The sequence below is a fragment of the Protopterus annectens genome, chromosome 2.part0 (assembly GCF_019279795.1).
Source record: "Protopterus annectens isolate FY-2018-M chromosome 2.part0, PAN1.0, whole genome shotgun sequence".
Taxonomy (NCBI): Eukaryota; Metazoa; Chordata; order Ceratodontiformes; family Protopteridae; genus Protopterus; species Protopterus annectens.
This window is the reverse complement of record NC_056728.1, coordinates 1,555,728,558-1,555,800,646: the sequence shown is the minus strand read 5'-3', so window position 1 is coordinate 1,555,800,646 and position 72,089 is coordinate 1,555,728,558.

The window sequence follows — 72,089 nt, the reverse complement described above, 5'->3', positions numbered from 1 at the left end:
ACCTTTCTACCCATATAATCTACTTCCATCACCTTCTTTTCTTACCCTCAACTGTTATTTCCTTGAGCCTTCATACTCAGGGAAATTGTCCATCTCCACCTATGGGAATTTCCTTCTGGCTATCTTTCAAATCTTACTTAACTTCAGCTGAGCTTTCTGCAGTAGTACCACATCATCCCTACTCTAGTCACCTCCACTGTCTCCCTCTCCTCTTGAGTGGATGTAAGCATCTTCGAAATTGAGCTTAGTTTTGAGTTTCCTATTTCCAGCTGTATGTATAATGCACTTCTCCCAGTTTTTAAAAGACAAAAGGCAGCCTAGTCAAAAATGGGCTTGGTTTAACATTGCATGAAACTTTTTTATAGAATCACACAATCACAGAATATACAGGGCAACTAGGACATATGGCCAATTACACCTTGCCAGTACTCATTCCATTTGGGAGGAACATTAAACAAGTCAAACCAAGTTCAAATGTATGAATACACATCCAATTTCCTCACTTTTTGTTAAATGGAAATAGTGTGTCACATTGTTTGGTCTGGACAGAATAAGATTTTTCCAGGAAGGGCTAGTCATTGTGTGACAAATCTGTCTGTCTACAGCGATTTGTTTATTTGCTGAAGCAGATTCAAGTCTCTGATCCTAGTGTTCAATAGATTATAGGTAAGGCAAGGCACATATCACCCCTAACAGTCTATAGGAAAATGAATGAAGGGAGAAGGCCTCCAGCATCTCTTAATAGCTCAGGTCTTTTAAGCCCATGCTCTCTCTTTTTTTTTTTTTTTGTCAGGAACCTTTGGAGTCTGTCTAACTGCTTGATATCTTTAGTAAGATGCGTCCATCCCAAAGGGGGGCAATGTATTTGATGATGGGCTGAGCACTGATGAATATAGATGGGTAAGGACTTCTTTGGATCCAAACACCCTTTTCAGTCAACTGTGAAAGTTAAAATGATTTCTGTAAAGCAGTTACTGCATGATGGCAAATGAGATGGAGTTATTGACCCATGTTTTAAGAGCTCACAAACATCTTCATTTTAAAGTATTTTCCCCCATATATGAGTGGAGTGCTTTTATCAAATACAACAATACTCTATTTTTATCATATAGTTTTACCTCATGTTCAGAGCACCAACTACTTACATGTATAACTTCACTTTGTTGCTTCTACTTACCAGAAAGTAATTTGAGTACATCAAGTTTACAACCATCTGCAAACTTGGTTAGACCAGAATTCCCCATTTTTGATTTGGAGGGAAGTATATGCAAGTAGCAGAGATCCTAACACAGATCCCTGTGGTACCCCACTGGTAACCCTCATGCTGTCTGAAGATACAGCTGTCACCTTCGCAGTACAGGCTTTGTCCCCCAGCCAGTTAGCTATCCATCTAACTGCAAAAGAAGGTCTTTTAGCTTGACATGCTGGTATAGTATCAGATGCCTTGGCTAGGTCATAAGTGTGCTGTATGGACAGTGTAACTGCTGTCCACACCTGTGTTAACCTCTCAAATAATTCACCAGATTCATTAGACAGGATCTACACTTAAGAAAGTCAAATTGCTATGTGCAAGTCTTGTAAGAATTTTTTATACATCATAGTTTATCTGGTCTTTTATGAGCTGTTCCATGGCCTTGTAGATGAGGCTTATCATGCTAATGGGTCTGTAATTCCTGGGGTCCGTGGTAGGCAACACTTATGAAGTGGCATCACAGCTGCAGTATTCCAAACCTCCGGGACAAAGCTGGTGGATAACTTCAAGCTGAATAATTTTAGGAGTGGATCCAGCAGTGCATGTTCAGTGCAGTTCAGCAGGCAGCCTCATATGTTATTAGGTCACATAGATTATGTCATTTTTGCTTTGGAGAGTACTTTTAAGGTGTTTTTTTGTGATTATAGGGGTGCTTGAGATCCTTGTGTATTGTATAGATGCATCTGGAGTGAAATTTGCACTGAATTTGTTTGCTAATCTATTTGTAACATTCATTAGATTTGAGTAAGTAGTGCCAGAATGAAAAAGTTCCAAGTAATGCTGGATTTCATTTTATCATTTCCTCCTATATAAGTAACTTCCAATGTCAGCCTAAGTTAATGGGAACCCTTTGCTTCCCTGATGCTGTTTTAAAGTACCCTGGATAAACGTTTGATGTTAACTTTGACTGGTGTGCCTTTAATTTTGCTATACATTCTGATGAGCTTTTGCTTTTTACTGAAGTTTACCATCATTTGCTTTTGTTTAGTTTGGTAGGGAATAATACTTTTATATAGTTTTCTAGGTAAGTGTGGTAGCCATGCCAACATTTGAGGGCTTAAAGTTATACTTGAACTGTGAGACTTCGTAATAGAATATTAGAAAGTTTGTATGCTTGAAGTCTTGGAATCCTGTGATATGTAAACCTGCTTGTTAAAGATTTTGAAAGAGAAGGTTAGCAATTTGTGCTCAGACTTGACTGGGGAAGGATATACCAGCGTGATATGCAGATAGATGCTATAGTTGAAAAGACCAGGTCGATAACATCTTGTCCTCTAGTGAGTGTTTTTGACTGCTTGTTCCAAGGATTTTTTTTTTTTATGAAGTCTAGGAAATTTTGGTGTAACCTTCATTTGAGGTATAGTTCTCCCAGTTTACTGAGGGGTATATAAAGTCTCCCAGGATAATGGAGTTTTCGTGTATTTGAAATTCATCTAATGCAATTAAGAAATGGACATCTTTTTCAGTGATCATTGAGCAGATCCTGTAACTTGCTGCAAACATAGTTGGTTATATTTAGAGTGAGTTGAATCTTTCACTTTGTGGGTCGGTGGGAATCTTCCTTAAGGTAATGTGGTTTTAACAAATGCGGGTATTCCACTGCAGTCCTCACTGGGTTTAAAGACGTGGTAGGTGCAAAACTGTTGCATAGATGGGGTGCTTTCTGTACATTTAAGGTAGGTTTCGGTGGTAATACACACATGCTTTGAGGTCAGGAAATTTCATATTTAGACCCCACATTGATATTGTCAGGTGCTGTATTTATGTTTTTAGGATGGAAGCTGTGTTAGCTAGACTATGACAAAAAAAGATACTATAGGGGTAGCAAAAACTTTACCCAGTTTGTTGAAGCCCTGGAATGAGAGGTGCAAACCATCCTTGGCTTTACACTCTCCCCATGGTTACCTCACCTCAACTGAGCATGTATATGAGTTCAAGCTTGAGTGCAAGTGGCTGGTTGTCTGCATTACAAGAGATATAAGAGATTATAAGAGATCTAAGCCCCTGGCTGAAAGATGGTATAATAAAAGGTCTGGGACTCATATGCTTGTAGAAGACCTATACATATATTTCAATCTATAGATACATGTGTATATAAATAAATAAATAAAAAAACTGTTTGATGGTTTTTTAATAAAAGAACTTTGCTGCAGTGATTCGTGGTTCCTGTTTTGACTGAGCCGTGCTGTGCTCACTATTCGTGGTTCATTTGGTGGATTTCAGGAGCCTTTGGAGTGTGATTAGTATAACTCAAAGAACTCTGACCCAAAAGAAACCACCGACTGTGGTGAACAAAAAGTCAAACAGCTATGCAAGATTTCTGTTTTGATTTCTAGCGCGTTGGTGTTTCCACCTTCAAAGAATAACAAACACTCAAAACAATACACACATTTATATATCCTACATAATTAATTACATTCATTTAATAATTAAACAATAAATTACCCCCTTAAAGTAAACACTTCCAATTCAACTCATTATTTAAGCCCTTAGACACCAATGTTTTGTATTTTAAAACATAAATACTTTCCTTAAACAATAACTTATGTTTCAATACATCTTCATCATTATGTAAACATTCCACTCTTTCTAAAATTGTACCATGTAATAAAGTGACATCACTATTATGTAACATTTTAAAATGTAAAGCAATAATTTTGTCTTCCCTTATATTCTTAATATCCCTTAAATGCTCCATGAATCTGATACGAAATTCACGTTTAGTCTCCCCTATATAATATAACTGACATGGGCACCTAATGGCATATATAACTCCTTTACTTCTACATGAATAGGTGCCTCTAGGTTGAAACTTAACTCCATTCGTATTATTGAACACATTCACAATATGTGTACATATGCAGCACTTATTACAACATAATGTTCCTCTAACTGATGGTGTGTCTGGTATATCCACCGCTGCCATACAAAATTTGCCATGTACTATCATATCTCTCAAATTTTTTCTCCTCTTATAGGAGAAAAAAGGTTTCCTATGCAAAATATCTGCCAAAAACCTGTCCTCCATCAAGTATTTCCAGTAGTACTCTATTAATGTCCTCACCTCCTCACTTTTAATATTATAAATAGACACATAATAAATTGGATTTACTACATTCTTATGATTTATTTTATTTTCATACATACTATAGGTGTCATTGTACTTATACTTGTTAATACTACCTCTCGTGTTCTTACCTATACTTGTTTCTTCCCACACTCTGGTCTGGGCTTCTTGCATAATAACTGGATCGTAACTCCTTGTCAAAAACATATCTCTAGTCTGTCCAATGTCATTTAACAATAAATTCTTATCACTACATAATCTTGAGATACGTAATATTTCCCCAAAAGGTAAAGCCTTCATAACATGGGGTGGATGACAGCTAGTAGCGTGCAAATATTGATTACCATCAACACATTTTCTATGTATATTTGATGAAATATCTCCACTTTCTTTTCCCTCCAAAACAAGGTCCAAATATATCACTTTATTCCCTTTCTAAAGCCCATCAAATGACAGGCTGAAAGGATTTTTATGCATTTCCAACATAAACTCATCACCTTCATGCTTACCACCCTCACAAACAAATATCAAATCATCAATAAAACGAAAATAAGAAATAACATATTTTTTCATAAAATTCAAATTAAATAAAAACTTAATCTCAAAAAAAGACATAAAAAGATTGGCATACATGGGGGCAAAAGCTGCCCCCATTGCAGTGCCTTGCTTCTGTCTATACAGTACATCATCAAAATAAAAATAGTTATTCTTAAGACAAAAATTTACCAAATTGACTACAAAATTAGAGAAGGGACTATCTCCCAAAAAAATATGCAATAGCCTCCAAACCATCTCTATGTTTAATAATGGTATACAAACTTTTAACATCAACTACCAGCCAATATTTATCCTTATTCCAAGTTAAACAGGAAACTTTCCTTAAAAATCAAAACTGTCTTGTATATATGCCAGAGATCTCTACACATATGGTAGCAATATGTTATGTAATACCAAACCAACATTATGTAAAAAATATTTGCAAGCTGAGATAATATGTCTACCAGGTGGATTTTCCATACTTTTGTGTACCTTGGGCAAACAAAAGAAAACAGCTATCGCACTGTTTCAGTTAAACAACCTGTCCCTGACATTATTCTCAGTGAAGTAGCCTAACCTAACACTTATCTAACATTTTCTCATATTCAATTACTGCTTGCTCATATTTAATCCTATCACATTTCTTATACACATCAACATTCTCCAAGTGCTCCATACACATTCTATAATATTGTAACGTGTTCCTAATCACTATTTTATTTCCTTTATCCGAAGGTTTTATTATTATATCCTTCCTACTTCTCAGCACTTTCAAAGCTCGCCACTCTTTTAAAGTTAAATTATAAGATATCTCATGTTTATTTAACAAAACACTATCACAAATATTTTCACCTCCAAATCCTATCATGGAGCCAAACTGTGACATACGTGTATTTTCAAAGGGTGGCATGAATTTGTTAAACACTGGTATAGTTGATACATCAATTCTACAATATGCATTGGGAGACATAGTCTCATCATTGCTACCATCAGACATTTCCCCAGCTTCTTCATAACAGGAAAAAAAAACTATCATCAAATTCACAAAGCAAAGAATTATTACTTACATTATTATTTTTTAGATGCATGGCAAAATGGTATTTCAAATACACTTTCCTTATAAATCTAAACATCTCTTGCTTAACTATGTGACCTCTAGGTAACACAGTAGGCACAAACTCAAGCCCCAAATTCAATATTGGCACTTGTTCCTGTGTTAAATTACATCATGATAAATTCAACAACAAACTTGGTTCAGTACATACCTCAACATCTGAACCCTTTTGTTGTGGTAATGTTCATTACTATGTCCCTGCTTAAAGTCTGTTTTGTAACCTCCTTCTGGGTTACTGCAATTAACCCCGTAATTCCTGTTCCATTTCTGCCCCTGCCGATACTGCTGCTGATACTGTTGCTGGTCTCCCTGGTTCCGAAATGTATGCCGATGTTCTTCTGGTCGTTGCAGCTGGGGTAACTCAGGAAATTCTTCACTTGCATCTATCTCTTAATGGCTCTCCCCTTCTGAAGAAGCAAACGAAGTAGAGGCAGCGTTTTTGAACCTAACGTGCTGACGTTGCCGATTTCCTGCTTTCCGACTGGAAGAAAATGAAAAAGCATGCCCTGCTTCATATTCATTGATGTCTCTTGTTAATTTAGATTTCTTCTTTTCAACAAGCTCAGCTTCTAAAGAGAGCAACTTTTTGTTAGTTCTCCCCAGAAAAGCATTAATGTTCTGTATGTTCATAGAACTGCTAATGGTTTGCAAGAGAACTGCCAGTTCCTGCCTCAATTTTTTGTGTTTTACTTGATCTCTCTCCAACAAAATATGCACCCATTCAATTACACATTTATGTGAAGCCTTCAACCAGCGCTCTTTGAAATGTTTATCTACAGGGCAGTACAAGTCAAAAGGGGTACTAGGATTTTTAACAAACTGGAGACCTTTAGGTGTAATATCAAGGTCAATGTAGTGTTGCAGTCCCAAAATATTAAAATAAGTTTCTTTTTCCAAAGGCTTCTCATATTTATCACACAATTCCCTCTTAGAAGGTATTACATTCAGCATCTGCCCCACTGAATTAAAAGGGTCAGGTACTCTTTTCGCTCTTTCCGTAATAAATGTCTCAAACAAGGGACCAGTACCTGTACTGACTTGCCAGTTCTCCATAGTTGGTCCCAATACTTGCACCGAACCATTTAGGTAATGTTCCATAGTCCTCTGGGAGCCCACCTGGGATCCCAAACCTCCAGCCGCTCCCAGCGAAGACACAGATTCTTCTCGAAATACACGAGGGACATCCACATTCGGGTCAGAAGCCATACCCCAAAATGGAAATACAAAAACAAAATACAAAAACACTCTCCTTCCTCCTTCCAATATAACACAAACAACTCTGACCCAAAAGAAACCACCGACTGTGGTGAACAAAAAGTCAAACAGCTATGCAAGATTTCTGTTTTGATTTCTAGCACTTCGGTGTCTCCACCTTCAAGGAATAACAAACACTCAAAAAAATACACACATTTTTATATCCCACATAAGTAATTACATTCAATTAATAATTAAACAATAAATTACCCCCTTAAATTAAACACTTATAATTCAACTCATTATTTAAGCCCTTAGACACCAATGTTTTGTATTTTAAAATATAAATACTTTCCTTATACAATAACTTATGTTTCAGCACATCATCATTATGTAAACATTCCACTCTTTCTAAAATTGTACCCTAGAGCCCTTGGAAACCTATCCATATTTATCTCAAATTGCCCCAATTGTCAGTGGTTAGGTGAGTGGTAGTTAATACCAACTTCCTCTATCCATGAGGTACATGGACACCAGCCCAGGAGTGAAATTGTGGTCACCCATCCATTGATGTAGGCTGTGGTAGGCTGTGTTTGAAGAGGCTCAGGAAGGGGCCCTGTTTCATGGGAACTGGAAGCTTGTTCTAGAGAAGTGGAAGTATCTAGGAGATGAATCTATTTCTTCAGCATGACCTTTCATGTCGCAAGCTAGGTTAATGTCCCTGGAGTGAGTGACCCTCATGCCATGTGATTTAAAGCAGCATGATGCACTAGAGTTTCTTTATGTCCAAATAACCATCAGAAAGGTCCTAACTATAGAATTCCCTGTTTGACACAGGAAAGCCACAATGCATGTCTACAGGAACTAGAATCACTCAGTATTAAATCCAATACCATTTCCCTAGGTGATCTAAACTATCCAGCTATAGACTGGGTAACCTACACCACAACTAGGGCACAACTGCAGAGATTTCTAGACTTTGTCAATACAAATGCCCTGGAATAATTAGTCAGAGTACCCACTAGGGGGAATAACATCTTGGATCTTGTCCTTACTAATATGGGGTCATCTTGAACCATTCCAAGTGTATCTTCATCACTTGTTGGGTCTGATCATAAAGCAGTCTTCTTTGAAATAAAATTGAAACCAGAGATCCCCTTCCACTTCAGGTACCTTTAGAAATGTATTTAAGACAAACTATCTGCTCCTAAGTAATACATTGGCAGGCTTTAAATCCCCACCAAGCCCAATTAGTAGTACTGGATATGAATAAACATACTACAGTATACCAACATGTAAGCAGCTGCATAGATGCAGCTGTATCACACAGGCAGAAGTGCAGTTCAAACCCAGAAACAAACCCACACAGTGGCAACATAATATCAAAAAGCTTTACAATAAAAGGAAAAGAATTTAGACCAAAACTAAGAAGAGCAATTACCAGAATGTTAGAGCTCTTGTCAGTTATTCTCAACTGTACAGTTTTTTGCATAATATCCAGATTTCTGCCTCATATTTTTGGTATGTTTCTCATAAAACTTTGTTTTTTTTGGCACATCAGTCACAAATCATTGAAGACTGGATTTAAAAAATAATGACAGATGTTCGAGATTCAGACTTCATACCCTTCAGAAAATCCATGCTAGTGCAAAACCTGTTATTCTATCAACTTTTTAAGTTTTTAAGAGCAGCATTTAAAAATTGTCCCTATTTTTGGGCCTTTGTCCCCCCATTACTTATGGCTTTTTCCAGTTACTTGTTCTAAGAGGTTGAGAATTAGGCTTGTCACAAATAAACAAACAATTCATGAGCTTAATAAACTCCACCAAAGCCAGGTTTGAGGCTAAAATAGATACCCAAACCAAAGACAGTCACAATACATTTTTAGTTATGTTTATTATCTCAAAAGTACAAAGCAGCAATGCACTGAGTTGACTGTGAACACTGTTACCTACACTGAAGCTGAAGAAATACCAAAATTACTGGCTAATAAATTTAGCCCTGACTTTACCTGTTTTTCATCTTACATCTGTCCGTCAAGATATACTGGAAACTGTCTCGCCTCCAGCTATCACACAAGGCTATGTCCTGAAAGTGCTATCAAAAGCTAAAAATACTGCATCGATGGATTCTGACAATATCCCTGATGCATCTTAAATAACACAAAGCATGATTTAGCCACACTCCTAACAAGACTCTTCAGTCTCAGCTTCCACATAGTTTTGTACCAAGCAAATGGAGAACAGCTACAGTCATCCCCCTGTATAAGGAAGAACCTTCCACAGACCCAGGCAATTACAGACCGTACATCTGATCAGCCTTATATTGCAAAGCCATGGAAAGACTTATCATGGAACTTATCAATCAGGACATAGGGAATCACCAAACACTGGACCTTTCTCAGCTTTGTCAAGGGTATGACATGCTTAGTCATCCTGGTGGATTTTTTGAAAATGTCACCAAAGCAATAGATGAAGGCAAAATAGTACACACCACATTCCTCAACCTGGCCAATTATTTGACACCCCCCCCCCCCTCAGGCATAGCAGAAAAGTTAAATAAACTGGGAAATATGTTATTGACTGGATTTCCAACTGGCTCACAGGTAGGACACAGGAAATCAAAATAGACGAGTTACCTCCACAAGAAATCAATCAAAATTAGAGTCCCTCAGGGTTCTGTGCTGGGAGCTCTCCTGTTTGGCATCTACTTTTCTGAAGTAAAAGCCAATACCAAAGGGCTCTGGCTGGCTAAGTTTGCATATGACTGCAAGCTAGGAGCAGTCATTGAATCCCAGTGATCTAGCCATCCTGCAGGAAGGTTTGTCCCAAATACATAACTGGTATCAAAGTCATAGACTGAAACTAAATAGTAAAAAAAATATTATTGTATCCCCAAGAAACTACCATATTGACAATATGCCCCTCAGAGATGACCTAGTTGTTCATGATTTGGGAACTTATGCAGACAGTAACTTAACTTTTGACCAACATGTGTCCAGTGTTGTAAGAAAGTCTTTCTGTATTTCACAGTTTATAAGAAAAAAGATTGTGTCTAACTGTAGGAAAGTCATTACCTCCCTTTACTCAGCCATTATAGGACAGTCATTAAATATAATGCCCACTTTGCCATGTATATGTCCAGACACATGCAACAACTGGATCACCCACAGAGTACCTTATTAAAAAGATACAAGGCCTAAACAACATGTACTACATGGACTGACTCAAAGTCCTGTCTCTACACTCAGTATCCTACAGACAGCTAAGACGTGACTAGTGTCTGGCACAAAATACATCTTCCAACTCAATACTGTTGGATTTACTGCACATCAACAAGTCAAATGTCATCAGAAATACTCAATCTAGGGATCTAAACCTCTTCTCCAACATCAACAGAATGGTTTGGAGAGACAGGTATATCTCACAAGAATGCCATACTCTGGAACAGACATCCCATCCACATAAATTAATGTTCATACCTGTCCATATTCAAGTCCAACTTAGATCTATGGATGGAAAACAGAAAATTTTATTTATTTATTTATTTATTTATTTATTTATTTAACATTTGTTGACCGGGAATGTCCGACTAGGTTCCACAGAGCCTGTTTTCAGCGGAGGCCCGGGGAGAAATGCTCCAGATGCATGTCTTTGGAATGTGGGAGGAAACCGAACCCACGCGAACACAGGGAGAACATGCAAACTCCACACAGAAGACACCCCAGCCGAGAATCGAACCGGAGAACCTCTTGCTGTGAGGTGACAATGTTAACCACTGCACCACTGTGCCGCCCAAAATTTACCCCAGGACTGCCCCCTTTACCACTAATGGACAGACGCAACTCCTAAATACTTTATCTCATGCATGGATCCCCTCAAATTACCTATGGTATGATTCCAGTTATTCTCATTAGGTTAAATATATAATTATCGACCATGGGATGGGTAGATGGGTAGGTCCAAACCCTGACCAAATAGGATAGGTTCATTTGAACACAAAAAGGAAAACTGGCTAGACTTAAAATGGCCCACAAGGGCAGCTAACCTAGTACTTTCTTATGAACCTAGAAATAATTCTGACAGTTTGAATTAAATCCTTAAATGTATGATGTGCAAGGCTAAACATGAAGGGAACAATTATTGTACTGTGTTTAAATCATAGAAGATGAGAGCTGGGATTGCAACAGGATCCATTTATTTTTCATAAGGTATTATTTGTTTCTGTCAGTATCAGGATAATTTCACAAAAGGATAATTTCAGCAGAAAGCATTAGCATTCTGTAGCCTACCATTGCCAGCTTGTATCCTGCAGTATATATACACCGTCATATCTATGTACTTGCTCTTTTTGAAACCGTCTTTTTTAAATAATGAGGTTGCAGGAAAAGAGCAGGATAGAAGGGCATCATTTAGTAACAGGTGTAGGGAAGGAAACTGTTGTTCATCATTGAGTTGTAGCCTAGCTATCCAGCTGCACTGAATGAACACAAAGAAGCACATTCAGTGACTGCACAATCGTGAGAGTCAAATTAAAGGAAATGCAACTTATAAAAAATGTATACCATGGCACCTTCTAAACTTCACTTTTGGAACAGTTGTATAATTACTGATTTTGAAAACACTAAATAAAAGCTACTTATAGGTTAACCAAAGAAACCTACTCTGCATGTCTTTCAAAATGTGGCTTTTATTTAGTGTTTTTGAAACCAGAAATTATGCTCTGAAATTGACATGTAGAAAGCTATTTAAATATATATTTACACTGATGTTTGCAAATTGTACAGCTCTGCTAGAGACCACATTCCTGTTCATTCATGAGCCAAATTGCCATTCTTGAAGCATTTGCACCACAGATTTGTGTGTTTGGTTTCAATGCTCCAGGAGTCTGAAGTTATTTCATGTGCAATTAGCAGTGTGTATTTAAAAAAAATAGGAAAACTCTTTAACAGAAATGTCTTTACATAAAACCTCATATTAGGCTGAGGAAACTGCTTACTGATCTTTCAAGCCACTCTTAATATTTTATCATACAGTATATTTTTGAGGGCTTTTATATCTCCTTAGTGGTCATCCTGGATCTCTGGAAAAACCTCTAAGCACTGAAGTTCTTCAGCTGGTGAGACTTCCAAGAAGACTTTGCTGTTTTTCATTACATTGTGCTGAGAGCGCCACCTGTGGTAAAATCTGTATGTTGCAATATATGTGCAGCTAGAACAAAAATAAAGTCAGATTACAATTATGATTGTCTTAATTGCATGATTAGTCAAACACATATTGCTCAGCTTCATTAAACATACCTATGGTTTGTAGAAGAGGATTGGGGGTGCAAATAGCAAGCAGTTTTCAAGGAAAGGCAAGTGAAAGTCGCAGTTATGGCTTCCAGTAAAGAAGTGAAGAGGCTGCTAGCTTGAATAAGAAGGAAATGTTAATCCTACCTTGAATGCAAACAGATTTACTTTTATTTACTTTACCTGTAGATACAGTTTGCAATTTACTTGTAACCACCCAGATAGTAGGCATTGCACAGGGCCCTTATCTGCCTATGAAATGTATCAGTAAACTATAAAATATGACAGATTAGAGTCTGCCTCTCATGTGACCCTGATTGTCATGAATTTGGCTGAATTTACTGATAAATTTTGCTCTGTACCCCCAAATATCTTTTGATTTTGTGGCAAAATACTGATGGCTAAAGTCATTTTGCCATGGAGGCATTAACGTTATAGACTTCTTATTCATCAGGAAATTTATATTACTAGAAATCCTTTTGTTCTATTAATTTTCTAAGTGAATGCTGATAATATATTAGATGCCTCCTTATTTTGGGCCTTTGTCCCTACTTACTTTTGTCTTCCCTGATTTTAGAGAAAAGAGGCTGAAAGCTATGAGGTAGAATGACTTTTAAAACAAATGCACAGCAGAGGTGAACATGATTATTCGGAGAGTATGCTAAAGGCATTAATACACCAATAAGGCATGCACCTCTGTCAGTCAAAAAAGTTACACACCATAAAATTGAGCACTCACTGCTGTATCTCAGAAGGAAACAGGGAAATGCTGGGATGCTTGACTGGTGCACTATGTAGTAGGAATATATTATTCAGGAATATACCACTGATCAACGTAGAAATGGTAGGACATGGAACAGTTATATGCAAGGATGATTGAATGTATAGCACCATTATCTTAACAATATGGTACTCAAACAGTACATAAGGAAACTAAAATGAGAAGACTGAAGTGTTCATTTAGGCTTTGATATCAGAATGATTTTTGTGGTAATATCAATCTGCTGAAATCTCATTCAAATGAAGGTCAGCAGTGTGGTGCAAGTCAATAGAAGAAACTGAATGTGTACGTCTTACAAGAAGTTAAAATCCTCCAAAAAAAAAAAAAAAAATTGCACAAATACAAACAGAAAAGTAATACTTTACAGTATACCTTAATGCCCTGTTGCACTCTGCAGTTCTAATGCTACTGTGTCATGAATTCAAAAAAGACATTCGGCCTGCTCTAAATGTTAGGAGAGTGTACTGGGCCTCCTCTTACACAAAGGCACATGGTTCCTTATACTAAAAAGGATCCCAGCCATCCACTAGCTCACTTCTAAAAACAACCATGACTTGTATTAATACATTATTCTATTACTATTGATTTGCAGTCAAAAACACATTCAGCTGCTATCTTTCTGCACTTAACCAGATCCCATATAAAACAATAAAGAGTAATTACTGTTTTACATAATTAAAATCATCACATTGGTCTGGACCTCATCTAAAACAAGACTTCATCTACTCATGGAAGATTATTTTAGCAGGCGAAAAATGCTGCCTTTGTCTGTTTGTATTGACAGACTAAAATAATAAAACAATTAAAAAAATACGGCAAAGTTTAAAAAAAATATTAAAACAGGGTTGCCTGGTCTTTTCAGTTTGTCCATATCTCTTGTAATAGTCATCAAAAATGGTTAATTCCACATGAACAGTTTAAAAGAACAGTTAGGAATGTATTTAAATAAACAATACTGTCAGCTGAAGTTGAGAAATGTATATTATGTTATTATATTATTATGTTTTGTTCAAATAAGTTATTCCATTGACTTACATAATAATGTCTTACAAAATAGTGAGTGCATGTGATTCAGATGAGGTAGATCTGTGGATTGGATATGACAAAGGTTTTAGACTTTTAGTAGGAACTGATAGTGATTATAGAAATGACATAAAGAGGAGTGTGCTTGTTATTTTTTTATAATATAGTAAACAAAGAGGTTGAAATTTAAGCCAGTTTTGTTTTCTAACAGCAGTATGAGAGAATGCTTGAGCAGGTACCTCAATTTTTTTATATAGGAGAGCATGAAGCCCTGACTTTGGCTGAGTCAATAGGTGACTGACTGAATGGCAATGAGTGATGGGTATCCATCCCTGGTCGGAGGATGGTTCTATGGACATCTCCGTCCATGATCCTTGGTGAAGGCTGGGGATATCATAATTGAAATAAGTGGTCCAAATAGGGATAGAGTGGGGACATGAGACAGGGGGAAATGATGCACATTCCCATTGGATGCCCACCCCTTGGATGTTGCCACAGAAACCACAGGGAGGGGGTGTAACAAGGTTTGTCAAAAATGAAACCATCCAGTGGGTGATGATGTCTAGATCTCAAGGATGCCCTTAAAATCCATGCCTGCTCAGCCCTTTCTGAGGGGTTACAAGGTGGCTCTTACTGAACATGAGGCACTCGGTAGGGAGCCATAAGATGATGCAGAGGGGGAAACAACCCCCTCCCCAATAAAAACTAAAATGTATACAGGAGCTCATACAACTTCAAGTAATATATTAAGAAATCACTATTAATTAATAGCAACATTACATATAAAGGTGGTTTTCCTTAGTATAGCTTTAGTATGTCTTACATTATGAAGTCTGACAAATATATCTAGCTCAGTACAAGAGTGATATATGAAAATAAAAGATAGTTATGATTGGGCTTCTGATAAAAGCTAGATAGAATTATGACTGGGTTTTTGGTCATAACCAATTTATTATGTGTACAAGAAGTGGAGTTTATGTTTTGTGCATGGATTTTCTGATGGTGTTGCTTTACTTAGTTATATAGTAACCCAGTAGGGACTTCACATTGACCTCATTTTATTTACTTGTGTTATAAATGGGAGGCAAAACAATTTTGCTAGTCTTATCTCTCATTTTTCTTACAAAGGAAGAACTATGAACTTGTGTTCTTTTTCTTTCATTAGTGTATTACACAACAGTGTGTTCTGTTCTTTTTCTTAGAGTTAATAATGCTGTTGATAGCTATCTCCTTCAAAGCCTTTTATGCCTTTATGAACGTTGAGTCTGAAACAGTTAATAATATAATTATTTCTGTAAAGACTCTCAACTGTATCTTCAAGCCACTATTTCTATTGAGGGCCAAAGCTTTCTGACTGTGATTTTATTGGTTAAATTTATTAACCAGGACAGAACACTGATCCCAACATACCTATTTCAGATTAAGATGGAAAGAAGAGAAAAAAACTCATGTAATACATTTGATGTTTGAAATGACCATAAAGCACAAAAAATTAGTTCAATGAATATCAGCAAGTGTCAATAGAATAAAAGGAAAAGCTAGAAAATCATATATGCTCATTGTTGATTTGTACATTGTTTTCAAGTATTAACCAGGGTTCTGAAAAGAGATACATCATTATTTTCACAGGCTAGCCAGCAGATTTAGTAGTTAGATCGGCACTAAAACAGCGAACAAATGCTGCCATATTAAAAAAGCAAGTAAGCAATTAAAATTGTAACAAAAAATAGTAACTAAAAAGGACAAAAAAATAAGTTATTTAAAGAACAACATGATAGTTCAATCAAACATAGAAAAGTTAGCATTTAAAGTAGAGGATAGGTAATATAAAGTATAGCTTAAAGGATTAAGTAAGTATAAGAAAATAAGGATTGATGGAATTTAGTCCAGAGAGGATAGACAAAGTTTCAGATTAGCAGAGGAAAAAAAGAGAGTTAGAACAGAGAAAAAGCAGTATTTAGAGTAAACGGTAAAGCAATGGAGAGTAAAGGAAAGAAGGAGTGGAGGATGTTTAGGATGAAAATAGAATAATTAGGCATAAGAGGTGACATGAGAAGGGATAGTTAAATATTAGGCACGTCAATCCAGTAAGGAGGAAAAAGGGTCCAAACGGTGATAGAGGAAAGATGAGAGGGAAGAGAAGGGGCTAAGGATGTTAGGTGTTTGTAAACTGGAGAGTAGCTGTTTGAGAATGTGATGATAGGTAGAGTAATGAAAGAATCACCTGCTCAGTTAGGATATTTCATATGCAAAACAGGTGGATTATGAGGTGATTTAGTGTGGGTTTAGAATTCTTGTAATGAAGATTAGGTTTTGTATGGTTTTATGGGAGGTTTATTCCAGTGAGAAGTTTGAAGGTTTGCAAATAGGGTTGTTCCTGTAAGATTTGTGGTGATTGATTTTAGGAGTAGTAAAGCAGTATAAGTTGGCTGAGTTAGGAGGCGTAGATTAGTATAGGTGCTGATGAGATTGTTAGTATAGAGTAGTTTGGAGGGATGCAGTGAATAGTATGGAGTAAAGGTTGTTGGTGGAGTATATTTATTGGGGTTCAAGCCAGTTGAGTGGCTTTAAAGATCAAGGTAGGCAGTCAGAGTTAAGATTAGCTTTAAGTGGCAAACAATCTTTGTCAGAGGTAGGCAGGGTAGTTATCTAGATGATTACCTTTAGATAAGATGACAAAGGAGGGGTGGCGGAAGATAGTTTAGTGCAGTTGGTGAGTTTGGTGAAGGGCTACTCGGGTGTATGCAGTAAAGAGATGTGTTAGCTGTATGGGGCTGGGGAGGGTTGGAGTGCAGTTTGATAGTTTTATCCTGTATACAGTCAAGCTTAGCTGGAGCAGTGGAATGGCGCGCATGTCGGTTTAGTGCAGTTGGGTAGGCGATGAGTTGCCAATTGAGGATGTTATTGTGAATGGAGATGGATGGGGATTTAGGTGTAGGGGTAAAGTAAACAAGGGGTTGGGGAATAGTGAGGCTGTGGGACTGGTCAGTACATTTGTTGCTGTGGTAAAGACTGCTAGACCGCTGGGATATGAGGAATCCAGTGAGAGACATTTTCTAATAGTGAGTGGAGTGGAAACCATGTTAGCCATGTGAATGTTTTTAGGAGTGGGGTCCAGAGTGTATCAAATGGAGAAAAGTATTTTCTAGGAATCAGATCCTTGTTTAAGGTCAGAAGTAACAGGAAGTAGAGTGGATATTTGGCTGTAGTTTTTTACAGCTTGTATCAGGTCTAGTCAAATAGAAATTGAACCAGGCAGGTTTGAAGTGGATGGGTAGAGATTGCATTGATCTATTTCTACAGATGGTTGACCCAGTAATATGAGATAGAGAGGATAGTTCATTAGAAGGTCTGAGAATAGGTTTCTATTTACTGGGATTGTATGGTTGGGTAGAAGGAATTGGATTCTGTGGTATTTGGAATTATTCCTGATAGAGTTAGAAGGTCTACTTTTGATAGGTTATTAGAGGTTCCTGCTTTTGGTTTTGCAGGTGTGTACAGCATTCAGTATTTGTTTGTGAGGCGATAGAAAGGGGGATTTAGTTTAAGTAGTAGTTTCTGTAGGTATAGGTAGTTGAGACGGTTTCAGGTTTTAGTGTATAGGTGTTGCAGGAAAGAATTTTGGATTATGTAATGGGAGGAGTTTGGGTGATGGATACTGGGTTAGCTATTTCTGAGTTTGAGGTTGATTAAAGGTCAGGGGTGTTTTGCTGTTCTGTAGGGTGAGGTTTTAGTTTAGACAGTAGTTTCTGTATTTTTAGTTGAGGGTGTTTCAGTTTTTTAATATTTGATGTTGTTGGGTTTTTTGATAGTTTTGAGTTTTTTTTTTGTTTAGTGTCTGCAAGTTGTGAGTTTTTTTGAGGTAGGATTTTTTTTTTAGGATCTATGTTGTTTGGTTGTTTTTTTTCTAGTTTAGTGGGGGTAGGGGTTTGAAATTGTTGCCTGGTTGGAGTCATTTTTTATTCTAACTATGTTAGGTGTTTTAGTGTTTGCAAGGAAATTTTTGTTGGTGTTATTTTCTATCGTTTTTTGTCTAGGATGATTGGTTTCTTTTAAGGAAGTTCTTTTTTGTTTCTTTTTTGATGGTTTGTGGGATAAGTAGCTTATGGCATTTTGACCATGATTGTTTGTGAGTTAGTCAGTTTTTGTTTAGTTGTTTGAGATTTTTTAGAAATCTGATTTTGGATCAGTTCTTTGTAAGATAGATGGGGCATATTGGTTTATTGGGGATAAGGTGTTGGTTGAAATAGGTGCTAAGGTATTGTTTGTTTTGTATTTTAGAGTTGGTGATTTTGTAGGGGTTGAGTTCAGTTGGGAGAGTTGGCGTTAAAGGAGTTGAATTATGTTTTTGGGTATTATTGTTGATGGTGGATGTTGTTTAGGGATGTTGGTTGTTTGGTTAAGTGGGTTTAGAAGGGATGCATAGGATATTTTGGAGGGAGTAGATACCTAGGATTAGCTAAGTGTGGGAGGTTGTTGGTTAGTTCAGCATAGGATATTTTGTTTGGTGGTGGTTATTTATTCTATGGGGGGATGTATGGTTGTGGGGGATGTAAAGAAGGTTAAGGTTTATGGTTTTGGTTTTTGTTGTTGGGGTTCCAGTCTTTATTAAATTTAGAAGGATTATGGGGAAGAGGGCTATAAATGAGAATTGATTCGTTTTGGGATTTTCTTCACTAGAGCTTCATGAGTGCCTAGGGGATGTTAGAGATATATTATGGGGCATCTTTTGGTTTTATTAATTTAATTGAGTGTGTTTATAATTTTGGTTTCTGTGAGTATTAGAGAGAGACAATAGAGCAGATAGTGGTTGATGTGACAGAAGGCCACTGAGATGGTAGTTTATTTTGAGAAGGCTTGTCTTAGAGACAGAGGCTCCAGGGAGAATTAGAATATCTTTGTCTTTGGGTTAGAGAGTTTAGATTTTGGTTGTAGGCTTTTGTTATTTTGGGGGTAATTAAAGGGGCATGGGTTATGGAGGTTTGTATATATAAGTACGAGGGTGTTGATGGTGGGGGGTTGTCAGAGGAAAGAATATGGTATATTAATTTTGGTAGTTTGTTTTAGAGTTATGAGTTCTTAGTGTTTGTGGTGATGTTGGGAGTTTGTTTTAGAGGACTATTTTCTAAAAGAGTTTTGGGTGTGTTGTTGGGGTTGATAATATGGAACTGGTGGAAGGAGTTTTTTTTGGAGTTTATGAGTTTAGTTGAGATTTTAGTAGGTTAGAGAGGCGGTAGGTAGTAGAAGTGTATGTAATTAGTAGAATGTTTAGGAGAAGTAGGTAGGGGTAGTATGTGGTGATTTGAAGTAGGATGTTATATAGGAGGTTAGAAGGTGGGGGAGGTGGGTGAGGTAGGAGGAAGCGAGTGGGAGAGAGAAGAGAGTTTTCAGGGGGAAGGCATAGTTGGAGGGTAGCGGAGTTAGAGATAATAGGTTTGGGGGAAAGGTAGGGGAAGGTTTTGTAGCAAGTGTGGGGGTGTGGGGGAATAGAATAGGTGGGGTAGTTGGGGAGGGGTTAGAGAAGTAGGGTGGAAGAAAAAAAGAAAGGGGAAGTATGGAAATGACCCTAGGGAAGAGTTGGGTTAGAAAGGTAGGGAAACAGATGGTGAGGCGCAGTGACAATAAGAAGAGCGGTAAAGACAACATGTGTTAGAATTAAAAATGAATTGACAAGAAAAAAAAAGGTGGGAACAATAAAAAAAGCCGTAAGGATGGAGAGGTGTTGGGGTTAGTAAGAAAAGACTGGATAAGGTAAAGTAAGGGTGTTTAAGACAGAAGAAGAACAAGATAAATTACTAAAGGTTAACTAAAGAGAGAGGTAAAGTAACAAGAGGTGAAAGTAGTCCTGGAATAAGGAAGAAGCGCCACCTATTGGCTAGGGAAATACTTGAAAAAAAAACAGGGACAATACGGAGGTTAACAGGGCTGAAGTAGGGGAAAGAGGAGGGATACGTAAGGGTAAAGAAAGAACAGAGGTGTTAAGTATGTAATGGATTAGCCAAATACAAAAATTTCTGTTAGGTGGTACAGCTGATTAAGGAAAAAATAGGACACAGGTAGTATTTGGGATCTAGGATATATTGACCTGTTTTTAGGATTATCTGAATCCCTTTTGGATAGCTTTTAAGTATGAAGATTCTATCAAGGATGGAATATGAGATTGGGTAGACTAGGAAGAAGTGGGCATAGGAAATTTGGTTATTTAATTCTGTTTTACACTACATAGGTTTAGTGCAATCCAGGAAAGCACAGCAGAATCAGTTATACTTACATTTTGGCATGTTCATTTATAACAGATCAGCAGTTCAAATCATAGAGCTATAGACTTATAGCACAGAACACATTGTACAAGCATCAGAGTTCTACAAAATTCCTCAGAGCACATTACATTTAGCATTATTCACACTACAGACTTAGTGAGGCACATTCAAGAATCAATAGTATTACAATCATATCATTTAAGATCAGCACAGAAAATGAAGCGTACAGACTCACCATAAGTCAGGATCAGCATACAATAGTGCACACAAGCGTAGACCACAGCAAAATAATGAACAGCTATACAAAGCAGAGATTACAATATATATTATAATATATTAAACTAGAAGGAGTCACTGTAGATCAGACTATTAACATGTAGCAATAGTAGGGTAGCCATAAGCCAGCAGAGGGCTATACATTGAACACCAGTAAAAAAGCGTAGAAATACAGATTAATAGAGCACTAGGGAGTACTAGTGGTGAGGGCAGGAATGCACTGCCAGGACAATCAGTGGGGATGAGGCAGAGTCTTAGCCCTAGCTGAGGGAGGGTGGAGGGGTCGCAGCAACATTGAAGGGCCAGACAGGAAAATTGGAAAGAAAGGCCCAGAGAATGAGTAGCCTGCAGGAGGATTGTAGAAGAAAAAGGGCAGAGAAGTTAAACAACTGGGGTGCACAAAGGTTCTTAATTAGCGGTCGTTATAATACCTCCTTATAACAAGCGCTAAGTAATAGCAACAAAGTTGAACACAGTGTACATAGTAGTTGAAATACATTCAATATTGGGACAAACAATCAGACAATAACAACTTGCAAATACAAATTGTAGAAGCGCTGTTATGGGTGCTTAAAAAAAAAGAAAGTAATAACAAAGCTAAGGGTAAGCAATTAAAGGTGTAATAACAAAGCACCGCGTGGAGGCAACAACCGTAGTAGGAGTAATGGCCGTTTAGGCCAGTACAGGGAGTAAGGAAAGGGGGAATGGTACATTAATAGTTAAAGGGTATTAATAAAATCCGGAATAGTTAAAATATTGGGAATAAGCAAATTAATAAACAATAAGCGTAATAAGATACAAAAGCAGAAGGAAGGAGAAGAGAAGGAAGGAACCAAGCAGGAAGGGGCTCCCCTTGACCCGTGATTCAGGATCAACATTGCAGTGCGGCGTGGTACATGTTCTTACGATAAGATGTAAAGCAGTTATTGGAAACAGGTAAAACAACACCACACCATAAAAAATCAATATTTCCAATTATCAAATAAAGTTAAGGAAAAAAAAAAAGTGAGAAAACCCAAAAGAAAACCGTGACTACAATTAATAACACAGAGGTTTATTTATTTTATTTATTTCATAAAATCAAGATAGGCATGGAAGAAGATAGAGATCCACAGCGCGGCAGCCCAGGGAGGAGAAGAACCTAGATATCAGGGAGTAGGGAGGATGGAGTGGGTAAATTATAAAATTGGAAAGTGGAAGAAGGGGGGGAGGGGGGACAGACAAAGAAGAGGTTGAGAAGAAAAAGAAGAATGTGTAGCAAAGATAACGAGAAGGGAGAGCAGGAGTGAATACACAGACAGGAAGAGGTGTTGGAGATGGGGAGATAGAGAAAGAGGTAGAGAGATGTTTAGGGAGGGATAGACAAATACAATAAAATAAATTATAGAGTTCAGGGATGTAAGATTACGATGAAAGGTATAAAGTAAGAGGAAAGGCTACATAAAATCACATGTACAGAGGTGATAAGGAGTTTTGTGATGAGGTCTACAAGGAATGGGAAAGAAAAACTAAGAAAATGTATCAATAATATTTATAATTTTTGAAAAGGGCAAAGTTTTTGACATGTAAAAGACAACATGATATAAGTAAGAAGAAATGCTATTGTTACAGGTTGTTTTATGTCATTGTTCATAAAGCATTTACATTTAGCAGCCTTATATAAATGGATTTTAAAATTAAGCTTGGAGTTCTGACTACTGTTAAGGACTCCAGTGAGTGCAGTGATACCATGTCAGACTATGGGATCTAGAAAATATCTGCTGTGTTTGGTGCAGTGTCCTTTAGTTAAAGGGTGTTAAAGAGACTGGGCATTTTTAGGACAGAAGCAATGGCTGAAAGTTCTTTCTTAATCTGATAATCATCCTGTAAGGTATTAGAATAACTTCATCTTCAGAAGTTTTTTCCAGGAGGGACCCAAATAGGAGTTTATATTTTGTTAGCAGGTAGCCAGTTAGCCTTTTCTAGGAGTGAGCAATGGGGTTCTGTCTAAAATGTTACAGTTATGAACAAGTTCATTAAATTTTACTCAGTGATATACTCATATACTTTGTGTTGTTAATGCTGTAAATGTATATGACACAATGGTGCAGCTGTTAGCATTGTCACCTCACAGCAAGAGGTTCTCTAGATCAATTCTTGGCCGGATTGCCTTGTGTGCAGAGTCCACATGCTCTCCCTGCATTTGCATAGGGTTCCTCTGGGTGTTCCTCTTTCCTCCCACATTCCAAAGACATGCATCTGGAGCATTTCTCCCCCTCTTTTTTTAAAATTAATTATGTTAAGTTCAAGCCTGTGAATATGTTTACATGTAATATTGACGGTCTTATACATGCCCTTAAATGGCTCTGCAACCTTTTTTATGTAGGTGAAAGTAAAAGAGCTTTTAAACTTAGTTTGCAGGAGCATATTAGGAACATTAGGAAACAGGGTTCTGACAGCCCTATTGCCTTGCACTTTAAATTATACCATCAGGGTGACTTTTCAGGTTTACAGGGTACTTTTCTTGACCAGGTGGTAGTTAGGTTTGGTGAAAATGCTTTACTTAAAGATAAATTACTATATAAGGAATCTGTTTGCATTTTAAAGTATATCACTTTAATGTGTTTGGACTTAAATTGTGAATGTAATTGGAAGCACTTGATTTAAATAATTGATTATTTTATTGATCATGTGTTCTGTTTTTGTATATATAATCCTTCTACTACTTTAATGTTTTGCTCCCTGAAGGCTTGTATGCCAAGGCACTACAGTTTTATTAAAGTTTTCCATTGATTTTTTGACTAGTTATTTGTCGTTTTTTATATATTTGTCTTCCATCAGTTGTATTTGATCATGGCATTATCCCTGCTATGTACTATTTCCATCTACTGGTAAAAATCCTCATTATTCTGACCATCTCTAGCTGATTCTCTGTGGTAGGGGACTGAGCCTGAACAAAGTCCTGGCACATCTGCTGCTGGGCAGCCAAGGGTTTTCCTGTGTCTGGAGCTAACTGTGACATGTATCCTCACCTGGCACCCCTTTCCACATGTGTCACAGTGGATGTGTCTACCACTGAGGTTATACTGTCCCCCTGAAGGTGTTTCTGCTGTTGAAAAAAATGGTGTTGAGCTACGTGGAGTCATCTCTGTGGTGCTAGCAATGTAATGTCCTGATCTATTTGACTGTGAGACCGTGTGTCACTGCATGAAGAATTATGTACTTGCTGCAGGGTGTGTGAGCCTGTCATTACACTTGGTGACTGAGTGCCACTGTCTTCAAACTGTTTCATAAATATAACTATTACGTTATCATCAACAGCCATTCTGCTGTTGACATATTCCACCTATGCAGGCAAAGTGGAACCGCTCATGTCTGCTACTGACCCTTTGAAGGAATAGCTGATGGCATTGTTATTGAGATGTTGGACCACAGTAATGAATTTTATTTAAATAAGTGTGGAGGACACTTACCATGCACACTCTGGCCACTTTCCTAAGAGGCAGTAATGAAGGATTCATCTACTGATAAGAAATGTCATGTGTTATATGTACCCAATTATACTCTGCATTAAGTTTCAGTATGTGATTTTACCTCTTGGGATGTAGTGACCTTCCTGACTGGATGACTACAGGTACTGCTGAGGTGAATAACTGCCAGTGTCCACACCACCTCTGATTATGCCTGTGGCACCCTCATCAGCTTTGAAATCATCTCCCCATATGTAGAGACAGTATTCCTCACCAGGAGTTAAAGGGATTAGTGTAGGCGGTCCCCCACTGGTACTGCTATAGGCAACTGTGTTCTGCCTAGCCTATGCTCTGGCACATTCCAGAATGTTGTTGCTACTTTTCCTGCACTGTGTCAAAGTCTAGTTCCTCTGTCAACTGCATTTATATCTAAAATGACTTGGTTCTGCAGCATCTCAGTTTGTTTAGGCTTTCCTTTGCCAAATGCTCTGAGAGCTCCCATGAGAATGTTTTCTTTAAACTTGAAGTTGTCTTCCTCTGTCTGGGTCCTTGTTGCTGCATAATGCATTTACCTGAAGTGAGATTTACAGAAATAAAACCCACTCATCAGCCCTGCAGAAAAACACTTAAAGCATCCACCAAAGTAAAAGCATTACTACACATTAGCAGTCCTGATGCTTGCAGCAACATAAACAAAGAAACCTGAAACCGAAGTTTGAAGCAAAAGAATACTTGCATTGTAATTATGAATGAATATCACTGTTGTACTAGTTTCACTGAAGTATCCTAACAGCAAATAACATTCCTAATTTAATAAATTAAATAAGACTTCCACACATATTTCTGTTCTCCGTAGTGCATGATTGTACAGAACCTGTACCACATCAGCAATAAATGAAAGCACCAGTGTTCCAGTATCATGATGAATTTCTCAGAACCTGATCAGCACAAAATAAAAATGTCCAAAGTTCTCTTCCTTTATGCTTTCTTAAACACATTTACACAGCCATGCATGTACAACTAATAAATAACACTTCACATTGTACCAGTGCGTTGACTGAAATCAACATACAGCAATTACATATGAACTGTACTTACGCTAAAAGCAATGAGCTTCTGTATACTAAAATTGTTCACATAATTTAATTTCCACACTTTTCCATTAATTTTCAAGTTTGTTACCTTATTTTTACTGTATATATGCATACAAACATATATCTGTATGTATGTGCAAGTACATATGTGCAACTATATACATTTATGCATACACATACCTGTGCATCTGTGTATATATTGCTCTCTCTCTCTCTCTCTCTATATATATATATATATATATATATATATATATATATATATATATATATATATATATATATATATATATATATATATATATATATATATATATATATATATATATATATATATATATATATATATACACACACACACACACACACACACACACACACACACACATATATATATATATATATATATATATATATATATATATATATATATAAATTTGGGCTCAGTCGGTTTGATCAACAGGGAGTTTGGTAGATATCTGTTTAATTTACTGCATTTGGTTGATTATACAGATAGTCAACATGTGCAGTGTGAGATTTGACAATCCCTGCATAGAAGAATATTCCCTTTCTCGGTTGATTGTGCAATCTCATTGTTAGTATGTATAATGGGGGTGATGAGCACTGCCCCCACATGGGGGTTGCTGTTTATGTTTTTTTTTTTGTTTGTTTTTGAAGTAATATTTGCACGAGACAAGGAACAACATCAGTGCATGTGTACTAGGATGTTATTTCCTTTTTTGATGAACAGTGCTTTAATCTAAGGATTTTGACATTAGTATTAGTCGACCAACTGAAGGTAAAGCATACAGATATATATATATATATATATATATATATATATATATATATAATAGGTTCCCTACGGTAGACCGACAGCTCGGAAGATCGACAATCACATCACCGATGCCAGAAGACCGACAGAGCAGATAACCGACAACTTGTAATCCCGACAGCGAAAACACCGACATGGGAAATGTGTGAGCGCGACTCGGTAAGTGTGTAATAGTGAAGGATTTAGGGTGTGGGTAAGGTGAGTGTGCGATAGTGAGGGACTTAGGGTTAGGGTGCAGGTAAGGTAAGTGTGCGATAGTGAGGGATTTAGGGTTAGGGAGCTGGTAAGGTGTGTGTGTGATAGTGAGGGATTTAGGGTTAGGGTGCACATAAGGTAAGTGTGCGATAGTGAGGGACTTAGGGTTAGGGTGTGGGTAAGGTAAGGGTGCGATAGTGAGGGACTTAAGGGTTAGGGGCGGATTAAGTGAGTTAGGGTTAGGGTGCGGGTAAGGTAAGTGTGCGATAGTGACAGACCTTAGGGTTAGGGTTTGGGTTAAGGTTAGTGCATAGATAGTTGTGTGTAAGGTGTAGTGTAGGTTTTTAGGTTGTTGGTGTGCTTGTGTTGTGTGTGTGTTGTGTGGAACAGCAAACTTTTTGTTTTGTTAACTGTCGGGATTGTGGTTTGTCGGGCATGTGAACTTTCGTGTTTTTGCGGTTTCGTTCTTTGTGGTTGTCGGTGTTGTGTCATGTCGGTTTAGTGTAGTAGACCATATATATATATATATATATATATATATATATATATATATATACTTAGTAAATATTACTGAAATGTAGACATGTATGTATAAATAAAAATACATAGGTAAGCCCAGATTATTCCAGCAAATACATACGTGGCAATACTCACACACTGTGAAATGCATGAAGTTTTTAGGTACTGCAGTTTTCACTGCAGGCCAGAAATCATTTCATCCTGTGCTAATTTTTTTTTAACACTGTTATGCATTTAAAAAATATGTCATTTATTTCCAAAATAGTTGATGGATGTAGAAGATGTCTAGAGATCATTAGCCACCACACCAATAGCAGAGTGGGATTGGAGGGACAAATCAACAGCTACATGAACTCCATACAACTTCTTGTAGGCTGAAATGTTTAAATCATTTTATCAGAAAGTAGAAACATTCTGCCTTACAACTACTTTTACCAATATTAAGTCCGGAAAACACAAGTAATCTCTGTAAAGCATATTACATACTATACAACTAAAGTTAATAGCTTGTTAAACTCTGAAGCATGTAACAAAAAAGACAATTTGGATCCAGTAAAAATATCTTAAACCAGAGGAGGTCAATGTATCCAACATAATTTTGTTTTCAAAAACAAGCGTAAGAAGAAGTAATAATATGGAATAAAAAATTATCAGTGACCACACAGAAATCACTCATCACTGCTAGCATTTGCATTTACTACTCCAAAAATCCTACTGTGCCATTTGCTAACTGTAACTTATCCAACTGAAAAAACAGCAATAAAAATAATTGTGTTACGCAGCTATGCAGTCAGGTATGTGATAGTTAAACAACTATGCATCCTGTTCTCTGTTTTCTTCTTTCTATAGCTAAAGAGAAGATATTCTATAAGTGTTGGCAAGCCCAAGGGAGGCTTACAAGACTTACCAAGGGTGCTCGTAAGTATACAAAAAATATTACTGCTTATGAAATCATTATGCAGGATTAACAAATGCACTCCATGTTCTATTTTGTAGCATATATAATGAAGGTCTATCCTTTGTTTTAACGTTATTCAGATATAAAGAGTAATCACAGTAGAAATGCAGAAAATATGTAATACCAGTAACCTATGTAGCACAGTTAATACTAGTACCATTTTCAGAATATTTAGTGAAAAATGTAGCAACATTTCATTTCTTATACATGTTTATTAGATGCTTAGTGGGCACTGTCAAAATATATATTAATGTAACACCAAATTATGAATGCATTTATTGTCTCCATTATGCATTTTTCCTCAATCTCTCTTTTTTATTTTCATTATATATTTTCCATTTATTGTTTTACTTATCTCCCTTTTATGTTCCTTTTTCCACAAGTCCATGGATCCCAGGAGCAGGCTGACCATATTCCTCCCCAGTCAAGGAATGTTATCTATTGTATTCTGCCATCCAGGGACTCATGTGGTTGAGCAGACAGTGAAGATGCACATTTGGCCCATGCAGGACCTCACTCAGTACGTGTAAGACTCAATGGCTCAATTCGTTCCAACCAACAAACCACTGGCGGTATCCACCTTCAGGTGATTGGGGTCCACCGATGCTTGTCGATCATGCAGTGGAAATATGTGAGGACCTCCAGATGAGAGTGAGGATTGCTCCAACTCTTCTCACCTCATTCCTTCCATAATCCTCTCACCTTCACCCTGCTTCCTACTTCCTTTCCCAAATTCCATCTCATATGCAAAAATATTTGAAAAATAGTGGCAGTCTATTCCCCCAATACAAACATGCTACCCCTTTTCTTCCACATCCTCCAGCATAACTCACTTGATGTCTTCCATGTGGCCCTTATGCACTGATCCCACATTTTCTAGCTCTCTTAGCTTCCCCTTCCACATCTTGCAAAGAACCAATCAGGGTGCCCATATAAGGACAACTCTATAATCATTACATAACCTGATTACCCTTTTTTTAAATTAATTCTGCGTAGCTGTACTGAGCACTACTTGCCTTCACTAGACATCAGTAGTTCAAGTGGGCTTGTGCACTTTTGCATTTATCCACAACTTCTAACAATAGCTGAAACTTTACACATTAATGGATTACTACTCATATAACTAAATCATTTTCCCATTTTAAGCAATTATAAAAAGTGGACATTCCATTGAATAGGCTTTTACATTACTACAGTCTTCTCACTTAGCCAATACATGTTTAGCAACTATAAACCCTGGGACTAGGAATACCACCCACAGAATAAATCTTAAACAAAACATAAATGTACTAATAAAGCATTTCAGTATAGGTTATAAGCATATTATCTTTGCAAGTCTAATAGTAGCAAAAGCAAAATATTTACTAGGATGACATAACTGGAGTTAGGATACACATAACAATGTACTATATATACATTGTCAGGGGAACTGAGCTGTGTTCTGCTGAACTGAAGAAAGAGGAAAGCTGGAAAACTATTAGAGCTATGACTCAGAAACACTGCAGTGCTCTGAAACTATGGCAAACTTATTTAGCAAAATAGATCAGATGTGATAGTTTACCATAATTTCATTAGCAGCTGTGTGAAAAAGACAGCTAGAAATATGGCAGTAGCTTAATGAACCCATCCAAGTGCTTAACCTAATTTATCTCATTACTCTAGATTCTTAGGACTTGGAAATGCACTCATCTGTATTCCTTCAACTTTCATCCTCCTAGCACAATTAATTTTATAGGATTGATGAGTGTTTTCACTTTTCTAATTTCAGTGATTATTTTATGTCATCTAAGAAAATTAGTTTATGATGTGCTTTTATTTATTAAGGACATGTACTAAGTTTAAACACCTATCTTTAGGGGTGATCAGGAATAATTGTATAGGTAAATTCTTTAATCTATATCACATAGTTTGTAGAACTATAAAATCAGATGTAGAATTACAGGGTAAAATCTTTTTGGAGTACATGACCTTAACCCTGGGAAGTAAATTCTCACACATAGCATAAATCATTCAAGTTTATGCAGATAAGGTAGAGAAGGAGCAATATATATCACTAGGTCCTCTACAACTACAAACTATTCAAATGGATTTGACAGAATTGTTACATACTGTATGCTATCAGAACATCTTCCAAACTACATGGGTATAAGACATATATTCATACTCAGCAGTGATATTTTGAGAACATCTCCACAAGCCAAATGTGGATTTGTGAACAAAGTTGACATCCTGTCTAGTGTGAGAACAGCTTTACAGAGAAACTCTAAGGAGTATATCCTCCAGAATGGGGAAGTGGTAACTAAATCATGGATTCTAAAATATTTTTTTGTGTCAGCTAATCTCATAGATTACTGCTTAGTCATGCAATCTGAATATTTTTTAGGATGGTGCATTTTTTGTTAGCTTTGAGGTTGCATGTTATGGGTAAATAAAATCCATATGTACATTAACCTGCAGATCTTTTTACTGTATAGTTTATTGTATACATAATTTGGAATTAATTGCTGGGGAACACTAAACACATTGATCTTGATGTATTATCTTTTGAATTATACACTAGGTTATTGTTATTGTTCAAAAATAAAGTTAATTATGATATGTTTTTCTGCTCTGTAAATTTGATCTAGGGGGAGATACTTTGGGATTTCCAAGTAGAAAAGACAAAGGGCTGAGCTTTTTCAATAGGAAACATCAACAGCATCCATTGTTTGAGTTATGGTGTGGAGAAAATAAGATGTTGAATAGAGTTATGGTGCAGAGGTGGTGACCTGACTTAATTATATGTAGAGGTGTTTTAATTTGCATGATGAAAGAAATATGAAACAGTGTTAAATGTAAACTGTAAAGGCTCACATCGCATTTACATTTTGTTCTCTGATTTGTACCCAATGAGCACCATGATAGGGTCTGGCTTATGTGCAATACTGAATGATGAATGAAAGAATGAAATGTGTTAAAAGTATGAGTGATTGAGAGACTTCTTATTAATTTTTTAAATTTGGTTTTAAAACAATAAATAAACACATAAATTATTAAACAAAAACAAATAACTATTTGCATAGGTCCACAGCTGATTGATAAAAAATTATACATATAAACAACAATTAACATTTTTCAAGCAAATCTTTAAATTTAGGCCAAGATTTATATGACTATGTAATGTTAGAAGTTATCAGTTTTATAGCATGCAATTCATTACTGCAAACAATGTTTGCCATACTAATAAATTCAGCACTAGAGAGGGTAACTTTACTTTTCCAATTTTTAGTAATTACTTTTCTGGCTATAGCAAGAATAGACCAAAGAAGAAGCACTTGGCTTTTTGGAATTATCTCATGAATTGGAGTATTACATAAAACTAAAGATTTAGAAATATTACAGCCATCTGACCATGGGACTTGAAGTTATTATTTTTTTCTCCAAAAAGTGGAGATGACTTCACATTCATATACCATACACATCTGATCAGCTATTATTTCAGAATCACATCTCCAGCATTTAATTCTATTTGATTTATACATAATTGTAATTTTGTTAGGAGTGACAAAAGCTCTGTGTAAGAATTTCCAAGTGAAATTTTTGTAATATAAGGAAGATGTAGTTTTATCTGTAGATTTTAATATTATTTTCTTGTATTCTTCAGAGAAGTCATCATTACTAATTTTTGAGGAGTAGTTCCCAAAGGAATTGTCTACATATGTGAAATCTAACTTAAGAATTTTATAAATTTGTAAGAAATATGATTTGTCATTGATTTAGTATTAATATTTAAAAATTCCAATAGGTTGAGGAATGATTTCTTATCTAGGTTAAATATCTTATTAATCTCTGTCTTTACGAAGTCTCTAAGTATTTGTAAAATTAACCAATTCTCAGAATCTTACTGTATTTGGACCTTACATTTTCAACTGTGTATATATATATATATATATATATATATATATATATATATATATATATATATATATATATATATATATATATATATATATATATATATATATATATATATCAGTACCATTTAAGGGCTGATGCCAATAAATTAAGTTACTTTGTTGTTTCAGTACTAGCATTTTGTTGTCATTATGGGTTTCTAAGCAACTATTTTAATATGCAGTTGGAAACATAGAAAATATTAAGTCTATAATACAATGTTTAGAATATGTGAAATTTTACCAAGAAAAAATTATGTTATTTAAATAGGGAATTTGAGAAGAGGGTGTAATTCCATTTACACAAAAAGTTTAACAACCAGATAAAACTATTAGGGACTATTTGTTTATGACTGGTTGTGATATATTTATTATTTACTAATAATATATCTTGATGTATTTGTTTCCATTCTGAATCATAAGATGAATTAATCCACAATGCTATAACTTTAAAATTGTTGAAGTACCATGCAATTGAATATCAGGGAACCCTATTCCCCCTTTATCCCAATATTTTCTGTGCCAATCAAAGGAAAGTCTTGGTTTATTAGGATGCCAAAAAAATAAGTAGAATTTATTTTTTATTTTATTTTTAACATTTGTTTACTGTGAAAGTACGACTTGGAATGAAGACAATTTTCAGTGGAGGCCTGGGAAGAAATGCTCCATATGCACGTCTTTGAAACATATTATTATATTATTATTACTTATCTTCTTCATCAATTTGTTGGTGGAGATAGTACTAAAGTTTGTAAGACAAATCATATTTTAGGGAGAATTACCATCTTAATAAGCATTAATCTTTCTTCCGTGCTAAAGAAGAATTTGTACCAATTTGTGACTAAACTTAAAATGTTATCAATAACCTGTTGAAAGTTTGTTTGTATCATTTCTTTTCTATTAGACATAATGGTTATGCCAAGGTATTTCATTTGATTGCTATTCCAATTGAAGTTAGAACATTTTTGTATTTTTTATTTTTTTTTTATTAATTAATAGTAGACTTATTTTACTAAGGTTAAATCTTATATTTGAGATTTCTTCAAACTGACTCATAGAACTAATTGTATGTTCTAATGAATTCTCTGTTTTTCCAATTAGTAAAATATCAGCAAAGAGTTGAATTTTTAGTTCAAAATCTTCTTTTATTTTGATATCATTAATGTTCTTATTGGATCTAATACTATTAGCAAAGGGTTCTATATCTTATGCAAAAAGTAAAGGTGATAACTGACAACCTTGTTTGTGCCTTTTTGTAATTTAATGGAATTAGAAAGAAAATAACATATTTCAATGAAAGCATAACAGTTATTGTATAAGTTAGAAATTAATGCAATTAGCTCAGGTGAAAAAATATACACTTTAAGTGTTTTAAACAGGTACAACCAACTAACTGAGTCAAAAGTCTTATCAAAATAGAGACTAATGATAGAAGGCCCTTTTTATTTCTATTTGCATAGTCTAGTAATGCATATATTCTTAGTATATTATCCTGTACTTGTCTATTTAAAATAAACCAAGTTTGATCATTATTAATTAGTTTAGGTATACGTTGATTAATTCTGATAGCTAACATGAACATTAACATCTTATAGTGCACATTTAATAGTAAAAAGGGTCTTTATGATGAGCACTTTGTAGGATCCTTATTTTGTTTTAAAATAGGTGATATAATTAATATTTCCATGATTGTGGACTTCAGCAGTTGTTATTTCTCTATAGACCTTGTCCAATATTTAACTGCACCATCTGGTAGTATTTTATATAGTTATGGTATAGGACCATCTAAGCCTGGCACCTTATTATTTTTAACTTTTTATTTGATTTTTATTTCTGTTAAAGTAGATGATCTATCAATTTTTATTGGTTCACTTATTTTTTTATTATTTATATTTCCCTTAGAGAAGTTTCAGCTATATCATCATCTAGGTTATTTGTATTATTATTTATATTTTCATAAAGTACTTTAAAGTCCTCTTAAATACCTCTAATATCTGTTCTTCTTTCTTATTTTTATTATTTATATGTGTTATACTTTCTTTGATATGATTTAATTCATTCATTTTCTTTGATCTAAGAGCAAGTTTATGCAAGCTTAAATGGTTTACTGAATATGCCTGATATTTAAGTTTTTCCAGGTTTATTGAAACTTTATATTTTGGAATTTCAAGATATTTTGTAATTAAATTTTTAAGTTCAGACTGACTGATAATGTCATTTTTTTAGATTAAACTTTAGTGTGTCTATTTTACTGTGTAGTGTATTCAATTTTTGTCCCATTCTCTTGTTTTACTAATATACCTGCTTATAATTGTTCCATTTAAGTAAGCATTTAGAGAATCCCACAGGACCATGTCAGATACTTCACCGTTCATGTTTATTTCTAGGAATTTTTTAATCTATTTAACATACCAATCCACAAATCCCTTCATTTTAATAATGCATACTGGTAATCACCTGTGATATATTAAATTGTCAGTTTTTAAAATAATATTAAAGATTATAGCATTATAGTCTGATAATGGACATGAAACTATTGAAACTTCTCTGATATGACAGAACTCCAGCCCTTAAAGAACTAATAAGTAACTACATACCAAATCAGTCACTCCGCTCTACCAATAAATCACTCCTCTCCATCTCCATGGCTAATAACACAGCAGGCAAGGCTCTGTTTTCTCATTGCATAGCAAAGAATTAGAAAAATCTCCCTCACTCAGTTATTTCAGTCTCATACACAAAACAATTCAAACACTCTCTTAAGTCTCATCTTATTAGTTCCTGGTTATGTCCACATGTTACATAAGGACAGATAAACTACCTTCTTTTTTCATCCTGAAACCATGAAACATGGAAGTAACAAATGTTAGTTGAATGTTAATGTAAGAAAGAAATAGTAAATTAATCTCTTGTCTTAACAATTTATGAACTATTAACCTATTGTCTACTTGTAAACCTGTTGAAAAATGTGTTATAAGAATGTCTTTGTACTCTGATCTCTTCTGTTGCTGATACATAGTCTCACTAATTGGTATATAACTGATGTATAAATACCTGTTGTCACTGTATTAAATAAGTGGAGCTTTTCTCCCCAGGCCTCCGCTGAAAATGGACCTCGTCCAGTCGGACCATCCTGGTTAACACATGTAAAATAAAATAAAAATAAATAAATAAAATAAATATGTGATAACAGATTTTTTGAGACAACAGGTTTTTTTTTCAATATTTGTGTTCCATATCTATAGGAGTAATGGATAAATTGAAGTGAGTTTGTTTTCCTTAGCTCATATATATCCTTTAAGTTAATCAGATTTGCAAAATTTTTAAGTGTCTGGTTGAAGATATGATTCTCAGCTTTCTATCTGTAGTGGAATCTTTGTCTGATAAAATATAATTAAAATCACCACCCATTATGACTTCACCTTTTGTGTAATAGGCTATAGTGTCTAAGTAGTCCGTTTGCATCTTTAGCTCCAACCCCTGTAATTCAATAAAAGTGCACCAATGTATATAGTTTTGTGTACCAATCAGTCATAACAATCCTTAACATACCATTTTTATCAATATAGGTATCTTTTTTGTTAAGCATTACTGGTGAGTTCTTCCATAAAATGATTATGCCTCTTCTTTTAGCTCAAAAGCCAGAACCTGCAAAAATCAAATAATTCTTAAATGAAAGTTTATTTACATCTTTATTAAGTAAATGTATTTCCTGTAAAAATACTAGTTGAGCTTTATGTAATTGCACGTATTTGAATAGATTCCCCCTCTTTACTGGATTACTCAAGCCATTAATATTAACAGATATGCATTTAAAATCAGACATTTATATAAGAGAGCAAAAAAAAATAACAAGTATAATGAAATCACATTTATGTACAGAATGTATTATATACTTTATAGATAACAATATAAAATCTTCAGCTATAGAAAAACTTTTGAAACAAATAAAAAATATCTAATGATATAACCCTAAAACATTCTACCATAGAGTAATATATTCCTAGTTTGTTGAAAAAGATTAAACTACCTCTCCAACTCTCTTTTAGAGTAATGATGCTTAGCTCATGCTTCTGATTCCTATAATGTGTCATATATTTTTAGTATGCATCATCTTAAAAAAAGCCTGTGAGTTATTATGAATAAGAAAACTAAAACAAGTGTTCAGAATCTTTATTATAAGTTGGTCAAACTGAATATCTCTACAATCATCTTTCCTTGTACCCCACATTATCTCCCTTGTCCACTATATGGAGGAAATCAGTTGTTTTCATATTTATTTATATTTTTCTATTTTATTTACTGTGTGTAAAGTTGTTCATAGAACCACGTGTTCATGTATTCATAAATTAATACCAGGTTAATTGGGTTATTCCAAGCCCAGCCAATTGCCCTATGTGATAATCTAACACTGCACCTTGTGCCTATAAGGTGAACACCTTAACCACTATGCCAACTTCCTAAACTTGTGGATGTATTTATAGTCTTTAACTATATATACTTATTTACTTATTTTGATCTTTTTCTATTTCTATTTCTGTTTGTATACTGTGTCTTGTACTACTACTCTATTCCTAGGTTTTATATTTTACCTGTAATCCAAGTATAAAATATCATATAATAGAATATTTATATTTATTCTTATATATTTGGTACTCTTTAATCTAGCACTACTGTTTTAGAATCAGTCCTATCCTTTCCTTAAATGTTATATCTAAGAGAATCTGAGCAAACATCTGAAAAATCTTCCCTTTTAAGATCCAAACTTTCCATAATAAATTATTCTGAGATATTAAGTTTTGTTAGCATTAAAAAGAGACAATAACAGAGAAACACAATTCTAATTTTATTTTATCAGAAGTGTCTTTATATAGGCTAGTAAATAAACTATCCCTTTGGTACACTGCAAACATTCAGAATTATTTAATAAATGGCAGTGGTTTAGAATGCAATTTACTGTCTTTTGGGTATTATCTAACTTGTATTCATTTACATCTTAGCATATGATTCAAAGTATTATGATTATTTACTTTTAGACAGGAAGAAGAAATTTGGACAGTTCTTAGAATTTTTAGAACTCCAGTGGCATCACAAAAGTGCTCATGACTCTAATTAAGCTGCTTCAAGCTGGTCCTCATGACAGGGGTTGCAAATGAACAGTTTATCAGCTACATTTCACACAAAAATGGTCATTATTGAATCCAAGCCACCTTGGCATTATACAGAAATCCTTCATACCCTTCCAAACCACTAAAAAAACAACAAAAACATTCAAAATATGTTAACCACTAAAAAGCTATTGTATTTAAAGAAGTAACATTTAATGATTCAGTAAGCACTATTCATATGAGATGTTAAATACAAAGCAGACTATCATTTTTTTTAAAGAAGACACAGGATATAAACTTGCATTAAAAGAATTACAGTTATGTGTGATTCGGGTTTAACTTGTAAAAGTGTGAATGTTACTCTAATTATTTGATAACATTCCAATAATAACTTTTATGTATGTAAGAAACTATATTTTTATACTTTGTTTATAACATAGCATAACTTTCCTGAGTGCTATTGCATGTCAAGTATACTATCAGTAGCAGTCATTCAGAACTATGTAATAACAGAGTGGTTAGAATGCAATTCACTGTCTTTTGTTTATTATCTAACTTGTATTGTTTGACATATTAGCATATGATTCAAAATTTTATAATTATTTACTTTTAGACAGGAAGAGGTAACCTGGACAGTTCTTAGAATTTTCAGAACAGCTGCAGCACCACAAAAGTGACCATGACTCTAAATTGTTTCAAGCTGGTTTTCATGATAAGTTCTTAAAGATGAGAAAACCATTAGCCACAACCCACACAAAAATGCCTGCAAGTGAATCCAAGCCACCTCTACACTACACAACAATCCCTCAAACCCCTTCCAAACCACAAAAAGTAAAAAACATTTCAAAGTATTTAACCACTAAAAAACCTATTATATTTAAAGAAATAACATTTAATAATTCAGTAAGCACTATTTGCATGAGATGTTTAACATAAAGCAGACTGTCATTTTTTAAAGGAGATATAGCATATACACTTGCATTAAAAGAATAACAGTTATGTGTGATCAAGGTTTAACTTGTAAAAGTGTGAATGTCAATCTAATTATTTGATATCATTTCAATAATAACTTTTATATATGTAAAAAGCTATATTTTTTATACTTTGTTTATAACATAGCATGTCTTTCCTTGGTGCTATTGCATGTCAAGTATACTATCAGTAGCACACTACTGGACCAGTTTTCAAACCCAGAATGTTACTTAGCAGGCCTCTTTAGTGTCATTTGTTGCATCTTGTATTATATTTAATAATACATTAGTCAACCATGCCAAGATATCAAAGTGTGCCACCTATCATAAGTTTCATTATAATAATGATTAACTTTTATTAAAATGAATAGTTTCACCTGTTAAGCTCTAAATGAAAACAAATGGCTTTAATTTCATGTATAGTTAAAATAATCCAACTCTAACATTTTAAAAAGGAACTGGTAACCATTTGAAGTAGGGACATAAATAAATAAATGCATGATTTATCCCACAAAAAGTAATATTCAGCACCTAGTCATAAGTATTCAAGCACTTATTTAAATGAATAAGAATTCATAACCATGTAATACATTGATTTTCATTTGTCCTTCAGTTTTTTTTACTGTATTTGTCTTTTATTAACCAACTGTCTCTTGTTACATTTCTCTTCAAAGAAGTTGATCGAGTCTTGTCCATTTCTTCCTTTTTTTTCTAGGATGTTTTTCTGTATAAATACCACTGCATTTTCCAAGGTGTTAAAAATCTTCTTTCCTTCTGGAAGGTGAATCCTTATTTTTTCTGGAAACAAGATTTGTGGTTTAATATTGGTTTTCTTTAAGCTTTTAATAAGTGGCACACATTCTTTTCTCTTTGGCATCACTAATGTTGAATAGTCATTGCCAAATCTTATAGTATTTTTTTTTAATTTTAACTGAATAATTAGTAAATGAAGCTTTTAAGAGTAAATTGTTATATTGACTTGAGAAAAATATTACAATCACTGTCCTTGTGGGAGGTGTTTAGAAAAACTTCAAAACCACCAACCATGCAGGAACCCCTGAAGGACTGAAAATTCACTTCAATAATAGTCTATAGAGACCACAAATTCTGTAAATTCTTTAATAAGCCAAAAACTTCCAACCAGTTAAGCACTTTCATTTCTATTACACAAAAACTTCATCAGAACAGACTGCATAATGCCCTACTAATACTTAAATGCTCAAAAACATCAGGTGATACAATAGTCATATAAAATAAATTAAAATCAATTATTATTTTAAGTGATAGTGCAAATAATTGAAACAACATGCAGCTTTATAAGAGAACACATAAGGATACTAGCATATCTTGGTGAGACAGTAATTACAAATACGTTACACCTCTAAATGCTTCAATTTTAGTAAACAGTTTATAGAAACAGATTCATTTAGGCCTGGCCAACTCATAGCATTCAATAAGAGTTGCCACTTTAATTCACATCTACCCAAATGTTCATTTATAATGAATCCTCTTAGATTATTCTTTATGTGTTTTATAACTGTAAATTTAAAAAAAATGGATTGGATGATCAGCTATATGCCTAACTAAGGCATCACTACTTTTTAATTTCTTTATATCTTGCCTATGCTCGTATATCCTGTCTTTCAAATGTTTTGCCTACAGGGAAGGAAGGGCTTGTGGAACAGCAGGCTAAATAAATCACCTGCTGGGAGTCACAGTAAAATGTCCTCTTATTTTATAGCCAGATCCATTTAAAAATACAATCTAGTAACAATCACATGGGAAAATTGACTACACCATCCACATTTTATCGTCCCTTCCTGTCTAGCCATATTTACCTTAGTATGTTCTAATTGCTGTTTGAAGGTTCTAGCCTTCCTATAAACTATTTGGGAGCATTCCCCAACAAATCAATACTATGATTATCCAGGGAAAATAATGCACAGTTTTTATTAAGGAAATCTGCAAAGGCATAGCTGTATAGAGTAAAGGTGGTAACGAAATGCTTATGACTGCACATCTTAGATGCCATCCCAAAGTCTACTGCCACCTCACCATTGAAAGGTGTTATATCTGACTTCACACAATAAACGGTGGGGGGACAGAGTAATAGTGTAAAAAACCCTTGGATTATTTTACATACAAGCTTATTTTTAATTTCAAGCAGAATTTTTTTGGGGTAACCCCTATACTCAAACACGCCCAAAACAACATCACATTCATTGAAAAAGGCATCTGTGTCTGTTACCATTCTGGCCAATCTCACCAAACGGACTTTTACCACAGCCTTTTTTTCTGAGGTTTTGGATGTCAACTAGTATAGTGAAGATACGAATTAGAAAAAGTTGGCTTCCTAAAACTATTGGAAATATCTAAATTCTTGATGTGCTTGAGATCCAAGAAAGTAATGTTCTTGGTATTATAAACAAAAGAAAATTTTAAAAATCCAGTTGTATTAATATGTTGTATAAATTCATCTAGTCTATCCCCCATGTCAGTCAATAAGATGAAAATGTCATCCAAATAATGGGTATAGAACTCCCAAGACTGTTGAAAGCCACTATTAAATACACATTTTGACTCCCAGCTGGGCAGAAAAAGATTGGCAAATCTGGGGGCACAAGTTTCCCCCATAGCTACACCCATGACCTGCCTAAAGAATTGGCCTTCAAAAAAATATATTGGTTAAACTTATCTCCGTATAGGTAGAAACTAAATTCACCCTATCTGTTGTTAGTTCACCAATTTCAAATAGAACTTCTTCAAACCACTCATAGCCAATATTATGAGGGATGATGGAATAAAGATTCATAACATCAACTGTAACAAAAAAACACTGTGTTTATCAAAGGGAATCTCATTAATTTTAGTTAAAAACTGCCAAGAGTCCCTATATAATTGTGGGAATTTGTAGATAGATCATTTCAGTAAAATGTCAAGAAATTTGGCTATATAGTGTGTCTTGGAAATGTTAGCATTGACTATAGATCTTAATGGAGGGTTACTCAAATCTTTGTGAATTTGTACAACTTTATGGAAAACAGCAAAGCAGTTATTGCAGGTGTATTCAGCATACCCAAAATTCTGAATTAATTGGGAAAATTGGGTGATACCTTTGGGTTACTGCATTGTGTTAGTACTGTTAATGACAGAAATTTGTGATAAGAGGGTTGATGCAGCTAAAAATGCCCAAAGGATTGAAACAGAGATTGCAAGGGTAAGAGTAGAAGGTTTTGTAAAACTTTTATGGAGTTCACTATTGAGCCTGTCTAGGCCAGGTGGTTTCTCTGTAGGAAAATGCCTTATTCAGTGATTTCAGTGTTATATTATACAAGCTCAGGGCCTATACAGTCCATTTAAGAGTTTGACTAATTATAGAACTCAAAACATTGACAATTTCTTAAACAGAGAATATAAAGTTTTTTGAAAGCCCTCTAATATTTTGCACTTCGTATATTTACTGGCAATGTGTTCTACAACCTCTGACCTCTATGATGAAAAGGAGCTTTTGAGTGAAGTGCTAACTAAAAGAAGTTTAACAATAAAGTTATTATTCCTGCTAGGGACTCTGTGGTTAGTAAGATGAATGCCTAGTGTAACAGCCATGATATCGCCCCTAAGACATTTATATACTATTATTAGATATTACATGTTCAAGCATCTTTAAATGAGAGAGCCTAAACATAAAAAAGAACCACAGTACTCAGGGTTAGGCCATATGCTCGTAACAAAAGCAGAGACATTACTTTTTTGTCCCAGATGGAAAAACAATGCATTATATTCATAATCAGTGTTTTCTGACTATTACTTTGGTATATTCAACAAACAACGTTGATTTCACCAGTGTACCATGGTCCCTAATCTAGGCAATATAGTGTAAAATGTGGTTATCCAGTACAATGCACAAAGTGCATCACTTTATACTATTTGTTACAAACAAATGCAATCTGAGAGTCATGCTGCTCAATGCTAGAAGTCTAAATCTCAAAATGCACTTGCTTGAAGCACTCCTTAAAATGGAGAACACCGACATTTGTGCTGTAACAGAGACCGGGTTCAAAGCAGTAGAAAGCACTCCTACACTACCTACACTACCAGGCTATAACTCATTCCACATCTTTCGGCCCCAGAACTTGGACCAAAATGCCAAAGCCAGTGGTGTTTCCATATTCATAAAGGATGCACACACCTCCAGACTGGTAGCCCAACATAACGCATCAGAGATACTTCAGGTGCAGCTAACAGCAATTCAGGTTGCAGCCTCCTATAGGTCATCAACCATGTCCCAAGACTCACCCTCCACATTCCTAAGTACCCTGTAGAATATTAGGGTTCAACCTAACACTCTCATACTGGGCGACTTCAACTACCCCTCCATTAACTGGGTAAACTACTCATGTACCAATACACTTGCCCAATGTTTCCTGGAATTCATTAATTCCAATGCCCTGGACCAGCTCGTTCTTACCCCCACTAGAGGGTGCAACATCCTTGACCTGGTCATTACTAACATGGGCAACCATTGCTCTACACCAATAGTCAACTCCTCCCTGGTTAGATCTGACCAAAAACTAATCACCTTGGAAATCCACATCCCTCTCACCCCCCCCCTCACAAAGGTAACCACCATGAAAATCTTCTCCAAAGCTAACTTTGGACTCCTAAAAACGGAGGTGGCTAACTTCATGTCACACATGCAACTGGAGAATAGTTTCATGATCACCAAATCATACACCAATGCACTGTACAAACACGTACACAAATGCACGGATCTTGCCATACCCAATAGAACCAAGACATTCTCCTCCAAACAAAGGAAGCCAATTTGGTGGTCCCCTGCCATAAACAAACTCTACAACAGAAGGAAGAAACTGATGCGGAATAAGGTGAAGTCCCAAGACTGGAAGAACTCCCTTATCAGCCACAACAAAAAGTTGAGACCCCTCATCAAATTCTCTAAAGCTAGCTATGAAAACAGAATTGCAGCAGATAGTAAAGACAACCACAAGGCCTTCTATAGTTATATAAAGAATCTCCATGGCAATACCCAGATTTGCTCTGAGCTATTGCACAATGGTACCTCCTTTTACTGAGCCAACAGATATTGCCAATATACTTGCCGACAGATTCAGTGACAAATTTACCCCCCCCCCCAAAGGACCAATGACAGTACCTGTAGTATCTACAAAACGTTGAACTGCCGCAGTAGAAGGAATATTCTTTATTGCAAGGACAAAGTGAGTGTTTTCACGACCTTCCAGGTCACTTCATCAGACTTAATAAACATTCCATGTCTTCTTTGATATATATAATTTCAAAGTGACCAATCAGTTGACAAACAATTAAATATTTATATCAGACTCATTTAATTTAAAAATAGTAGAAAAAAACATAAATAGACATAAAACTGTTAAAAACAGTATGTAAGTTCAAATGTGAATGTCTATAGAACCATGTGGAAGGGAATTAGTGCTTTAATGCATGGGATGTTTTATTAAGTCTGATGAAGTGACCTGGAAGGTCGTGAAAGTGCTCACTTTGTCCTTACAATAAAGAATTTTCCTTCTACTGTGGAAGTTCGACTTTTTATACATACTATTGGCTTTGAGATGAAGACCGAGCTGTTCATCTGGTACCTGTATTTTTGTCTTTCTCTCACAATACCAGTAGATTGCTAGGCATCCCAGTATTACTACTGCACAGGTTAAAACAGCAATGTCCAAGGCCAAGAATACAGCTTCTATGTGACCTGACAATATCCCTGGCCATGTTCTACATGAACTACAGAGTGAACTGGTAGCACACCTGTGTGCCCTGTTCAATCACAGCCTCACCTCAGGCTTTGACCCTACCAAATGGCGCACTGCTACAGTCATCCCTCTCCACAAATGAGGAGTGATTACAGACCCTGGGAACTATTGCCCCATTAGCCTGAAGAGTCTGATATGCAAAACTATGGAACGCGTCATCATGGAGTTAATAAACAAAGATCTAGGGAATCTCCAAACTCTAGATCCCATGCCGTTTGATTTTGTGAAGGATAGATCATGCCTGCTCAACCTGGTCGACTTCCTTGAGTCAGTCATCAGAGCTGTGGAGGAAGGCAAAGTGGTTCATACAGCCTACCTTGATCTGGCCAAGGCCTTTGATACCATTCCCCATTCAGGAATCATAGAAAAACTCACTAAGCTAGGTATCAACCCCTGTATCACTAGGTGGTTTGCAAACTGACTCACAGATAGAACCCACAGTGTGAAAGTAGCTGACTCCAAGTCAGAATGCCAGCCAGTAATGAGTAGAGTCCCACAGGGTTTGGTCCTGGATCCTCTCTTGTTTGGTATCTACTTCTCTGAAGTCCAGGTCAACATGAAGGAACTTTAGCTGACAAAGTTCACAGACAATTGCAAGTTGACAGCTATTATTAACTCCCCAACTGATGTTGATATCCAGCAGAAAGGCCTCACTGAGACCAACGACTGGTGTCAGAACCATGGCCTTAAGCTCAATGCCAAAAAATGTGTCATCATCCCCTTTGGGAAAAACTCTGTTCCCATAAATTACCACATCAATGGTAGTTCACTGAACACAGAAGGCGTTATAAGAGATCTGGGAACACAGGTTGACCGCAACCTCTCTTTTGATCAGCACATTGTCACTGTGGCCAGAATGTCCTTCTATGTGGCACATCTCATTACTAAGGGTTTTGCATCCAGGAAGAAAGAGGTCATTGTCTGCCTCTACTCTTCCTTCATTAGGCCAATCATCGAGTACAATGCCCCATTTGGCATGTACCTTACTAGGCACCTGCCACAACTGGAGAGGCCACAAAAATACTTCACAAAGATGATCCTAAGCCTTAAACAGTTGTCCTATATGGACATACTCAAAAAACTCCAACTATTCTCTATCTCATGTCGCCTACTTAGAGGCGATCTCTGTTTGACTTACCAAGCCATGTCTGACCCAGCTCTGTTAGAAATGCTACATCTAAAGAAATCCCAATCCCTCCACACCATACACTCTAGAGACCTCAACTTCATAGCCACAATCAGCAGAACATGCTGGAGGGACAGATTCATAACCTGGAGACTGCCCATGCTATAGAATAGACTTCCCATACACGTCAAACAAAGCACCTCACTGGCCCTCTTCAAGAGAAATCTTGATGAGTGGATGGTAAATAGAAAATTCACCCCGGATCACTCCAGTGGCTCTATTCGACAAAGGCACTGGGAACTAATGTCAGGTGGCATGATGCCAGGGTAATCCTAAGGGCTAGGCTTGTAAAGACTCCAGGCACCTATGAACCTATGAACATGCCCTTAAGAGTGTCTGTCTCGGTACCCTTGGAGTAAGAGATGATCATTTTTGCTGGAAACAGTACAACTAAGTTTGAGAGCTAAATTTCCCCCTGATGAACATGCTTGTTCAGGGCTATATTCTAAGTTTCATTTAGTAGTGGTAGATGATGCTCTTTATAACACTTCTACATGTTCTTGCCATGTAGGGCTCAAGAGAGTTTGTTTGTATATAAAGTCTCATAAAACTGAACAAAGGCCTAATTAACTTGTGATAAATTAGTTAGTAACTGGGGCAACTCATTTTTGTAATTGATTGTATTGTTTTTGGTACCCTTATCTATCTGCTTAGGCCTGTACACTAGCAACCTTTAAAGTGTTTTGTCTAGAGTCCAGTGCTGTAACAGCTGCCTGCTGTAGATGTAACTGTGTCTGAGATTTTTATAAGATGTTTAACAGACAGTACAGCTCTTTATACTCCTTAAGTACTTTCTTGTTTTTGAAAAAGTGGCTTTACACATTTGATAGGCATTTTGTAATTTTTTCTGAAACTTCCTCATACTTTATTTTCCCCAGTTTATTGGCCATGGTGTTCTTATTGTCTTTGAAGTTGAAACTTGCATGATTCCCACCAGACTTGTATGGAAAGTACATTCAGTTCTTAAACAAAATATGGACCAGAGTGATTTCCTTAATTAATGCTGGAACCTTAATATTTGAGTCCATTCTCCAAGGTTCCCACATCAGCTTTGAAAGGGAGGGAATGACAGAAAATGCTGCTGCAAAATGGTCTGTCTCTAGTGCTGGAAATATATCAGTTTTATGCACCACTTACAAAGCATCTTTTGACATAAGGTAGAAATCTAAATAGCTAGCTTTCTACAACCCTGGTGAAATGAAGGTGTACTGACTATTAGATGCAGCATGCACCAAGCATCAACAAAACTGCATTCCCCTTGGCTTCCTTAGTAGACTGTTACATTGTGCCTTTCTTGTAAGGGAGATTTCCTGTCTTTGAAAGAGTTCAGCATGATATTCAATGCATCTGACAGAAGGGTCATTGAACATGAAAGCAGCAAACATTTCTCTACTAAACTTGGGTAAACTGTGTTGTAGCCATAAATATTGCCTACATTTATTATCCCTTATAGTATGCTGCAAGAAGTCCATAATCCTCTATCTTCCCCTCACGTTTACAGATTCATTTAATTTCTATCCTGGTGACTACCTCACTGAAATAGCCACCCGGCTTTTGAACCAGCACTCAAATTGTAATTGCAATCCCTGTTTAAAAACACTTTTAAAATTCTGCTGAGTCTGTGTGATAATTTGCAGACTTGCAGATAGATTGCATCAGCCTCACTTCTCTTTAACTATGCTATGAAAACTTTATGCTGTTCAAGGAATTGAAACCTAGATTTACTGAAAATCATTTAAAAATAACTGAAAGAAAAAAAAAGGAGTAGTTCATAAGAAAGGGAACATGGATAAGTCATCGGGCAACAACCTATACAGACAAATTTCTCCTAAAGACGTTTATCGCAGAAGGGTTGTCCTACTGATCATTCTCAGTCTAGATAAATTCACACATTTGAGAGTCCCAGGTGGGAACTATAAAGCACTTGTCCTCCAATCTCAGCACTCAAGCAGAATTTAGACAGTGTTCAAGGTATGTTTTTTTTTCAGTTTTTTTAAATGGTTACGATATTTGTTGATTCCATTCAGTGAAGCACTTGTTTCTAGAGAGATCACCTGATATCCTGTGTTCTTTGAACTGTGTAGGCTTTAATCCAAAAGGATATTCAAAACTTGTAAATACATGGGCAAAATTCTGCTACTGAAAGGAGGACCCAACTTAAGAGCTTTTTTTACTGATGTATTTCATTAACTCACATCTGGCCTGGCTCAGAAGTGTATTTTCTACTTGTTGACTTTTGCTGTGGGGGTATCTGGCCAAATACAGCACCGATTTCATGGTATATTGTGCTGGATCGTTGTTTTTCTTCTATAAGGTTAATGCTGAGCTATTTCTGGGTTAGTCCATTGTGCTAGTAATGGTACTGACAGAAATTTGCGATAAGGGGCTGATACAGCAAAAATGCTTAAAAGATCAAAACAGGGATTGCTAAGGTAACAGTAGAGGGTTCTGTTAAACTTTTATGGAGTTCACCATTGAGCCTGTATAGGCTGTTTTTTTTTCCTGTAGGAAAATGTCTTATTCAGTGATTTCAGTGATCTGTTATGCAAACTCAGGGCCTGTACAGGTCATTTAAGAGTTTGCTTAATTATAGAAGCCAAAGCATAGACAATTTGTTAAACCAGGACACAGCTTTTTGAAAAACCTCTAATTTTTTGCACTTTTATATTTATTGGCAATGTGTTTTGCAGCCTCTCAGCTCTATGATGAAAAGGAGATTTTGAGTGAAGTGCTAACTAATAAAAGTTTAACAATAAAGTTATTATTCCTACTAGGGACACTGTGGTTAGTAACATGAATGCCTAGTGTAACATCAATGATATCATCCCTAAGACATTTATATACTATAATTAGATCCCTTCTCAATAACATGTAGACAAAAGATTAAAACGTGAATGCTTAAGTCTTCCCAGTCCTGCATGGCATTGTTCTGAGCACAGACATCTGCTTTCTATACATTCAAGCATCACTAAATGAGACATTTTAAACATAAAAAGAACTGAGGTACTCCATGGCAGACCATGTGCTCATTACAAATAGCAGAACCATGACTTTACTGTCCTAAAAGGAAATACAATGCACAATATTCATAGGTGGTCAATTCTTTTTAACCAGACTTCACCATAGGTTTCCCCTGTATACTAAGGTCTATAATTTAGGTAATAACTTGTGAAATGTGGTTGTCTAGGTCATATGGATAAGTACAAGTACAATGCACAAAGTGCAAAAACATACACTATTTTTTAAAAAAAATTATTCCCTTAAGAGAGGTCCAATAGTCTATCCAGATAACCCTGAAGTAAAGATGATAATCCATGAAACATATAGTACAACTGCGTTTTTTTTTTTTTTTTTTTTTTACCTGGAGTGCTTATTTGAATTGGGTCTACTTGATTATTGCTGATCACTGTTTGGATTTGATTTTCAATTGACATTTTTCATTTAAGGTTTGGTTGTTTCTATTTTTTTCATTTTCTCATATTGCCTTTGTTTTATTTTAAGTATTTTTGTTCTATGGGAGTTTTAAGAGGTCTTGGCTAGGGTAAATTAGAAAAGTTAGAAAATAATTCCTTTGCAGATATTGAAAAACATCCTGTTAATTAGTAGGAGGAGCTGAGAAACAGCACTCCTCTTTAAGTAGACATTTTTGGAGGTATCATTATTTATCTAGAGTGCTTATTTGACCTGCTTCTGCCTGACTATTGCTGATATCTGCAGTTGATTCTGAATTGAGCCTTTTCATTTCATATTTGGTTACTCCTATTTTTTTATCTTTTTCTTATATTGCATTTGCTTTGTTTTAAGTATTTTTGTTATGTTGGAGTTTGAAGAGGTCTTGGTTAGGCTCAAATAGAAAAGTAAGAATAGCATTCCTTTGCAAACAGGGGTTGGTATTCAGTTAATTTGTGGAAATAACTGAGAAACAGCATTCCTCTTTAACTAAAAATGTAACTAGAAATTTTTGGAGGTATCTTTATTAATCTGGAGTGCTTATTTGACTTGCTTATGCCTGATTATTGCTGATCTCTGTCTGCATTTTATTTTGAATTGAAGGTTTTGGTTTAAAGTTTGGTTACTTCTATTATTTTATCTTTCTCTTAAAGTGCATTTGTTTTGCTTTAAGTATTTATGTTCTGTTGGAGTTTTAAAATGTCTTGGCTAGGGTCAGTTTGAAAAGTTAGAAAGGAATTCCTTTGCAGACAGTGAATAATATCCAATTAATTAGTGGGAGGAGCAGAGAAACAGCATTCCTTTTTAGTTGAAATTTTTGGAGGTATATTTATTAATCTGGAGTGCTTATTTCACTTGCTTCTACCTGACTATTGCTGATCTCTGTCTGCATGTCATTTCAAATAGAAGTTTTTCCTTTAATGTGTGGTTACTCCTATTTTTTTTCATTTTCTCTTATATTGCATTCATTTTGTTTCAAGTAGTTTTGTTCTGTTGGGGTTTTAAGAGGTCTTGGCTAGGATCAGATAGAAAAGTTGGAAAATAATTCTTTTGCAGACAGTTAATAACATCTGGTTAATTAGTGGGAGGAGCTGAGAAACAGCATTCCTCTTTAACTAGAAATGTTGAAGATATCTTTATTAAACTGAAGTGTTTGTCTCATTTTGTCTGACTGTTGCTGATCTCTGTCTGCACTTGGTTTTGAAATGAACTTCTTCATTTAAGTTTTTGTTACTCCTGTTTTTCATATTTTCCTTATATTGCATTTGCTTTTTTTTAGGTAGTTTTGGTCTGATAGAGTTTTAACAGGTCTTCACCATGGTCCATTAGAAAAGTTAGAAAAGCATTCCTTTGCAGACAGTGAATAACATTAGTTAATTAGTCTGAGGAGCTGAGAAACAGCATTCCTCTTTAACTAGAACATTTTGGAGGTGGAATGCTTATTTGACTTGCTCTTGACTGACTATTGCTGATCTTTGCATTTTACTTTGAATAAAGTTTTTCATTTAAGGTTTGGTTACTTCTTTTTTTTTGTCTTTTTATGTTGCATTTGTTTTAGTTTTTTTTTTCTTTTGGAGTTTTAAGAGGTCTTGGCTAGAGTCAGTTAAAAATGTTAGAAAATAATTCCTTTGCAGACAGTGAATAACAGCAGCTAATTACTAAGAGGAGCTGAAAAACAGCATTCCTCTTTAAGTTTAAATTTTTTAGAGGCATCGTTATTCAGCTGGAGTGTTAATTTTTCTTTCATCTGCCTGATTATTGTTGATCTCTGTCTGCGTTTGATTTTGAATTGAAGTTTGTCATTTAAGGTTTGGTTACTTCTATTTTTAATATTTTTCTTATTTTGCATTTGTTTTATTTTAAGTATTTTTCTTTTGGTGTTTTAAGAGGTCTTGGCAAGCATCAAATAGAAAAGTTAGAAAATAATTATTCCTTTGTAGACAGTGAATAATATCCAGTTAATTAGTGGGATGAGCTGAGAACCAGCATTCCTTTTCAACTAGAAATTTTTGGAGGTATCTTTATTTACATGGAATGCTTATTTGACTTGCTTCTGCCTGGCTTTTGCTGATGTCTGTCTGCACTTAATTTTGAAATGATGTTTTTTTATTAAGGCTTTGTTACTCCTATCATTTTTTCTTATATTGAATTTGTTTTGTTTGAAGTATTTTGTTCTTTTGGGGTTTTAAGAGCTCTTGGCTTGGGTCAATTAGAAAAGTTGGAAAATAATTAATTTGCAGAGAGTGAATAACATCCAGTTAATTAGTGGAAGCAGCTGAGAAACAGCATTCCTCTTTAACTAGACTTTTTGGAGGTATCTTTATTTAGCTTGAGTGTTAATTCAACTTTCTTCTGCCTGACTATTGCTGATCTCTGCATTTGATTTGAATTGAAGTTTGTCATTTAAGGTTTGGTTACTTCTATATCATTTTCTTATATTGCATTTGTTTTGTTTTTTAAGTATTTTTGTTCTGTTGAAGATCTAAAAGGTCATGGCTAGGGTCATTTAGAAAAGTTAGAAAATTATTCCTTTGCAAACAGTGAATAACATCCCATTAATTAGTGGGAGGAGCTGAGGAACAGCGTTCTTCTTTATCTAGACATTTTTGGAGGTATCCTTATTCAGTTGGAGTGCTTATTTGGCTTGCCTCTGCCTGACTATTCCTCTGTCTGCATTTGTTTTTTCCTCACCCAGCTGTCCAACCATTGTACTCTTAAACTTGGTGGCTTTTGAGTTAGCCCCCCCTTACTATTAATCTGATTTTGGACACTCCTCCCAGTCTCATCTCATCAGCTCATTCTGCTAAACACAGAGAGATCAGTTGGGAAGGCCTACCTCTTACTCTCTTAAACTTGAATTGCCTTCTGTTTCCTCCCTTACCACTTACTTACAAAATCACTTTATTCAGCTGCTTTTACTGGATTTGTGTTTCTTCCTACTTTATTACTTTATTGTGTGTTTTGCTGCTTCCCCTTAAAGGTATTCAGTTGCATTTATTACTGCTTGTTAGTAGCCTGCTTCAATTTTGGCTGTTATTCTAAGCCTCTTAATTTTGATTCTTAGCACTTGGGCTTCAAACTAGTTATCTGACATAAGGACAGTTTGCAGTCTACACTCTTGTGCAGGAGAAGCAGCTTACACCTTCTAAGTTGGGAGTTGCTTGTTGAAGACGTATTGTGTTGTGATTCTAAAAGCATTTTAGTGTCTTAATTCTAGTTTAAGTACTTGGGCTTCAGGCCAATTATTTTACATTAAAAAGATGTATGGTCTTTACTCTTGTGGGAGGAGAGGGTAGTCTCCACCCTTCTGAGCTGGGAATTGTTTGGTGAAGGCTTATTGTGCTTGTTATTCTAAGTGTCTTTGTTCTGGTTTAAGCTGAACAAACCAAATCTACTCTGTGTTTGGTGTCCTTTGTCAGAGGTCTAGAGTGTTTCTGCTTGAATCCAAACCATCCGAAGCCAAGAAAAAGAAATTAAGCTTATTTTGAGTTTGATCTGCACTTTTTCATCTGTATCTTACTGCTTTGCTGCATTAATTTGTCGCTTTTGACTGTTTGTACTGTTTGTGTCTGCTTATTACCTGTGCTTGCTTTGCACTACAATATTGCTTAGTTAACATAGACTAGATCCAGGCTTGCAGAATCTAGCCCATTTTCATTCACTTTAACACAAATCCAGCCTTCTTACATTAAGAAGGGCTCCTCTGCACCCTTGTGCAGATGAGTGTGGATATAGCCTTGTCTGATCTGGGGAATTGCTGGAGGAAGGATCATTGTATGATTTCTTATTGGCAGACTAGTTTAATACTGTTCATTTTTGCCTGTATTTAAGCCTTGCATTTGCTTGTTTTTTGGCTCAATTAACTAGAGCTGCTCTGCCTTTGGAGCCATTTGCCAGAGGTCCAGAGTGTTTCTGCTTTAACTGAAGCCATGCAAAGCTAAGAATAAGAAATTAAGCTTATTTTGAGTTTGATCTGCACTTTTTCATCAGTATTTTACTGTTTTACTCCATTAATTTATGCCTTTTTGACTGTTCTTACTATTTGTGTCTGCTTATTATCTATACATGTTTAGCATTGAAATATTTCTTAGTATCAATCCTTACCACTGACACCAGTGGGGGATGTTCACTTAGAACACAAATGAATACACACAGTGTTTTCAGATGTAGCTCTCTGCAACAAGCACAATTTACCTTTAGAGCACACACACTCCAGACCTGGGGCTAGACTTTCTCTCCAGGCCCCAAATAAGACTCCACCTTTCTCAATGCAGAAACCAGTGCCTGTGTCCCTGTTCCAAGTAGCTGGCACACATACTCTTTGAGATTTGATTTTCACACACACACATACACACACACACACACACACACACACACACACACACACACACACACACACACACACACACACACACACACACACACACACACACACACACGCGGAAAAGGATGACACAGATTTACCCATTCTACCACCTCTACCCAGACTATAAGGTAGATTCACTGACTGCCACCAGCCAGAATTTTAAGGCTCTTACCAGGGTATGTGATTACTCTTAGTAAAATTGATACTTATACAAATGGTAGTGTTTTCAAGCGGCAAGACTTTCTGGAGCATGAAGCCACAGTACCACCAATTAAATATGATTGCTCTCAAAGGTTAAACTATTTTTAATAGACCAGCCATAATGAAAGGTATAGCTATATTTAATAATAAATAATAAAATAGAAAACATGAAAATACTGAATATTTCTTTACAATAAACACCAGAGTTTCAATTCACAGGAAATATAAAAACATAATACAGATGGAAAGATTCAGACTGATACGGAAAAAATGATATTTAACTAGTCTCACTATATTTCCCTAACTGACTGAAGAATTACTGTTCCCTAGTTAAGGTTATTTACAAAAGCAAGGCAAGATGAAGTGGGTGAGTAGTCTTTGTTGTCATGTTCCCAAAATCAGAGTGCTGAGTGTCACGATCATATCACTCACTAGCTATGCTGGCATATGTTACACATGCACTCCCCTACTCTCTCTGGCATAGCTGTCACTACCTCTTGTTAGTGCCATCTATACCATAGAGATTAGGGCAGTGTATGTAGTACCATCTATGCCAGAGAGAGTAGGGCAGTGCCTATCAATTTTTTTTATTTACTCCATGTTTGATGCATTAATTGATTTTTAGTTAATGATACTTTATAAGAGATTTAGTACATCACTGTTACCTTTCTCAGCTTACCTACCCATCCATCCATCATCACTTCTGATATGAGACTTTCTGGTTAGTAGTAAAGTTCTTGTAACATGCTTACATGTAATCTGTGTAATGCCTGTACATACATGTATACATTCTGTGCCTTTGGTCCTCGACATGATTGCAAGGGGCCCTTGGACCATACCACTTACAAGTTTCAAAAAGACACAGATACATCAATAAGTACACCCAAGAGGTGTCAAATTATCACTTATGGCAAGGAAAGCAACTTCAAAGTCAAGCTACTTCTAATAGACTACATGGTCTAGTAAAATATTTTTGCCTTTTATCATTCTCAAAATAGCTAAAATGTATTTTGTTTTCTTATGAGTGACAGTTATATTTCACTCTAAGCATTTCACATTAACCAGAAAGGGTTTACAGATGCCAGTCAAAGTGTTGTCAGCTCAAGAAAAAAAAAAAGCAAACCCCTTTCATATTACTATCATACTCTGCTACTATAAAAATGACCTCTTAGTCATACCATAGAAGATTATCATTGGATTTCTGATCACAACCAATTTATTATGTATCTGAAACATGGATACTGATAAATTCACCTCAATACCAAAGCCTGAGCAATGAATCTTGAAGTCCATGATCAATGAGACCTAGCCATAATTTGAGTGTTACTTGTATTTTGTACTATCAGTTATAGAAAAGAAGGAGTAGGAACACATAGATTTTCACCAGCTTTTAAGGGCTTTGAAACTGGTAAAACAGTGCCAAACAGACAGCAGATAAAATGAAGTAGTGTCCCTTTAAATAATTAATGTGTTTAACTGCTGTTAGACACTTTCTGTCACACTTTTTTTTGTTCTTTTAAGTGTGATAAAGTACCTAAAAGCTGTTAAAGCTTTGCAACTTCTGATGCTGTTCTATGCCTGCTTGCACTGTTTGCTGCTAGTGTCCAACATGAGACGCAATCTTAATGGTGCTTAGGGGTGCTTAACAAAGCTTAAGCACATTTCTGATATCAAAAAGGTAGCTTAACTAGCTTATCTTTTTCCTATTTTGGAGCATAATCAGAACATTTCATGCATTATAGAAGTTTTATATGATGAAGATCTTTATACATTTGCAAATACATTTTGGTATGTGGATACAAATGGTCATAATGCATGACATTAGAACACAAGAAAGGTGATTTTTATTACGGAGGTATTATTTCATTTTATCAGATAATGATTTCACAGATTCTCAACTCTAATGAGTCTAGTCCATTTTAAATTACTAATCAGATAATGTATAGAATTAATTATGTCACTACTGTTTGCCTGAGCACAAATTCCTTAATTTTCTATTAATCTTGTGCATATTACAGTCAAAGCAATATAGATGTAGTCTTCATTTTGACTATTTTAAATTATGGTATTTTGAAGGCCCAAATTACATAGCATATATTATTTCGCCATAATGCATTACAACCTGCTTTGGAACATAGGAGTATTTATATACCCTTAGCAAAACTATCTACACCTTAAGAATAGACACATTTAAAAGTTCCTACCACCCTTTAGAAGCACTTAATAGTGCTCAAATCTTAAACTGAGCAGGGCCATACATGATAACCCTGTTGAAAATTGATGTCTATCCATCCAATCATCAAGACTCGCATTAATGGTACATAAAGTAGTACTTTGCTTCACCTATACTGGCAACTTATTTAACAGGATGAAAATGCACTGAGTTAGGTACTCATCCTTCTAGTATGATATTCTTATTTGTTGGTGTAGATTTAGGTCCCTAGTATGGATGTAATGTAGAGCCACTAATTTTGCAAAGAAAAGGGAGATGAAATAGAATATGGTCTTTCATAGCTCAAAGGGAGACACAGGTCACCTCAGAGTAGCTGATAGATTAATGAATGTAAGGAAAATTGTGATAATCAGTCAGGTATTTGAAGGAATTGATTTTAATTTTTTTGGGTAAAATTGTTGGAACCTTTCCAGTTGTGCAATGTATATATATATATATATATATATATATATATATATATACCACGAGGGGTATTGTATTTACTAATGAGTCAGATACAGGAAGAGTACAGTGATGAGATGACTTCTTTGGGTCTTGAAGATATCCCCTTCAAATGAACTATGCCACATAGCAAGATTTCCTGACTGTTGGAAACATTATGATTTAATGAGAGAGTAGTGTCTGTATAAGCACCTAGGTCTCTTACAACTAGACAGCAGTACCATTCCCTGCATTTGCCAATTCCTTTTAAAATTTCATAAAATTAAGAGAATTCTGTCAATGGTTTAAATTACAGGCTTTAGACAGTGTTTCTAACCTTACCAATAAAGTTTAAAACCCAACTATACTATGGAGCTATGTCAGAATGTTTCCTCTTTGATAACATTGAGGCTTAGTGAAATAAAAGTCAATAAGTCACAGTGGCTGCAACCACTTAAACTAATACATTAAAACAAATGCTGATCATCATTGACCACTATTATACAGAAAATAATTTGAAATTACATGCAAAAAAACTGCCTCATTGCCACATTTGGAAAACAAAATTCTGTTTCACTGCGCATTATACCCAGTACTTCATTCTAAACAGGCAAGGTAGTGAAGGAATGCCCTCTCCTTTGACTACCATGTACCATCACTTGTCAGAGCATCCTTCCACTGTGCACAGCTAATACCTACTCAACCTCATCCAGGTCAGAAGAAGATAATAATTCTTCTGTGCAAAGCACTGATTAGGCTAATTATAGTGAACAATCTCCCTTTTGGCATATAATAGTCCAGATACACCAGGCAGCTTGAAAGGTACCAGACATTTCTAACAAAGAGCTTTAGTGGCCTAAAGTCACTGAAGCTACAAGGAGAGACATTAAGTCTTATCCCCCTATTCAGTCTCTTATAGATTCTTATGTGGAGATCTGTGTCTGGCTCTCTCTGTCATTATTGACCCAACCATCACTGATCTCTTGCATTTTCAGGAGTCCAACAGCTCCACAAGTACCAGAATTCAGTACATAAATCTTCAGAAGTACATAAGCAAAACTCGCTGGAGGGGCAGATTCATTATGCAGTGTTTATCCCATCGTGGGAAGGAATTACGCTTACATGTCAGTGAAATGAATTACAATACATACTTTAATTTCATCCCTGATGGCTGAATGGATATATTTAAATTCATCTCCATGGAAGCCTGCTTTGACCTACTAAAAGTGAGTTGTATTACTTGAGGGTGAACTATGGCAAGGGACAAAAGTTCTCTGCACTTGCTTGCCTTGAAATTCCTACAGTCCTATGAAAAACACTTTCAGATGTATATGACACTATATGTATAAATGCAAATATTTTACAAGGAATTTTATATAAAAAGATTTCCTAAGAGCTCTCCAGCATAAGCATAATGCATATTATTTCACAAAAGTGTGTGTGTGTGTGTGTGTGGGGGGGGGTGGTAAACCCCATGGGTGGTCATTAAATAAACTTTTTTAGCACTCTGATATGACAATTTGAGTTACAAAATGTGAAGACCTGATAGTAAAATGACTTTCAGCCATTTATGGTAATGCTTTTTGTGTCTCAGCCCTTGGAACAGCTGCAGCAGTGAAAGAGAAGTGAACATTTCAACAAGATGGGAGCTGATACTCTCTGTTTCTGAGAATGGTCTGACTGACTCATCAAAACACCTCAGATCTCAATGATAAAATGGATGTATTGACAACACTAACTAATATGGTCCTGCATAACATCAAATTAATGAAAACTAAATACAGCCATTACCAGAATATAAGATTACTCGGTCATCAAAAAATCTGGATATTGCATTAAATACCTAGCCATGCTTTAAATAAAGGATCAGAATAAAAACTAGATTGTTTTTCTTCTCCTGACTCAGCATTAACCTTCTTAAAACCAATGTTGGAGTTCCAAGATATGACGTGCAGGACAGCAGTCAGCAGAATAATGTTACAGAAAGAGTTAAGATGCCTATGGGGCCAGCCAAATACAAAGTTATGGCACACTTATTTGACCAGATGACCCCATGATGTAACTGTTAAAATATTTTTGTTAAATGGCTTAGCTGTGTCTAGGTCAGAAGATCAAAAGTTCAAAAGACTGAAAATTAAAATATCTAAAACTCAAAATATTGAAAATATTTTTAATGCAGGGGGGCAAGCCTAATTTGTGTGTGGGGGGGGTTGACCACAACACCCACTGCTAATTATATATAACAAATCCAAGATCACACAACACTGGAGAAAGGGCAAATTCCATTTCTAATATTTCTGAGTTATAGATATTTTAATTTTCAGTCTTTTGAGCTTTCAATCTTCTGAAGGGAATCCGGCTTAGTTTAGCAAATGTCTGATGAGTTTCCAAAAAGTGAGTTTAAGGTAAGGGGATAATATATACATGTTTATAAGTGGGAGAGAGGAATCCAGTTATAATGGACTTAGTGGGAATAAGTGAGAGGTTGGTAAATTGTAACATTCATCATTTTCATAATTTTTCACTATAAGGTTTAATACTTGGGAAGACAGACTTTCCCAAGAGCTGTACTTCTGTCCTAATTTATAGCCTCATAGTTAAAATGTGGTAGTACTAATAGGAATTGATGGTATGGGTAGCATCCTGGAGTGAAGTTTCAAATTATAGCATTGAGAAAGGGCATACTTTCAGTAAAGAGGTTTACTATATTTAGGGTTTTTGGATAGGACTGTATAATTTCCTTTAACTGACAACCAATGCAGAAAACATAACACCCACGAAGAATCATTCAATACTGCAGTTACCCAATATTCATGTGCAGAAGGAACTGGAACATAGGTTTATATCAAATATTGTACACATAAATTCATTTACCTGTGAAGCTCAGTAGGAGGCAGAGTGAGTGAAGCATGATGGTTGTTACCACAGTGTAGAACAAGGACAGAGTATTGGGCACTGTTTAATGAAGGGGAGCTGATTGCCTGACATCTCTGTGCGAAGGTGGAATCACCAAAGTACCCAGTACAATGAACAGATAATTAGACTGTACCAAGTTAAATTAGCAGTTCAGGTGTTGGATGGTACAGGCAGGGGATGGAAATGCAGTCAAACATTGGATCTAAATGTTTACTGACCACAGAGCAGCAATCTGCTGAAATGTTTAAGAATATATATGGGCAGGAGAATGTGCTTTATGATTACTACATGTCATGTTTCTGATGATTATGTTTTGGGTTTCACTTCATCTCATTTTCATTTCCTTTCATGAATGTTCTACCATTTGCTGGATCCACCATGACCTCAAAACATAACTATCCAGCATAAACTGCTCAAACTCTTTAGCCTCAAACACAAATCCTTTTAACATGTGCTATTGTGTTTGCACAATAATTGAGGAATTAGTCAATAATATTAATTACTCATAACAGGTGGCAGAAAAGGTATATAGCTAGGTCTACTATAGCCCTTAGATTGGTTGCCTAGTATTGTTCAAAGATTAGATTAGTACAGTACTAGGCTAACTGCTCTTTTGGGCCATTTTACGCCTAGCCAATTACTCCTTGTGAGTCAAACCCTACTCTTCCTGTCTGTAACATAAATACCTTAACCATTATACTGTGCAGTACAATGTATATGCTCCCTATGCTCCTAAATAAGTATTTTTATGCCATGCTCTCTAAACCTCCAATTACTGCTTATTATATTATCCTCAATACAGTAATCTCCTTGGGGAAACAGCAGTTGCTAAAACACAAATACAAACCTGCCTTACTCTTTTTCTGGGGTGCTGAAAGTTGTGATATCTTAAAAGAGGAATACATTTTGAGTACAGGCAGATATCTCCAATACGGAAGCAGCAAAATGTCACAAACAATTACTCCCTCTTGAAATTATGCTTGTGCAAGTGTGATATGATCAATCTTGGGCCAAGCAATTGATCGTAAGCCTGGTTAACTTTTATATTTCTGACAGCTGGCTTTCCAAATGCACTGTTAATCCACTGGTGTGACTAAATTATTCGTTAAAGCAATGACTTTAGACTTTGTTAATATTATAACAATATCACACACTGAGAATATGTGCTTTGTGAAAAGAAGTGTTAACAATGTGATTGAGACATACTTTGCACATGAAAGAGCAGTTTATTAAGCTTTATTTTAAACATCACCTAGGTGTGGAATTCTGCTTTATCATTATCATAAACTCCCTTTTCCCATTGTTATCACAGTTTGGGGTGTTGTGTCAACTGACACCACTTGTCTATATTCAGAGCCAGGTTATTACCTTTCTTCAATACTCATGTTTAGCTGTCTTGGTCTTTTTTCATACCATCTATGTATCTCTTGAATGGATGTCCTTATCTCCTGTTGCCTTCTTGCAGAGGTGTAGCTCAGATGGGACATATGCAAGATGTTAGGGGTGTGGCTTTTTTATTTTTAACACCTTTTTGAATTATCACTTAAGACATAGGCAGCCATGCATTTATATAAAAGAAAACAAACAATGTTTACATATTCCCAGTTGCAAACATTATACATCCCATATATACTATTGTATATTTATCATCAATCCGACATTATATAAATTGATCAATTCCTGCCTTTCCTGAAACCTCACTCTTCTTCCAAAACATTATTCTGCATGTATGTTCCCATAGTTTATATTTTGTCCTATTTAATTTGCTCCCACCCTTTTCTAAAGAGTCCACATTCAGTTCTTTTACCAGTTACAATATTGAATATTTCAAATACAGTTGGTTTAGATATTGGTTTCCATTTTCTAGTAACTGCTTTTTTGGCAGCCAACAGAATTAAACTTAAACACTTAAAAAGGCCTTACCACATCTAAGCAATTCAGATCCTGTATTCCAGCTAAAAATAAATAAATAAATTCTTTAGTTGCACCCATTTGCTCTCACAATATTTCAGACAGAGTAGTCTGTAAGGGATTTTTAAAGTCTGCCAACTCATTACACTCCCAAAATGTATGTTTCTAGTTACTTCTTTCTTTCCCATCACACCATCAAGGGTACATTTATATTACTGGCATTCAGTTTCTAAATTTCTGAATGCTGATAATGCATTTGCAGAAGCACTTAGTGCTCTGCGTGTTATGTAGTTTAGTGCAAGGAATGCTGATAATTCATTTTCAATCAGGGCTGAAGCACTCAGCACTTCCTGTTAGATGTAATAAGCTACTTGTGACAGTTGTATCAAGCAGTTTGCTGGCTTGCTACAGTTTAAAGTAGATAAAGTTTTTGGGCTGCAACATAAAGCTGATGGGGGCACCAGATCAGGGAACAGTTCCCTGGGTGCCAAAAGGGCTATCTGTCCTCCTTGATCTTTTCAGTAATGGGGGCTACTTTGCTTTTTTGGCTTTTGTTCTGCTGTCGTTATTTCTTCATTTGTCCTGTTGTGTGTGCCCTCCTACACATCTCAAGAATTTCCTCTCTTATTGTTTCAAGCTTCTCTAACTGCTCTACCATCACTTCCTAGGTTTCTATGCCATACAGAAGCACTTGTCACTCCACAGTTTTATATAGTGTACTTAATTTTTAACTTCTTTGGCATTTGTCTGTCACACTTTACCCTGACACATTGTGTCTATTGGATTCAACATCTCTGATTCTAGCTTTGACCTCCTCATTCAGACTTCACTTCTCCTCAGCCACACTTTCTAGATGCTTAAAGCTGCTAACCTGCTCCACTGATTTCGGTTATTTCTCAATTTTAAGCGCTTCTGACATTCTCCAGTTTGCTGCTATGGCTGCTGTCTTGTCTCTACTCAGTCACAACTCATATACCTTCAGATTTACAATCTAGTTTTCTATCATTTGCTTAAGTTCCTCTTTAGAGTCTACCTGTAGTGCCACATCATGTACATACAGTAGCTTTGCTAAGCTGGCCCCTTCAGCCTGCTTGCCGATGTAGTCCATCATCAGTATGAACAGCACTAGGCTCTGAGTTGAACCTTGATGAACACCAGTCCCACGGGGGATTCTATGAGTTTAAACACTCTTCTTGCTTTTGTCACTGTGTCCCTCTACATACCCTGCACTAAGTCCACCAATATTTCTGGGACATCAGACCATTACATGACTGCACAAATCAACTTTCTTTGGTCCTTGTCATATGGTTTCACAAAGTAAAGGAATAACCAGCTGGACACTTTCTTCATCCCCAACTTATTCTCTACTATTTGTCTCATTTAAAACATCAGGTCAGTTGTATACATCCTGATTAGAATCTGATCTGCTTATCTCCCATCTTGCTTTCAACTGCTCTGCATATTCTTCTCTCTCCCTCTCTCTCTCCCTCCTGCATGTTCATGCAGTGTGACAGGCATTTGATATTTTGGTATTGCCCACAGCCGTGACTGTTCCCATTATTCTTGCACACTGGCACTAAAATGCTGATTCTCATTTTTTTACATATGATTTTCTGTCCATGCTACAATGAGCGTCTTCAAGAGACATTTCTCCCCTAAAATCCACAATACCTACTTCTTCCTCAACTTCATCTCAGTTTGCCACTTTCATGACTTCACCTTCCTTAGTTCACTTTGTACTTTTTCTAGGGGAGTTGGGAGTACAGATCCTGTAGATTCTTTTTCATTTGGGAGCTTCTTGAAGTCCTTCCATCTGCCTTTGTTGTTCTTTGGACTAGTATGCAGATTGTTGCTTTCATCCATTATGAATGGCTTCTGGCAACTATTTCTTTAGCTTTCTGTCTTTGCTCTGCAACCTGATAGAGCTTCTTTGAGCTGCCACTTTCTAGAATCTGGTAATTTGTCTGAAACATTCTTCTTTGCCATTGTGAGTACTCTGTTAGTCTATCTGTTAGCCACCCAGTATTCCCTCATTGCATAATGAATCTTTTCTATTTCCTACTTCTTGCACTGGTTCTTTATTTTGTTACTTCCTGGACTTCTGCATTCTACCACCAGCTTTCCTTATGTGCTTTATTTACAAAGCTGTCTTAACAGCATATCTATTTTATCATCTTAACACATGTTGTTTTGGAACCGCATTTTCTTTGGTTCAGATTAGCAGGATGAAGCTCGGGCAACTTCATCATACCCACCCACTGTTGCAGCTGAGATAAGGTATAATAATATGGAAGGGACTGTCTCATCTAAGAGGACATGGCAAGGTTTTTTTTCTGACAGGCAGCCCTGTCCTCCAGCTCTTGTGGCGATCCTGCAGCAGGTGCAGCAGTGAGGGGAGACTGTGATTAAGAAAGAGCTGCATGTTCATCTTGGTTCTGCAGTGGATAGCACATTCAACTGACCAGACGACACAGGGCCTATGTTAAAACAATGAACGGAATAAATTTCAAATGCTCCGATAAGTGAAAATGCATATGATCCACATCAATATTGTGAGATCGCGATACAGTGAAGATCGTAAAATTTGCCTTTTCCTCACTGTAGTGTGAGCTCAGAGTTGGAATATATTTTTAAGTGGGAGTGTGGGGGGTGCAGCCCCCCACAATAGCAATATCAATCATATGAGTTTTTGCTCATCGGAGTGTTCGAAATTTATTCCGTTCGTTGTTTTAACATAGACCCAAGACACAGGCCATCAGGCTACCAGACAATAGTCAGGGTTATGCTGTCAGATACACCAGTTCATTGACTGGAAATGGTTCTATGTAGCTTATTTTCTGTGGTGGTCTAAAGCCTTCATTGCTACCAACACCCTACCATATGCACTACCTGGTGTCTGACGCCCTCCCCTACTGCATTATGTATCATGCCTTGTATGAGGATTGGGGAAGATGGGTGAAGGCTCCCAGCCTAGCCAAACAGAATTTGCAAAATATTTCTGGCATTTGTAAATATAAATGTAAAATACAGGCTTGTTTCTTAAATAAAAGAAAACACTGTAAAATGTGAACTTCAAGACTGTAGCAAAATTGCCATCTGCTGTAAGGAAAACTAAGCCAACCATTTCAAATGTTCTTTGAAATTAAAATTCTGTTTTGTATGTCCTTTGAAGTTAGAATTTGGAGTCGATGAGTCTGGAGTAAGCATCCTGCCTATTATTTTAAGGTTAAAGTTAATGACCAGAATTTACATATGGAATGTCCTTTATTGCTCTAAGTGTAAAAGAATGTAAATGTAGTTTCTGTGGCCTAGGAACCAGGAAAATGTAAACAAATGATGTAATGTTTTATCAGAACTGCAGTTTCAATTTAAACAATGAGAACCAGAAATTATGAAGCATTTTTGTCTTGATATCCATCTCATCAGCACTCTGCCTGTGTCTTAAGTAAGTTATCTTAGAAGTGTGTTTTCTTGTAGAAATAGCTAGAAATTAAGTTTAGAACTAAGTGTTTTTCTGTTATATCAGAACTTTCCTACTGTATTGTTTTAAGTTTCTGTGTGATCTCTGAACTCTTGAGTGGCACTGTGGTGTAGTGGTATTGTCTTCTGTTTTTAGTATTTATTATTAAATATTTTAAAAATAATTTACCTGTGGCTGGTTTGTGTAGAGAGAAGTTAAGCTCTAGAGTACATTGCATATTTATAGAGTTTATTGTACAAGGCCACTCTAATAAGCCTTGACTGATTAGTCACACTTGCCAATTGGATAATAATATTGCATGGTAACAACTGGACACCCTTTTAAGGGCCTATGGGTAGCTGATAATTATTAGCTGGTGGTGGCAGTAATTACTACCATATCATCTGGGTAAAGGGGCACAGCTGGAGAATCTGTGTCAGCAATTTCCAGGAGTGTCTGTGAAAGTTCATGTTCTATCTACAACATTAAAACACGGCTTACAGGGACACTCACTTTCAGAAGTGAGCAGCATGTATTTTTTTCTCTTCATTAATTTTTGCTTTGAAAATATTAAGGCATATGTCACTGGCATAGTATAAACAAGCTAATTTCCTAGATACTTGACATGATTAGCACTCTCAACTGGAGTACCGTCATGTTCCTCAATAGATACTGAAGTGGTACTTTGGCTTTTTTAGATGAGGTATGGGAAACAGAATATTTATTTTATTTTTCTTTTGAGGCAGTCATCTTAAATTGACCTTATAAGAACTGCCAATGATCCAGATAGCAATATCAGTGCCATAACAGCTTGCTTGTCTTTGTCAAACCAAGGGAAACTTAGTTTATAAAAAGACTGAAAATATGTGGTCAAAGCACTGATTATATAAGGCATCTGCATAATCATAAGTAGATTGGATAAGTAGGCGATGATTTGCAGTCTTGAAGACTGCCAATCAAGGTATCACTTAAGACAACTGTGATGAGCATCTGAGCAACCCACTTATTTAATACCTAATGAATAAAGTGAGTCATTAGCATTGTCCAGGATATGGTTATGTCAATAAGTAACTGACTGCCAAAGGAAAACTCAATATTTGCTAATTTCAGGATTTATTATGTGCTAACAGAGCTGGATCAAAAGCTGCCTTCAGGCCAAAGATGAAGCCCAAAAAAGCCAGGGAGTTATTTGCATCTTGTCAACACCGGAAACGATGCACAGTATGTAAATTCCAGGGGAGCCAGTATCTTTAACTCAGTTCTGTGGTTGTACAGGGTCGCACTTATTTGGGTATGACAACTATTAGTCATACATTTGGGAAGTAATATGTATCTGCTGTAAGATATTAAGGTTAATCATACTCCTCATCTTTACTTGGACATCAGTGTTGTAAATCATGACACTGCAGTCACCGTCATCAAATGCAAATTGGTTCAAGCAGTTTGTGATTTAAGACATGCATCCAATTCACCTCATATATTTGGTGGCAGTTTTCAAAACCCATAACCATCCTTCATCATATAATTAAGATCAGGGGTACAGGCTTTGAATCCAGCGCTACTGTTAACAGTTATGTAAGCCTTACATCCTGTACCATCATACCTCATAACTATCCAGATTTTTACATGTACAAATTTTTGCCTCATATTTTTGGTTTGTTCCTCATAAAATGTGTGGTTTTCTGGCAAATCATTGAGTAATAAAAGTCACTAAATAATGACATATATTTGAGTTTCAGATTTTATATCCCGCGAAAATGCATGTCAATATAAATCCTGTTATTCTAGCAACTTTCTATGAGTTTCTACTCAATAATAGCAATGTTTAAACTTTGTCCCTATTTTTGGACCTTTGTCCACCTATTATTTTACTCTTTGTCCTGATTTCTTGTGCTAAGAAGTTGAGAAGTATGTGTATTATTGTTACCAATTTAGATATATGACAGTCTAGGGCTACTGTGACATGAACTGCACTACTCATCCAAAATAAATATGTAAGGGGAGACTGGGCTTAACAGCATTCAGAAAATGTACACTACTGCCTTGAGTCATGGCCAACACATGATACACCCAAATAAGTTTTGCACTGTAACATTACTAAGACTTGATCCTCCAAATTTTACCCACCTCAATTGGTGCTTAATGCTTTTTAGAGCAATATTAATCCACTTACTAGGATTTAAGCAAAACACACACACACACACACACACACACACACACACACACACACACACACACACACACACACACACGTTTCCAAGGAAGAGCCACTGATACCATATCCGTGACAGAACACTTTTCCTCATCTGTGTTCTCATTAAGCACTGTTATCTATCTGAACAGATAAGGCATCAAGATCTTAACTACTCTAATGAGAAAATCAGCATATTAAACTATAGTGGTTTATGGACAGTGTCTCTTTAAAAACAAATATTGGTAGACAGTGTTGTGAAGTTACCCTAATAACATAATAAATAAGGCAGTGGCAGAAAAGGGTTATAACTTAAAGGACATGCTGCTAGAAATATCAGTATGTGCTAATAACTGAATGTATGTGAAATAATTAAAGAACATATTTTAAACAGAGTTTGCAACAGAATAACTCTTAATCTAAATAGTTCTACCCCTCAACTTTCTAGAAAACTCACATGTAACTAACCCAAAACTCCTAAACTATTCAGCAGTAGCAGACAAAATGTAGGCAGAGTATCAAAGTTTTAGCTTACTGGCTGCATTCTCTTCTCTACATTTCCTGTAAAAATATTTGCTACTTTAGTTTTGAATAGAAGTTATGAACTCTGCAATCCACAATAAAGAGCCTGAATCTGGGGCACAGCAGATGGATTCAACTTAATCTCTGGTGGTGAAGCTTAAACTAGTGGTTCAAACACTTCAGGAGCCAGGTATTAAGCGTGAGAGTGGAGAAGAGTGGTCTTCTTACCTATCCCAAGGGGGACAGAAGTGTTGCACATACTCTGAGGTGCACTGGATGCTACAAACGTCCTGGTGGTAACTGAGAAGCTCCCTGCCTCTGCATTGGGGAGTGGGTGAGACATGCCTGTAGAGAACTTCCTCGTGGAAATGACAGGAATCTCCTTCACTTTTTTCTCATTACATACCCCTCCCCTATGATTCAGCAGTATATGCATTAAAGATAGGTGAAACTAAATCGAGAAAAAATGAACCACCCCTGATATTTGTCTGAATGATGGTTCAATCCTAGCTGACTCTCACCTCAGTAATAGGGAATGAATAAGCAAAAAGTGACACAAAAATAAAACTTTCCGTAATCCACACTAATGAAGGGAAATACAAGAATCCAGATTCTGCTTTCTCCATAAGTTCAATTTTTTTTCAAACCAGTGAACTGTCACCGAATGTTGAGTGAAATGGACAGGTTTTTTGCTTATTACAGTTATCTCAGAGCATGGAGATTATTCATATTAAGCCTTTTAATATTTTGATATATACATATACCACAATCAAAGTGATCACATGAATTTTGTTTCTGTGAACTGCTAATGTGAATGCAGTAGTTTAATCATCATCGAGCCTTTACTACCATTGTGTCACATGAGTGAACCTAACATAGTTTGGCTAAAATGTTGTTTTGCAGTTTGGACTATGACGTTTTACCTATCCACTGTGGGATGTGAAATGAAGACAAACTATTAATAGCATGACTGTAACTGAAACGTAATAATGACATTTAAATTAGAAAATAACAACAACCTTGTATCACACTTTATATGCATTATAGTTTACGATGTAGAAGTTGTGGTTAAAAGGAAATCTTAAAATGACTGAAGTCTGCTTACCATGGGTGTAGCCAGGTATATGCCACAATGTACCCTTTTAAAATACGTTTATTTAAGTTATTAAATTGGATGTATGAGAATTTTTTTTATTACTGGAATGTTTATCGATGTTTATGGTTGCATTGTAAGCTAGATTCAGAAAACTTTGCTGCGTTGTGCAAGGCAAATTTGCATGATTATTCCCCAGGCAGAGGGTGTGTGCAATTCAGAAAAAATAAGCTCCACAACATAGCCAGGCCAGGCATCACGGTCAGGGGCTGCATATGCTAATGGCCATATAATGACATGGTAATGAGCAACATTACTAAAATGAGCCTATGTGTGTAATCTAATGAGACAAAACAAAATAGTAGAGTGATTCAGATATGCATAAATGCCACACAATGGAGCTGTGTCTGCTGTACACTTAAACCTTGCTAAGTGCTCATGTTCAGACTGAGGAGATCACTAAGTAATCTTCAGAGTTTCTGCAGAAACAGTGAATATGCATCTGTAAGATGTTATTACTGCAGATGTTATGCGTGTCTGTGTGCAACACCTTTCTTGGATGTGCCGGGTCATCTGACTATGCTTAACATTTCTCGGACTCCATGACACCAACATTGTGTATCAATACCATGAAGATAGGGATACCATTCAGGAACTCTTGGTCATATTTCAGCCTTGTCTGCCACCCTATGAGAGGCCAGAGTACCTCTCTCAGTGGAAAGTATCTGTGACTTCATGTAAAATGGATACACAAAACTTTAAGCAACATACTGGGGACACAGTGGAGATTTCTCAGGCATCTTCCTTGAGAATCAGGATGATGGATTATATGGCTAATTGCTCCCCTTAACACTTTGTACCCAGGTCAGTTGCCCCCTTCACCTCACAGTAGCTACTATATTTGGTTATAGACTATACCCACCTTGAAATAAAGGTCCAATCAGGTGAATTGGGAAGGAGGTATGGTAAAGACAAAGTGTATCACTCCATCAACTGCCAGGTGGACTGTAATAGACAGTGCATCATCTGCAATGTGTATGCAGGCTACCCAGACCATTATCATGACTCCTACATGTGGCATATCTGTGATCTGTACCAATGGTTTTTATGCAGTGACTTCCCACATGGGGCATATTATTTTGGTGATTCCAGATAAGTCCTGGAATCCTACCTCATTACATACATAAGAAACCCACAAAATCAAATAGACCATGGGTACAACTGTGCCCAGACACAAACAAGAAACTTTATTGAGCATTTGATTTGCCTGCTGAAGATATGCTTTTGCAGTCTGGATTTATCTGCTGATACCCTGCCGCAGAGGCATAGCTGAAGAGGGGTAAAGGGGGCAGCTACCCTGAGACCAAGATATCAGGGGTTGCAATTGCCAATGTTGGTATTTCATTTGCTGAAGAACTTTAGTGCTCCATGGCCTTACAGCCTTAGTTTATTACAATAATGCTTTTTCAGTTAGAGCTGAAGATCTTTGTGCTCCATATTAGCTGCAGTATAGCATGCCATTTGTTATATTCATATCAAGCGGTTTGCTACAGTTTAAGGTAGAGAAAGGACCTTTTTTTGGTCCTCAAGTTTTAGAGTATGAGAAGACCTTAATTTTTTTGTCACCAACTTAAAGTTGAGAGGGTTCCAGATTTGGGGTAGCTATACCTCTGACCTGTGGAATGATCCTGGCCCATGTGCAAAAATTGTGCTGTTTGTGCAGTCTTACATAATATCATACACAGTGGCACTTTTAGAGGAAGCAGTTCCCAACATGCCAGGTAGTAGAGGGTGAGTCAAGGGAGTGGTCAGTAAAGTAGACAGCAACAGGTGATGATCATACCAAATGAAGACACCCACAGTATGCCATGGCACTGGCAAAGAAGCAGTAGATAGCATATAGCTTCAGAATGTGGTACAGAAGAGTGAGGCACATACACTACAGTAAAAGTGATGCAGGCAAAACCAACACCAGGCTAGGCTTACCCATGCAAAGTCTGGCCATGTTGTAGATCAGACATAATCAACACAAGTAACAATGTACAGAGGGCAGACCACTGTTATCATTTGTACAGGGGGGGTAGAAAATGAGATGCAGCTATTCACTGGGAAATGTGTGAGTGCTGAAGATTCAAACCTACAATGTGTTGTTATGTGTATTGCCTTTCAGTGAGTGTGTGTGTGTTTATGTATGTGTTTGTGTGTGTGTGTGTGTGTGTGTGTGTGTGTGTGTGTGTGTGTGTGTGTGTGTGTGTGTGTGTGTGTGTGTGTGTGTGTGTATGTGTGCCTCTACATACAAGTAATGTACCGGGGACTGTGGTGTGGGTATGAGTGTGGGTAGTCTGGGTATGCAGAGCCACAGCCTCAGCAGTAGCTACAGTATTGTGGCTTCATATACTGGACAGTTGGATGACATGTGAGGCAGAAGACTCAGCATCCCATGTATGCCCCTGCCCACAACTACTGTTTCTACCTTGAGTTGCACTGTATGTACCATGTCCTTAGCTAGATGTTGGTATGCTGCATGATCTTGGTCAATGCCTGCTATGAGCATGCCACTCTGGTTATGGACATGATAATAGAGATGCTCATTCCTAAATGTAGACACCTCCATAATGGATGCCACCATGGAAGTGTTAGCACCACAAGAGCTGTACTTTTGTCATCCATGGCCCCATTGGCTACCAGCTGTTTACGTAAGAGTTGACCGGCTATATGGACAGGTCCTTGCCCCTGCCGGGAGAACCAGAGAAGACAATGTATGTTCCCGTGCGTGACTGAGTTTATCCAAGCAATCAAACGTATGGGACATGTACTTCTGTAGGTCATCACACACACCCTGCATTACTCTCACTATCTCTGTCATGGCTTTGGCAGTATGAGGCTGTACCTCCACAATGACTCTACACATATACTGGGTTGCAGAGACTGTCACAATAACCTCCGATGAAGGGAGGCAACTATGTCTTCAGCGAGCTGCATTATGCAGCATCCTGTGTGGAGCTCGCTACCCATGAGTGCTAGGGGCAGATTCTGACATCCATCTACTGGGGGCCAACACTTTTACCTGATCAACAGTGTCCCCTTTAACCTGCCTGCACTGGGAATGTGATGATCACACTCTGTATGTCCAACACATGATTTGTAATCCCTGTCTGTGACAACTCATCTTCACCATCATTAGAATAATCTGTAGAGCCTCCAACATCAGGTAGGTACAATTCCACAGTGCTGGGGCTGAATAAGGAATATACCAAAGCACAGAAATTCCAGTGTAAGTATGATTCAGTACCAGAAGTATATATGCAACTGAGTTTTATAAATATAAAAATTGTAAACGGCAGTACTCTATGTGCCTGCCTTGTGCAGATGGTTATGGATGTTGAACACCTGATGTATCTGTATACTGAAACTCAGACAGCTTTAATACACTTGATATTGACTACGAGATGCAAAGGAATTACTAGTTTTAATGCACATAAATGTGTACATACTCAGGGAATCTCCAGTATATTGTCTACGGGGTCTATGTAGCTCTGATCCTACATCCAGCACCACACTTTGGAAGTCTGGAGAGGTGCCCATCCATCTACAGAAACTCCTCTGTCTTCATGAGAGTTGTTGCACTTGATGCCCTCCCCATCTATTGTTCAGCCTTCTTGTGCTAGAAGTTATGCTCTTTGATGGGCATCATGTATAATGTCACTGGCCCTGTGGCACTCCATTTCATAACTGTAGTTGTGGCCATCAACGATATTAACATTTGTCACGATATCACAATATCATCCCAGGCATGGTCTCAGTAGGGCTGGTCAGCTTACTGCTGACCAAAGAGCTGTCATCTATGGAGACAGAGAGCCTGGAGTAGCATGTCATTTTTTGCAGCTGAGAACTTGGGCTTACATGTGGATACCTTAACAGATTCAGTCACACTGATTTTTTAAGAATTGCTCTGTTGGTATAGAAAACAAAAGATGTATGGCCTTGACAAAGCTGACACTGATAGCTTTCTCCTTAGCCATATATCAAGATGTTTGAGTCCCTGACAGTTATATATCTATATCTACACTTTGTAATTAATGTCAGGCACATAGGTTTAGTGAGCATACCCCCACAAAACAATCACATACCATTGCAAATGACCAAGATGATATGACTGTCTTCTCAATATCAATAAGAGTTTTGATACTGAGATATGCAAAATGTCTGCATTGGTCATAGGATCATAGGATTATAGAATAATAGGAGATTATTTGGCTATTGGCTCTGGAGCCCTTACAAGCCTAGCCAAGAGATTATCCCCAGCAAAGATACCTCACTCAGCACCTGTCGCCCCTGTCAATGATGGAGAAAGGTTAACTCCTTGGACAAATTTGTGGTTACCCACCATTCATCAAGGTTGTGCTTGAAGATGGTCAGCGATGTACTTTGTTTGACGTGTATGGGGAGTCTATTCCAGAGATGGGGCAGTCTCTGGG